General features: G+C 44.8%; 6 protein-coding genes across 8 annotated transcripts in view; 3 read left to right on the plus strand and 3 right to left on the minus strand.

Moving 5' to 3' along the window:
• The window catches only part of fbxo41.L (F-box protein 41 L homeolog), a 48061-nt gene extending 42726 nt beyond the window's left edge, over positions 1-5335 (plus strand). The window contains exon 13 of the mRNA XM_018227619.2: positions 1930-5335. Coding sequence (XP_018083108.1) covers positions 1930-1992 — 63 coding nt within the window. The 3' untranslated portion in view covers positions 1993-5335. The remainder of the gene's footprint in view (positions 1-1929) is intronic.
• Positions 5336-17161: 11826 nt separating this feature from the next.
• Positions 17162-31341, minus strand: cct7.L (chaperonin containing TCP1 subunit 7 L homeolog). 3 transcript variants are annotated; one of them, XM_018248538.2, is made up of 12 exons: positions 31185-31341; positions 26675-26828; positions 26156-26262; positions 25420-25545; positions 23917-23969; positions 23329-23503; positions 22953-23117; positions 20477-20665; positions 19477-19574; positions 18946-19078; positions 18554-18760; positions 17162-17820 (listed from the first exon to the last, which is right to left on the minus strand). In XM_018248538.2, exons 1-12 carry the CDS (start codon positions 31188-31190, stop codon positions 17602-17604), a joined length of 1632 nt encoding a protein of 543 aa, XP_018104027.1. In that variant the 5' UTR covers positions 31191-31341; the 3' UTR covers positions 17162-17601.
• A 543-nt stretch (positions 31342-31884) lies between these two features.
• pradc1.L (protease-associated domain containing 1 L homeolog) lies at positions 31885-37298 on the plus strand. The gene is made up of 5 exons (XM_018227600.2): positions 31885-32166; positions 33671-33771; positions 34551-34660; positions 35012-35179; positions 36299-37298. Exons 1-5 carry the CDS (start codon positions 32088-32090, stop codon positions 36417-36419), a joined length of 579 nt encoding a protein of 192 aa, XP_018083089.1. The 5' UTR covers positions 31885-32087; the 3' UTR covers positions 36420-37298.
• Positions 37299-37613: 315 nt separating this feature from the next.
• glod5.L (glyoxalase domain containing 5 L homeolog) lies at positions 37614-41081 on the minus strand. The gene is made up of 4 exons (XM_018227611.2): positions 40932-41081; positions 39701-39850; positions 39359-39514; positions 37614-38613 (listed from the first exon to the last, which is right to left on the minus strand). Exons 1-4 carry the CDS (start codon positions 40968-40970, stop codon positions 38476-38478), a joined length of 483 nt encoding a protein of 160 aa, XP_018083100.1. The 5' UTR covers positions 40971-41081; the 3' UTR covers positions 37614-38475.
• Positions 41082-46682: 5601 nt separating this feature from the next.
• smyd5.L (SMYD family member 5 L homeolog) lies at positions 46683-56408 on the minus strand. The gene is given in 13 exon segments (NM_001092166.1): positions 46683-47448; positions 48208-48278; positions 48519-48613; positions 49621-49677; positions 50393-50499; positions 50581-50651; positions 50827-50889; positions 51453-51557; positions 53175-53244; positions 53527-53648; positions 54651-54790; positions 55154-55262; positions 56292-56408. Coding segments are annotated over 13 exon segments (1263 nt in total). The 5' UTR covers positions 56385-56408; the 3' UTR covers positions 46683-47288.
• A 12611-nt stretch (positions 56409-69019) lies between these two features.
• The window catches only part of LOC108697494 (E3 ubiquitin/ISG15 ligase TRIM25), a 2360-nt gene continuing 517 nt past the window's right edge, over positions 69020-70862 (plus strand). Inside the window, exon 1 of the mRNA XM_018227587.2 lies at positions 69020-70862. This exon is cut by the window's right edge and continues 517 nt beyond it. Within this exon, the coding sequence (XP_018083076.1) occupies positions 69073-70862 (1790 nt within the window). The 5' untranslated portion in view covers positions 69020-69072.

The raw sequence follows: 70862 nt of genomic DNA on the forward strand, positions 1-70862 counted from the left end.
GAACCTTTATGAACGTTGACTAGGAGGGATAGTGGATTTTCTCTGCCATGGAAAGGAGATGAAACCAGAGACTACAGAGTCCCACCAGTGTTTCTTTTCAGCGGGTCAGAGATTAAGATGCAGATAGCAGAGATGTCTATCCTTTTTGGCAGTGCTCACATAAGTGCTGTGTACATTAGTCAGTCCCATTTTATACTGACAAACAAACTGGCTCAATATTTCCACAAAAACAGAACTTTGGGACACAGGAACATTGGGGTGTAACTGCTGCCACTATCAGACAAGAAACTAGCTTTCCTTAGTAGCGATAACCCCAAAGCAACTCAACTTACATCAGTTTAGCAGTCAAAAGGTACGCCACCGATTTAATATGACATCAACAAATGGCCATTCCCTCCTTAAAGGGCAACTAAAGTCTAAAATAGAATAATGTTAGAAATGCTGTATTATGTATACTAAATATAAACATGAACTTACTGCACCAGCAGCCTAATAAGACAAATGATTTATGCTTTCAAAGTTGGCACAGGGGGCTGTCATCTTGTAACTTTGTTAGACATTTCTGCAATATCAAGACTCGCACATGCTCAGTGTGGTCTGGGCTTCAGTTGGGAGGTTAAGCTTAGGGATCGTCATAAATTATCAAAACAGCACAAGTCAAATAATATCTGCCATAGAAGCCAATACAGCAAGACTGATTAATAATCATAATATAGAGAGTGCACTGCGTCTCTGGATACAAATCTCTACAGGGAATCCAACAATGCTGCTGGAGTTCTGGGAAGTAAGGTGGGGGGCAACCCCTGCCATTTGAAAGTATGATCGTTTACCTGCACAGCAGTTGGGGACCGTCTGACAATTCCTATCAACAGCAGTAAAAGAAGGGGGAATTGCACTGCATACAGTCAGGTTTATGATAAAAACTGTAGACATCTTTTAATTAAAGTATATTGGAGATAGATTTCTTTTTCATTAAAGAAAGTAAAAATGGAATTTTATATTTTTGCCTTTACATGCCCTTTAATTCAATGTTTTGGTATTAATGACAGCCCCATATACCTCCTCTTTATTACGTAGATTAAATACTGGAGGGTCTCCTATGTTTGAACCTGGACTGACGTGTTTCTGGAAGGGATTGTTGTGGGTTCTCCTTATGATTAACAAAACAAGTGAGACATGTGAATCAAAGAAGCAAACAACATTTCTAAAGCTGCCTGCAGCTTAGACAGCAAGTCACAACTTAGACCAGCGGTGGTGGTCAATCACTTGCTTTGGATGAAGCTATGGTCAGAGGACCATTCCTCTTAAAAGTACCTAACCTATCTCTTACCTTTAAGGACTTTTTGTCCCTGGAATACACAGAATTAATAGCCAGGCCACAATGGGTAAAAGTGTTTTTCTCCCATAGAGCTACTAACGGGGAGTCCATCTCATGAAGCACAACTTATTGATGCCAAACATTAAATTCCCTTAAGTGCGCCTTTTCAAGGTTGGTGAACATAGTTCCTGGCAGATAACCAATGTATTCTTCCGAGATGGTTATTCTTTAACACCAGGAAACCAATAATACTGTTATGGAAATTATCTACCCCTCCTAAGCAGAGGTTTTCCGGGAAATTATTAATTAATTTATGGTCATGATGTACCCTTAGATGTGTCTAAATGCTTAGCTAAGACTGAGAAGCCTCTTCTGACTTCTATTGCTTTCTCTCTAAACCTTCTCACTCTTGTTTAAGCAGTTTCAAAGTAGAACAAACTCATGTTGGAAAGACAAGTAGGATCATCTCTCTCTACATGGGCTTTAACAAAGGAACTTTAGAGGCAGCTGAAGATGAATGCTAGGGCTGATGCAACCATTTAACGATTCGGTTTTAGGGCGGGGGGGCAGTAGATCACAGCATGACTCACACATATATTTCTATATTTTAGGCTCTCAAGAAGAGACCTGGTTTCTCCAAGATTCTACACATTAAAGTAGAAGAAGGCTGCTAACCCTGTTTTCTACCAGACTGTATTCTTTTGTGATTCTGAGATCCTCTGAACTGCCCAGAGTTCCATTTTGCAGTCTCCACATGGGAAGTGCCATTAATAACCATTGCCAAATATACAGAAACAAACATATCTTCAACGCCTTCACTGTAAAGCTGTGCCGGGCCCAGAGGAGAATAAGGCTCTCACAGGCCTATCCTGCGACACTGGCTGGTAACACCAAACTTCAGGGTTCTTAATCTCCATTCTTTTTTTGGTCATGTATCATAGTAGAGAAGGAACAGTTTCAGTGTGCGGCTCCCTGGGGCCGGATGTAGCGTTACAAGCAAGTCCATAGTGCACTGCGAAGTATGTGTGGACCTTATTATTATTTGTGTTTCTGTCAAGTGAGATATACATATAAATCTGTATATTAATATATGAATATATCAATATTTTAACTATAAATATAAATATACTATTATTTAAAAAAAAAAGCTGTGGAACCAGCAAGTGTTCCAATTTAAATTATGTTCATAGTAATATAAACAGGAACTTACTTACTATAAGCATGAGGAGCAGAGTCATCTAATAATGGGACAGATACCTCCCAACTTCTTTATTCACTGTGTGAAACTCCACCATGTTGACCATAGAAGAACATTGTCTTCTGCAGGCAATAAAGTCAATCGACAATGAATGAACATCAACATTGCTCATTAAAGAGGTGGAAAATCGTAGCAAAGCCTCAGAAGAACGGAGGCAGTTGTTAGTGCAGAGCCATGATGTGTCCTACTAATGTCTGGACTTAAACTTAATAAGCCATTCTATAGGTTGTTTGGACAGTCGCCATACCTTTACCCGCACATGTATGGCTATAGACTGTTGCGGGGCTGCAGAGGTTAGTATTTTCATTCTGAATAGCACTTGGGTTTCATTTGTTTCTTAAACTTGTTGAAGGTTCATTTCACTGGAAAGATGTAAATGTACTTTCAAGAATCTCTATGGATAGAAGGATACGGGAGCAGACGAGGCAAGAAAGTCGTTATGTAAAAAAGCAATTTATGGTGAAAAGTAGAATAATGAACAAAGTTTTGCTAAGCAAGAATGGGAGCTGGTACCCAAGTCCAAAGCCATACCTTTGCATTCAGATAGGGATCAGACTAACTAGCTTACACTTCCCTGTAGATCCTGGCAGCAGGGCAGCTTCAAATCTTAAAGCACCCTCAAATACCTGGAGTACTAACAACTACCCTGCATGGATACCTCTGTGTATTCACTGTTAAGTATATAAGCCCTGTTTTATTTAAGATATGGATAATATTGTGTCTTTTAATGACCTTGTTACTCGTGAAAAGAGCATTTATAGATGAACCAATAACCCTCTAGCAATTAATCAGCATTCAGTATGTGTAGGTTGATAAAAACTCAACCCGACCCTAACTTGTAAAACCTTAACCCGATCCTAACCTGCAAAATCTCAATTTGTGCGCTACTTCTGTGAGCGCCTCTAGTTCCAAGAGAGGGAATCTTTGGGAGCAGTGGAGGAGTGTACTCCCCCAGTCTGACCCGCATCCAACCCTAACCCACAATGGTTGGCCAAATGTCAACCCAAACCTGCCCAACCGATGGTCAACCCATGGGTCACCACGGGTTTCGGGTCAACCTGCATATCTCTATCGCTCAGTGCATCCTGTCCAATGTCGACCACAAGCAGCCACATCCTGCAATCTGTACAATCTGTATCCAACTTGGCTTTACACACAAGGAGGGTCTGATTTGCCCATTTAGAAATGGCTACAGCTAGGTATAGCCTTGGTAACCCGTTCAGCCAATAACATCTGGTGTTGCTTGATGTCCAAGCAGATCTGCCAGAATATTATGAGGAGCCACAGAGAGAAACTGGGTTGCTTCCTTCCAAAATGACCAAACCACCCAACAACATAGGCCTGTATGTGTTATAGAGAGAGGTTTTAAGAGATCTGTATGAAGTAGCTGCACATTTCTAGCCTTGTTTGCGGTCTGTGAGTCAAAAGTGTGGTGGCCTAGTTTTAATTATCATGAAGAAAGGCGAAGTGAAGAAGGATCACTGCCTGATAGCAGTCTGCCTTAATATCACATCTGGGCCTTACTATTCCTTTATTGGCCTCTGCCAGAGCAACATGGATGCTATCGAAAATTCCTATTATTCATTATGTCCATTTAGGATTGTTTCCCTTTTCCAAACAGTGGTGATATTAAATAAGGACAGAAAAGGACATTTTTCCTAGGACCCCATCATCAAAAGAGCCTGGCTAGATACACTTACATACATCGAGTGTTTCTTGTGCTGCAGGCTTCTCATACCTTATTTTTGTGTTACACCAACAAGGCCTGGTCCCACTCTGGACCTGTTTCCAGGCGGTGTTTTTTGTGTGGCCATATGTGGATTTCTGTGCCTCCAGTATTAGTTCCTTAGTTTGGGGCAGACGGTGCCCGTGTGAAAGACGACCACCCAGTGAAACCCAAGGCCACCTCTGAGTTTAGGTCAGCAGCGCCCGCAACGTTCATGTTCGTCTTATTTAGTAGGGTCTTTATAGTTCTTTCCCCTCAGAAAAATCCTGTGCAGTAACCGTGTAAGTAAATTCTGGAGATCAATGTCAAAGTGAATTGTGACCCTCTCGTCCAGTTACTGAGCCTCTCCTCGGGCGCCATGTTAGCTCTCCCGCTTGCTGTAAGTCGCATGCCTGTCCATCAATCAGAATTTAGTGCAATCAATCCTATCTTGTGCCTTTTTGGCCAGAGTGCTTTATATGGCTTCTTTTATTGGGTTTTGTTACACGACTATTGACATATTCAGTCATTTCTGTAGAACTACCTGTGTAAGAAACGATTTGCGTGACTTGAGGCGGTTATTCACATTTACTAATGTGTTTATATGGTTAAAGGGATGATAATTATAGGCCTGGTTGGTTTCAGTAGTCACTGGCCAATGATGTTTAAATACAGACTGTTGCTGAATTTTGCACTTTGGCAGTTTGAATAGATTTTAGCTTTAGGTGCAAACCAGTCCCTTACTGTACTATAGATTTAGGCAATAGAAGCTAATGTGGTGGGAATATCCTTCAAGAGATATTCCTGGTCATGTACGAGGGACACAAGGGACATCCTATGTTATTACTGGCTCATTTATATGTTATTTATGTCCACGCCACTGAACAGAGCAGAAGTGATTTAGGAAGTCAGAACGCTATGCACTGCCATAGAGAGATGTAGGTTTAACTGACTTGGGTCTAGAAAATCGTAGCTCCCAAAATAAAGGAAGAAAAAGAAGAAAAGGCACAGGTTGCAGATTTATTAAGGGTCGAGTTATCTATCCCACGAAAAATCGAGTTTCCACGGTTATCTTTGAGCCAAATATCTATTTTTTGGGTTAAAAAAAAACTCAAATTTTTCAATATTTATTATACTTCGACCCTGTAAATTGCTCGAATCTGAAAATACACCATCTAAAACCTGTCATGATCATGTAGAAGTCAATGGCAGAGGTCCTTGGACCATTTGAACATGTTAATAGCCTTTATGGTGTTTGAGTTTTTTTTCAGAGGGTTTCGCTTGAAAACTCGATTAATTAGATCGATTACAATTTTTTTTTTTGCAGAAAAATTGCCATTTTGTGTTTTTCTTAAATTAGAAACCATTCCAGTTCATTTAAGGTCTAAAAAAGCTCACATAATAGTAATAATCCAAGAGTTTTTCTTGAAAATGTTTCACCACTCACCCGAGTGGCTTCTTCAGTTCAACATAACAGATAAGCCCTGTCCAATACAAGGGTGTTTTATCAATTATCTGCTATGTAACCTGTACCTTTTCTTTTTTCCCCAACAGCTTGAATGGCTGCGCCCATGGCTACTACTATACTACTATAGTAGCCTTTCTGAAGTAAACATGACAGTTTTACCAGCGCAGAGCAACAGTACATTATATTTTAATTACTTTGATACACATTTTCGGATTATGGTGTTACTGTTCCTTTAAAAACAGAGAGGTCAGAGTCGGCGGTACCATAAACTGAGGAATCAAAGTCAAAGGATTTATGTAGAGGCTCCACAGCGCTGCATTGTTAGTAACCCTCAAAAGATCGGATTCATCTGGTTGGTTATTTAAGGAGTGTGGCGCTGAGAATTATCTTTATTTTTATACAGCTTTATAGAAGTGTAGATGGGAAGTATAGAATTAAGTGGGAGAGAAAAAAAGTAAGGATGTCAAACTGTGGTGAAACCTTATCTGTCTCTCAGGCTGGGGTTTGTCGTCTAGATGGAGCCATGTTAATTGATACTTTCCCTTTAGCTTTGAACCTTCCCACTGCTAAGCGTTAGTTGGATCTGTGGTGTCTTCTTCTGCCTGAAAACAACCAAAATATTTCTGTTGAGCAGGTAGATAGGGAGGGTACTAAGGGTGTAGTTGTGCACCAGCTCCAGTGGGAAACACTGTGTAATGGGTGGTGTGTGTGAGCCAAATGCAGAACCAAATGCAGAACTTCTCCATCCCAATAGTTCAACAATTTCCTCCCCAACAGTGTGTGATGTTCACAAACCATTCCTTGAAAAATGTATGGAAAGTATCAACAAGGAGAAAGGGCTTGATCTGTAACGTTTAGTATAGATTTCCTGGGTGGAGAATAAACAAATCTGACCCATTTGCTCCACTAGAAACCTCTCCCTAAGCAGGTCAATTCGTTAAAGATCTTTGATTCTCTGCTTTTCCTGTGCCTGGGCTGTTCTCCTTCCCATGGGTTGTCAGGAGCCTCCCCCTGGGTGAGTCGGATCTTCCCCTAGTCCTCTCTCTTTTCACTGGTACGAGTCAGTGCTATTGGGAAGCCACTGGAGGATGTTCTGGCACATCTTTCTCTATTGCTTTGCCCATTGGGACCTCTTCTTCCATCAAAACCCTTTTATATAAAATTCCTTAAGAAACCGATGTGATAAAGTCCATCACTACAGTCAGGTTCAAACCCACCAACTCCTAGGGGCCAATTCACTAAGGGTCGAATATCGAGGGTTAATTAACCCTCGATATTCGACTAGGAATTAAAATCCTTTGACTTGGATATCGAAGTCGAAGGATTTAGCGCAGATAGTTCGATCGAACGATCGAAGGATATTCCTTTGATCGAACGATAAAATCCTTCGAATCGAACGATTTTAATCCAACGATCGAAGGAATATCCTTCAATCAAATAAAGTTAGCCAAGCCTATGGGGACCTTCCCCATAGGTTAACATTGACTTCAGTAGCTTTTAGATGGCGAACTAGGGGGTCGAAGTTTTTTTTAAAGAGACAGTACTTCGACTATCGAATGGTCGAATGATTTTTACTACGAATCCTTCGATTCTAAGTCGTAGGTCGAAGTAGCCCATTCGATGGTCGAAGTAGCCCAAAAAAAACTTCGAAATTCAAAGTTTTTTACCTTCGAATCCTTCATTCGAAGTAAGTGAATCGGCCCGCTAGTGTATCAAAGAAGGTTCTGTATTCTGGGTGTTTTTTTGGGGAACTTAGATTCACTTACCCAGGGTTCGGTTCCTAGCGGGGCTTTTGCAAATGTATCCATGTTTCATCTCAAGTTCATCTCTAACATTTTTAAAAATGACATGTCTTACATGTGGAGAAAAGGGCTTTGGGGAAAGAACTTCCATATATGGGAATCTTCTGATATTCACAACAGGACATTTATCTTCTACTCTCGGTTTCTCAAGATATCAGCATGGTCTTGGTTATAGATAGCACATAGAGTATCTCTTGCTAGTTTCCGTGGCTAGCAAATAAAGAAGTGACGAGCCCAGGGCAAGATCACGTTCCATTAGAAGGAAAAGCACAAATCGTATTCGCTCAGCGTGATGGTTGGCTCTGGGCGCCGTTGCTTCCCATGAGCATCGCTACTGTAAGGGCTGTCCAACTGCAGTAAATCTCCACGTCCCGTAGCAGCTTCTTTCTTTATAATAATGTGCATGAACCTTGGATGGCTGAACAATTGAAATAATAAAGCATGGAAGATATTGATAGTCATTTGGTTCCATTCCGGATACGACCAACGCTCAAAGCTATAAAGTTGTTGCAGTTCCCAGACAATCTTTGTGTAGATGTTCCACCAGTCATTAAATAGCTGCCATGTTTACCATTGGGTTTGGGAGGTCTATAAAAAAACTGAATTATTGTGCCATGAATGCGTTTAAAGGTTTCTTTTTAGAAAAAATGGTAAATGGCTTCTATGGCAATTAGGGATGCACCGAATTCAGGATTCGGCCAGGATTTGGATTCAGCCGAATCCTTGTGTGTGGCCCAAACCGAATCTGCATATGTAAATTAGGTGTGGGAAGGGAAATCATGTGGCTTTTCATCTCAAAACAAGGAAGTAAACCGTTCTTTTCCCACTTTTTTGCATATGCAAATTAGCATTCGGATTCTGTTCAGTATTCGCCCGAATCTTTCACAAAGGATCAACCTAATCCCAAATAGTGTTTTCGGTGCATCCCCAATGGCAATTTCAAGGATTGAGGGCAGTTGCAATCGGCGTCCCCCATTCATTTCAATGGTAGTTGCTGCTCAGAAGACGACGTGCCCAGTATCACCCCACTTGCACCCTGAAATTGTGTAGGTGCCACAGTTATTTATCTTCACTAAAGGTCATTTATGAACGCAGCGCAAGTACTGGTACTCCAAACTGGGTGCAATAAAGGGGCATATTTATGTGGTGTCCAAACTCTTGCACTTCCACATGGTTACCAATGTAGCCGTCCTGCTCCTCTGATGAATGCGGCACAACTGCAAGTATTGGTGCTAGGGAACCCTGCAGCAACTGCCACCCTGTACCCACAGTCGGTGGCTTCAATAGGCTTCAATAGGCACACCAGAATCCGGTGCAAATGCCATGTAGAATGTCAGCTCCAGAAGTGACCCAATCCAGTCTAAAAATGCTGGACCCAACTTGCACCAGTTCCTTCTGTTTTGATCTGCCGCAACTGTTGCAAATGCCACTTGGAACACAGTTGCCATTAAATTGCCGATTTGCATTCAAAATTGCGCTTGTGTTTATAATTTACCCCTATGGTGTTTTAAACAGGTTATCGGCTACTTGCAAGGTAAATTCAGGCAAATACAGTACCTCTTGGTGTTTGTATGGCAGCTCCCATCGATATGTATCACCCTATTTATATAAAATGTAATAAAGTTTCTGAAGCAACACACCTTTTTTCTTTGTTACCGGCCCTTAAAATGTACAGCTGTTGTCAGAATCAGACGAGCTTTTGTCTTTCGTAACTGGAAGCTGCCATTATCGATTTTTATTCGGACACTTTGGCGCCTGTTTATAAATGGAGAGAAAAAAAAAAGGAACGGCCGCTGTTTTTAAATTTTTCCGTATCAAACCATTTTTGGTAATTCCAGGGTATTTAGTAAGAAATTATTTTTTTTTTTTTTATATTTTTTATTTTCATGAGAAAAGAAGACAAAATATACATAGACATGGTGTCAAGACTGCGAATACTGGGGGTCAAGAAATTATTTTTTATTTGTTTTTGTTTTTAAATTTGACGGCATTTGTTCCTGTTCCTTCAGGTTTGGTGCCAACTAGAGGCCGGAGAATCCGTTTTTTTCTGTGAAAATTTCATATTCACCAAAATTATTAATATATACAGGTATGGGGCCGGTTATCTGGACTGCTCGGGACATGGGGTTTTCCCAGATAATGGATCTTTCTGTAATTTGGATCTTCACACCTTAAGTCTACTAGAAAATCATATAAACATGAAATAAACCCAATAGGCTGGTTTTGCTTCCAATAAGGATTAATTATATCTTAGTTGGGATCAAGTACAAGATACTGTTTTATTATAACACATTACAAGAAATCACTTGTTAAAATTTGGATTATTTGAATAAAACTGAGTCTATGGGAGACGACCTTTCTGTAATTCGGGGCTTTATCGATAACGGGTTTCCGGATAACAGTTCCCATACCTGTAGTATAAAAGCAATGGGATGTCTGTCTAATTTGAGGGTTTTGCTTTGGTATCTGTTTTCCAGAATGCCTGGTATCTGGGACTTATTTATTCATGCACCAAATTTCAGAATACGGAACAAAATATATAGAATTTTTGATTTTTAATTTGAGAAATTAAATCCAAATTCTGCATTTGGTACATCCCCAATGTGACGGCAAATAAAGCCATCAGAATGGAGTATTTGTTTATATCTGGATGGAGATACGGTTAATGCCATTGGTATCCCTAACCATTCCGCATATCGGGTCTCCACATAACAGATCCTGCAATTTCAGTTCCATTACTGACAGTTATGTCATTTCCTTGGATTTAAAATGAATGTTAATTATAATTGCCATATCAATGTCCGAATAAATGGCGTTCTGTTGTGCCGCTCTCTATATAGGGCCCCGTTTCATCACACGTATGGAATTTTATATTGGCTTAATTTAAAAAAAAAAAAATTTGAAATGAAAAATGTTTTTTTTTTCCCCTGGCAATCGTCAGAAATATGAAATGTGGTAAAATAAAAAATAAAGATGTTAATTTTTGGCCATTTAACTTTTTTCTTTGTTTTTTTATTGTATTGTTCAGATGCTCTTCATTGCTTAAAGGAGAAACAAACCCCTTATTAAAAACAAACCCTACCCCCCACACCACGTAGACCCCCCTCCCTCCAACCTAAGTGTTACCCCAGGCAAATGCTTTTACTTACCCCTTGGGGCAGATTCAGGGATCGGCGTTCATGGCAGCCATCTTTTGGGTCTTCGGTAATCTGAGACTGAGACCGGCGCATGCGCAGTTGGAGCAATTTCCTGGTTTGCGACGAAATGGACGGAAATTGCCGAAGCACCAGAAGACAAGACGACCCAGAAAACGGCGGCCATGAACTCCGATCCCTGAATCTGCCCTGAGGTGTAAGTAAACAGTTAAGGGCATTTACCCGGGGGAGGGGGGGCAACTAGGTTGGGGGTGAGGAGGAAGGGGGGTCTAAGTGGGGTAGGTTTTTTTTAATAAGGGGTTTGTTTCTCCTTTAAGCAAACTAAGCTCTAGGCAGCCAATGACAAGGTCTTCTGTTTTCTTCACTTGGAGGGATCCAGGATTTGGTGAGGCTGCAGAGATGTCCCTTTAACTGAGGTCCCATGGATTAACTGCAGCAGGAACATTCCATTCCTGAGGGACCCAGGTGACTTTGATCCTGAACCAAGGGGATCAGTCCCGGGTTACTCAAGCTTTGTGTGATACATGAACACTTTGGGTAAAAACAGGGTGATCCCCAAAACAGTCCTTTTTCTACCTTTACTCACTAGTGGTCCAACCAGCACTGACTGGAGTCCAACAGTAGGACCATCCCTCACGGCTTATTGTTGGGTTTATACCCAAGCGGCAAAACTGGACGAGAAGAAAAAAAACTCAGACATTTATGTTACTTGCCAAGAGAAAGTTTATAAAACCTCAGACAAGTGTTTAGGCACCAAAAATCCAACCTGTGCCATAGATACAGATGATGATGATGATGATGTAGTTTTATTATTGGGAGAACTGCTGAAACTTTGAAACTTTGCTAAATGACTCGGGATGAGGATAGTCCAAAGTAAGGCAAGTAAATTGTATATGAGGATCAAGAGGGGGTTGGGTCCTCCACTCATTCATAACATAAGAAAGTAATGTTACTGTAACATTTACTCTTGTAGTTCCACAGTTACTAACTCTCATAGTTCCTGGATATGCAAGAGGGTAAATGTTCATCCCTACAACCCAGCTCTAATTAGCCTTCACATTGAACTAGTGGCCCATCTCGTGCCGCCCGTTTGAGAAGCACTAGAACGTGTGATGTTCCATGGCCAGTGACACAAGCTATAGACTATAGAATCCAAGCTTTCCTATAGAATCACGACGCAGTCCCGACATGTTTTTTCATTGTCTCCATTCTGAAGCTTTGGATGTTCAGATACTTATGTTCAGTCTCGTGAAAGATCCAGAACAGGCTTTTAATAAATACACAATAATCAAACAGGGAATTGGAGAAACAACAGTCTTACTGTGGATATAATGTATTAATAAAAATGTTTTTTTTTTTTAGCAGAACTTAAAGTAGAACTAAAGCCTAACTAAAGAAATAGCTAGAAATGTTGTACATGATGTTTTGTGCTTCTGTACCAGCCCAAGGCAACCACAGCCCTTTAGCAGTAAAGATCTGTGTCTCCAAAGATGCCCCAGTAGCTCCCCATCTTCTTTTCTGCTGATTCACTGCACACATGGCCGCCATCAGGGGGGCACAGGGGGTACTACTGTACCGGGCCCGGACCTGAAGGGGGGGCCCGCAGAGGCGTCCACAGAAAATTTTTCAGGGGGGGAGAACAGACGCTGCGTGCGCTCTCCCTCTCCTAAGGAAGAAATACAGACTCGCTCTACTCACTGATTTAAGAGGCTGCAGACGTGACAGCTCCTTCCGTGCTGCAAATACTTGTTGAGTTGCAAACTCCCCCCTCGCTCGATCCTCCCTCCTTAGCCCTCAGCCCCTCCCTCCTCAGCTCAGCCCCTCCTTTCTTAGCCCTCCTCCGTGCTCAAGGCTGAAATGAAAACCCTAGCTCACAAGCTGAACACAGAACACGGAGGAGGACTAAGAAAGGAGGGGCTGAGCTGAGGAGGGAGGGGCTGAGGGCTAAGGAGGGAGGATCGAGCGAGGGGGGAGTTTGCAACTCAACAAGTATTTGCAGCACGGACGGAGCCATCACTGCAGCCTCTTAAATCAGTGAGTAGAGGCGAGTCTGCATTTCTTCCTTAAGAGAGAGAGTGCAGTAGCCGGAGCGTCTGTTCTCCCAATGTCCCAAAATGTGATCCCAGGGTCTCCCCCACTCATCCCTCCTCCTTCCTCTCTCTGCCTCACACACTCAAGGCACATCCAGGGGGGGAAAGTGCCCCGAACGTGCCCCCCCCGGGACTGCCATCCAAGGCCCCCCCGTCGGCCGTCCAGGCCCCCCCTCGCCTCCCTTCCTCCCCATCTCACCTATTGCAGTGCCCAGGGTTGGACTGCTGGGCCTGGGGCCCAACAGGACTGCCGTCCAGGGCCCCCTACACCCCCCCACCCCTCCTCACCTATTGCAGGGCGACCGGGCGCACAAACGCTGACATCGCTGCCCAGCACACCGCGCATCACTGTGCATGCGCGCCCGTTGCCGCACGTCAGGAAATGTTTATTTTCAAATTGGGATTGGGAGAAGGGGATCTGGCCCGATGGGGGCCCATGAGGGTTGGGGCCCACCAGGTTTTTTTCATGGTGTCCCGCCGGGCCAGTCTGACCCTGCCTATGTGTGGATGCCCATTGGAGCCAGCTGTGCTGCACTTTTTGAAATAGCAGGGCCCCCGTTGACCACGGTGAAGCCGCGCCACCTCTTCCATCTGAAAAGCCGAATAGCTGAAGTCCTGAAATCGGCGAAAAGACCCAAAGTCACGAAAGAAGGTGTAGTTGAAGTCCTGAAGCCACGAGTTCAATACTGAATACCAATTTTTTTTTTTTTTAAATCCCCTGCCCACCAATGTATTATTGTAATACTCTATAGGCCCCTGCCACCAATGTTTTTTTAAAAAATTTTCTCTGGGGCCCTAATTTGTTCTTAACTTGTAAGGAGGAGCCCTGGCGCCAATGTTTTTTTAAAAAATATTCTCTAGGGCACCAATTTTTTTTTTTACTTTTAAGGGGGCCCAATGTTTTTTTAAAAAAAAAACTTTTATGGGGGCCCTGGCGCCAATTTTTTTTTAACTTATAGAGGGGCCCTGGTCACCAATTTTTTATTTTAACTTGTAGAGGGGCCCTGACCACCAATTTTTTTTTAAAAAAACTTTTTTGGGGGCCCTGGTGCCACAGTTTTTTTAATTTATAAAAAGGGGCCCTGACCATCAATAGCTTTTTATAACTTGATTAAGGTAAATTAGAGAAAAAGTAGGTTGCACCATCCATTGATAGAGATGTGATACAAAATGGTGGTGTGCAAGGTCATTAGTAATTGCACAGAAAAGAGAGAAAGTATGACCCATATTGTTGCACCTTCCCACACTTATTAATTGAGTTCCCAAAGCAAAAAAAGTAAAACGTAACTTTTATTGATCGCAACCTAAATTTAATATGAGACAAAATGAGTATAAAGTATATGTTAAAACCAAGGTTAGGTAAGGAAGCTGAAATAGACTCAAGGTCAACAGCTAGTAAACGGTGCTTGAAAGTTGGAATAATGATGTGGGTTTTTTAATCACAGTGGTGGCAATTAGCCCACATCTATCCCAACAGTAATGGAGTGCTGTGACCCACAATGTATATATGAAACGGGTGGGAAATAGGGTCAGCTTGATACAGTATATTGTGGCAAGTATGGTTGTGAGAGGTTCTAAGTCCCGTACCACAAACCTTATTTTAACAGTGTATCATCGATTGGATACAATTACAGCCGAGTGTAGTAAGCATTAGTATAAGTGAGAAATAGATATATTGGAACAGAGGGATTTGTCGTACTCCGACTCCAACACCTTCCTTAAAGGGCATGTAAAGTCTAAAATAGAATAAGGCTAGAAATGTTGTATTTTGTATACTAAATATAAACATGAACTTACAGCACCACAAGCCTAATTAAACAAATAATTTATGCTTTCAAAGTTGGCTACAGGGGGTCACCATCTTGTAACTTTGTTACACATCTTTGCAAGACTAAGACTGTGCACATGCTCAGTGTGGTCTGGGCTGCTTAGGGATCATCATAAACAAAGCTGCTTGAGTTCTGCATGGCTGGGAAGTAAGGCGGGGGCTCCCCCTGCTGTTCATAAGTATGATTGTTTCCCTGCTCAGCAGTTAGGGACCATCTGACAATTCCTATCAACAGCAGTAAATGAAGGGAGAATTTCACTGCATACAGTCAGGTTTCTTGTAAAAACGGTACATATTTTTTAATTCAAGTATATTGGAGATAGGTTTCTTTTTCATTAAAGAAAGTAAAAACAGGATTTTATTTTTTTGCCTTTACATGCCCTTTAAGAGCTAATGCGATACTAAGCAGGAGGCTAACAGACCTACCAAATTGTATGGTCTGCTCGCTTGTTCCTAACTTGGAAGACTAACTGAGCATAAGAGCTCGGCAGGCAGATCGGCCGGTATTAAATCAGTTGCCTGCTTTACTCCGTTCTGTATAACAGTCAGCGTCTGCGAGGGAGGAGCAGACCCCCTTATTGAAATGGCTGCCGGCTTACTCCCGCACCACCCTTCCTTCGCTATTGACTTATAACTTGTGTGTGGGGGGGGTTTACCTTTTTTAGTGCTGATGTCTGGGTGGTGAAGTGGGCGGGATCTGGGGTGGGCGGGGTCCAGGGGGCCCCGAAAATGTTGTTGTACGGGGCCCCGTGATTTCTAATGGCGGCCCTGAATGCACATGCTCTGTGCTGCTGTCACTTACTGAGCTTAGGGAGCCACTCACAATATACAGTACACATAGAATAGAAATGTCACAATATAAGGCTGATTAGTAATTAATACACATAATTACTACATGGCAGCACAGAAACCAGTGCAATTAGCATCAGAATTTAATAATCAGCAAACCTGTAGCATCAGCTTATATTACAGCCAGGGAAGCTCATTTTCTGCTGGATAATTAGTGACGAGCCCTAAGCTTAGCTTCTCAACAGCCAATCAGAGCCCACTGAGCATGTGAGTGTCACAGACACTTTCCAAGATGGTGACCCCCTGTGACAAGTTTGAAGTCCTGGATCATTGCTGCTATTGACAAGCTCAAACTTTAGCCTCGTGCAATAAGTTCACTATATGAATTATGACATTTTTAGCCACATTTATGTTTAGGATTTAGTTCTCCTTTAAGGTCATCCAGCAAGATATGATTGTTACTAGGGATCCTCATCTAACAGGGTAACATTTGCACCAAGTTACAATGACACAACATGTAACCCCTCAGTTAGAGGCGAAATAGCAAAATAGAATGATATACAGGTATAGGATCCCTTATCCGGAAACCCGATATCCAGAAAGCTCCGAATTACGGAATGGCTGTCTCCCATAGACTCCATTTTATTCAAATAATCTAAATTTTTAAAACGGATTTCCTTTTTCTGTGTAATAATAAAACAGTCGCTTGTACTTGATCCCAACTAAGATATAATTAATCCTTATTGGAAGCAAAACCAGCCTATTGGGTTTATTTAATGTTTATATGATTTTCTAGTAGACTTAAGGTATGAAGACCCAAATTACGGAAAGATCAGTTAGCCGGAAAACCCCAGGTCCACAGCATTCTGGATAACAGGTCCCATACCTGTATTTACTCGAGGACAGTAATGGACTTCACCTTGCGGGATTATCATCGGACATAAAATGGAAACAGACCTTAGCGTTAACTGATAAGTCATAATTCATAGCGAGCATAAAAAATATTAATAATAGTGAATAAAGTTCCCCTCTTGTAAAATATAAGGATATTAGAAGTTACCGAGGAGTTTTATGACCATATAAAAACACGAGGTCGAAGGCCGAGTGTTTTTATACAGGTCATGGAACTCCGAGGTAACTTCTAATATCCTCATATTTTACAACTGGGGGTACTTTATTTATTATAATACACAAATTTCAGTGAGTCATGTGACATAAATGACATCAGAACTCACCGTTTATAAGGATATAATTTACAAGATTTCATGGCTTTTGTGTATTATATGTCTAATAAACGACAGTCTCTCTGGTTACAGCTCTATTAGCCAATCATGGGGAATGAAGAGAAGATGTGGAATAAAGGAGATCGTGTTGCTCTCAGGTCTGTGTTTCTCCCGCCAGCAACTGATTGGATTTAGATTTAGGATAAAAGAGAATTTAGATTTTTACTTGAGGACTATTTGTAATGAAGGCCAATGGAGAGTCTATGTAAACGTGTAGAGTGTTGAGTGTCTCTCTGTGAGACAAGGAGAGAACTTGGTGACTGAGAGTTCAGTGTGAGAGTAGAATACTCAGCCATATTTATCATAGAGTGTTCACTTGAGATCAGTCAGGTCTCCCCACAAGGGACCAATCACATCCAAGGACAGTGTCGGCCAATGGAAACCTAATGATCCTATTGAAACTCGACTGACCTGAATCCAACCTCAGATGTAGGAATTTGCAGAAAGAAAGACCAAACGTGGATCTTTAATTGAAGGAAGAGCGTTTATTAGCTTTGTAGCGTTTGCTGAATGGAAATAAATACAGTAACAGAACAGGTAAGTGGATTGAGGGCAGTACAGAGCAGTGAGGAACCACAGGCAACTACCTCAAGCATCTCCTCCTCCTCCTCATCATCATCATGTTCTACGCTTGACTTCAATCCTTCCTACACTGCTGTAACAAGGACACATACAACTAATGGAACAACCGTCGTCACTCCATATGAAGTAAGTGGCCCCTGTATAAAGCAGCACAAATAAATGGCCGCCACTCACTTGCATCAGCTGCCATGTTTGTGTTCCTTCTGCAGCAGGTCGTTAACTACAAGGAGCCAAGAGCAGTTCATCAGTGTCTGTACTTAATGAAACTGGGACGTTCACCATTTTCCATGGTTTCAACCCAGCAGTGCCGTGACCTAGAGATTTCAGTGGTGATGTGGTCTCCCACGGCCACGCCCAGCCGGAGCTCCATCTGCTGAGGATCGTGGGTTCTTGATGGTCTCGTCCACAGACAAGATGAGGCAGGCGGCTTCAGAAGCAGCGGTCAGTGCATTGATTTTCACTATGGCCGGCTCCCAAACACACGCCTCAAAGTTATCAGCTATGTCTTCATTGTTTATATCCACTCCAAACCACATTCCTCCCTGAAAATATCCCCAGTGTTAACCAGCAAAACACAACATAATATAGTTATACAGCTCAGGGACCTCTATTATAAGGGATAATGTACCCCCTACTGTAAATGATAAGGATATTAGAAGTCACTGAGGGGTTGTTCTGTTACCATATAAAGGCACAAGGCTGCAGGCTGAGTTATACAGGGAACTCTGAGTATCACTCATGTATTATAAGGGATAATGTACCCCCTACTGTAAATGATAAGGATATTAGAAGTCACTGAGGGGTTGTTCTGTGACCATATAAAGGCACAAGGCTGCAGGCTGAGTTATACAGGGAACTCTGAGTATCACTAATGTATTATAAGGGATAATGTACCCCCTACTGTAAATTATAAGGATATTAGAAGTCACTGAGGGGTTGTTCTGTGACCATATAAAGGGACAAGGCTGCAGGCTGAGTTATACAGGGAACTCTGAGTATCACTCATGTATTATAAGGGATAATGTACCCCCTACTGTAAATGATAAGGATATTAGAAGTCACTGAGGGGTTGTTCTGTGACCATATAAAGACACAAGGCTGCAGGCTGAGTTATACAGGGAACTGAGTATCACTCATGTATTATAAGGGTCAGTTCCATTATAAAATGTAGGTTTAAGGAGAGGAGATGCAATTAGTAAAATGTATAAGGCCAAGGAAATACTTATTAATATAGATATTTATGAGACTATTTCTCCCGCAGTCTCTCAGACTTACCTGGGCATGCTTTGCTCTCAGCTTGTTAAGGATGTTGGTGGCATCAAAGCCGGCATTGTCACAGAGCTGGCGGGGGATTATTTCTAGAGCTTTGGCATAGGAGCCAATCAGAAGCTGCTGTTTGCCAGGAATAGTCCGGGAGTAATCCCGCAGGTACTTGGAAAGCTCCATTTCAATGGCTCCTCCTCCAGCTACAACAGAGTCATTCTGCAAAGCAATAAGTGTGTGTGTTACGTGGAGGAACTAGAGCACGTGAAAATAAAAAAAAACTTGATATTTTGTTATTGCACATGCAGAGGCATTTCTAAATTAAAACATTTATGTAATGTACAAGGTCTAGTAACCCATAGCAACCAAATGCAGCCTTGTGATTCCTAGGAGACGAGTCGTACCTTGATAGCTCTCCGTACAATCATAATGGCATCATGCAGAGATCTTTCTGTCTCCTCCAAGAACTGCTCAGCTCCACCGCGCAGAATGATGGTGCAAGTCTTGGCCTTTGGGCAGCCAGTGAAGAAGTTGTATCTGTAATGAGCAATGCAGCCATTTGTATTGTTCTGTACAAGCCGGGGACACTGCACATGAACTCTTTTAAAGATCTCCGTGTGCAAGGGGTGTAATGCACCAAGTCTTACTTAAATGCTGCTCGTGGGTCACAGTGAAACAGGCTGGAAGATGAAGATTATTTGCATGGACACGGGCATTATATAATAAATAAAGTGCCCCCTATTGTAAAATATAAGGTTATTATAAGTTACAGGTCATGACTTCTAATATCCTCATATTTTCCAACAAGGTGGACTTTATTTATTGTAATATACAAGTTTCAGTGAGTCATGTGACCAAAATGACATCACTACTCGCCGTTTATAAGGATATGATTTACAGGATATTCATGGCTTGTGTGTATTATAAAGCCTCACCTCTCCCCTCCAACCTGAGCCTCTTCAAACAAAGCGCAATGACCCAGCACATCATCCGTCAGGGCATTGACGCTGGTCTGTATGGAACCTCCACACGCCTGAAATGACAACAGTCACATGACTTCTCTAATCACACACACCTTGCAATGGAACAACAACTAGGCACATGATATATTATCTAGCTTAACCTTGTGTACCATCTCCAACACTAATAAATGTGGATTTTTGTAACAAATCTGTACTACAAAGAGACATTTGTATACTTACACAAACTTCTTTTTTTGGTCTTCTTCAGAATCGGAGCAGAGTTTCGGCGCATGCACAACTGGAGAAGTTTTCTGTTCCCAAATGACTGCGCATGCTCCGAAAGACAAAAAAATTTCCGGAAATTTTCGGGACGTTTGGTGCATGCACAAGTCATTCGTAACCGGAAATTTACTCCAACTGCGCATGCGTCGAAACTCCAATCAGATTCCGTAGAAGACCAAAAAAAGAAGATGGTTGCGGTGAACTGCGGGGGACAGAGCTGCACAGAGGGGTAAGTGAAAAATTAGGGGCATTTGCCTGGGGGGGGGCAGTTAGGCTGTGGGGGAGGTTGGTCTACGCAGGATGGGGGGGTAGGGTTTGTCTAGTACAGGTTTGTTTCTCCTTTAAAGTCAACCACGCTCATGCTGTGAAATGCTGACAAATTTCCTCTTCTCCGATTGGCTGATTAAGTCAGCCATTTGCAAAGCACTCTACTACGAAGGAATGTCTGGGTGGTATTAAGAAGGAAATTGATTAAAAAATGTTAAAAAAGGGAAACCTTTGTTAAAGGAATAATAAAACGTTTATTAAAGGATGTAATTAATTAAAACAGTGGCATTTGCAAAGATCCGCAGCTCCCTAGTATTATAGTTATACTGCTGTCGCTGGGTCAACCAAGCATAGCAACAGAATAAAAGCTGTAATAGGAACAGCAGATGAGACGACATGATCTTCATGCAGGTGCTACTCTTACCATCATGGTTCTCTTGAGATCCTCCTCTGGGACTCGCCCTGCACAGAACAAGTCTCTGTCAGCAAAATACTGGGTGGCGACGTCCCCGATGGGCAACTTGGAGAGGACCACTTTGGCTCCGGACTTGTAAATCTTATCCAGTTTATCATAGAGAATATTCCACTCTGCATCTACGATCGCCTGGTAATCCTGCAAGGGACACACACACACACGTGTTAATCTGGGAACACAACACTAAATGGCACAAAATGAATTTAAAGACACACAAGGCCTCTAGTTACTGGTGGTTCTGTCGTTGCAGAAAAACAAAGGTTCAAAAATCCATAAAAACGACACATGTAATATCTCTGCGTGTATTGCCGATCATACGATTTTCAGAGGGAGACTGTTACTGGCTTTGGTCAGACATAACTGTCGTACGATTGCCGTCAGGGGCAGAACATCGGCTGATCTGTTCTTTTACTACCGTATATACTCGAGTATAAGCCGAGTTTTTCAGCATCCAAAATGTGCTGAAAAAGTCTACCTCGGCTTATACTCGAGTCAGTGGGCAGTAGCTGAGATTGCAGTCACTTTTAATCATTCCTATACCAACAGTTCGCTTGGGGAGAGACTGCAATATCCCACAATGCCCTCTGTTGGTCATATGAATAACAGTGCGCCCTCTGTTGGTTATATGAAAGAATAACAGTGACTGCAATATCACACAGCGCCCTCTGTTGGTTATATGAAGGATTAACAGTGATGGCAATATCAAACAGCAGCCTCTGCACATGGTAGTGGGACAGTGGGACAATACACACAGTAATCCGTTTGGCAATTCTCTGTCACCATCAACTTTGCAAAGAAGTCTGGTTGATCGCTGGGGGGGTCGCTTTGGTGGAATGTGCGCTGCTGGGAGACAGGGCTGTAGTTGTGTCTAGGCTTATACTCGAGTCAATAAGTTTTCCCAGTTTTCGTAGGTAAAATTAGGTACCTCTGCTTATACTCGAGTATATATGGTACTTCTGAATGGTAAGACTTTGATCTTTATGATTAGTGGCAGGTCGGGAGATGGGAAAGTCCGATCATACATTGATTCGTACGATCAGATCTTTGCGTCTGTGGCCAGTTTAACAACCATTCAGGCTCTGTCTTCTTTTACTAATCAGAGACAATGGGGGGAATTCACAAAAGTGAATTTCACACCTCTTATAGGTGCCCCATTGGGGAATTATTATCATATTAATAGGGATCAGGGCACAAGGTTGTGTCTAACCCTATAGGTGTAAAAGCCTCATTAACAAAACAAGTAAAACACTGATTAAACAAAAAAAGTGTATTTTATACAATTTTATTTGTAAAAAGTTTTCAACTCACGCTTGTATTATTTTAATAGTTTTATCTTAATGAATGAGGCAATATTGGCAATTTGAATGAATATATTATCTAAAGGAAAAGTAAAAACCTCCCAGCCAATTATTTTAGTTTTAGCAGCAATTAGACACTTGACCTAAGACAATAAAACATATTTCTGATACAAATCCCAATATCTTGTTACAGAAGTGGAATTACACAAACATGTAGGCAGATTTAGAAAGCCTGAAAAAAAGGTTAAATAAACCCCCTCCCCAAAAAAATCCAATTTGATGTCTGACAGGTGTAGTAAAGGCTGAAGACAAATTCAGAAAAAATGTTGTGCAAAAGACAGAATCTAAAAAACTGTCTGTTTAAAAGACAAATTCGCAAGTGGAGATAAAGGTTTGTGAATTCGGTGGCAAATCTGACACTGTGAATTCGGTGGCAAATCTGACACTTATCTCCACTTTTATTTTGTCTCAATATGAGCACTTTTGTGAATTCCCCCCAATATGTAGTGGGAGCATATGGAGAAGATGGGACAGAACCCCTAATAGGTGGGAACAGAAAGCCTGCAAACCCTTTTGGAATAATTATGTTGGAAGATGTAGGGCTATAAGGGGAAGGCTCTGAGCCGGAGCCACTGCCCCTAAAAAAGGAAGAGTGGATGGAGATGAAGCTATATTTTTAACTTTTCTACCAATAAATTTATTCTTTAACTGAATATCTCTGGTCTTGTGGATCAGTTCGAGTGCCGGTCAGCCCTGCTTCCTTATCTTCTCCTATAAAAGGAATTCTTGGACATTTAGTCTCTATTGTGCCTGCATCCTCCGAACCAAGGAAATTAATGTATGTCCATAAATCAGTATAAAATCCCATCTCCAAATGAAGCACCACCCTACCCGTCACCTTTAAATCTGTCAGGAGCAGCAGCACAGAGTCAGTGCCAGGGACAGATGTACTACACATAAGACATGCCTGACCCCATTCCCAATATACTCCAGACTATACAGTAGGAGGGCAAGAACTAAGTTTTTTTTTATCAGTTTTCCCACTAACGACACTGTCTCGAGAACAAGGAAATGTCACGGTAGGAGAAACGGCCACAACAGACGGTTCCTGAGCAAAAGTTTATTACCTCTACGTTGTTGACCCGGACCTCAGCATTGTCCTTCTCTGCCTTTAATTCCAGCTCAACATTCAGAAGAGCAATCTTTGGGGATTGGTATTTCTTGGGCTGCATTTCAAAGCCTGCATAAGAGAAGGTTTTTTTGAAGGCGACTCCAGCCACCAGGTGAGAATCCTGAAGGGAGAAAAGAAAGGCATGAAGACAGATAGGGAACAACATGCCCCTCCTAAATACATTTTGGGAAAAGGATATGGCTGACCGTTGCTCTGTACATTTGCCACTTGGGAGATTCTCCCAGAAACTATAACCCACTACCCTCAATGTACTCACCTCAAACCAAACATCTACATTCCAAGGCACATGAAATTGCACTTGTATCACTCACCTCCAAGGCACCACCACCCTGGACCTTCTTGATGCCGATCATTTTCAGCTGCAGCAGATCATCCAATAAGGAGACGGCATCCACTACCATTTTAGCAAAGAAATCTTTCTGCATGGCGATGAGCTTGGAGCTCAGGGCAGTGGCTGCACATTTCTCCAGCAGGCTGCGCTGTTCTCTATGTAAGGAAAATATGGCAGTCAAACTGACAGCAATAGTAAACTTATCCATAGAACATTTATCTCTAGAACAGTGATGGTTCAATTACATTTTCAGCAGAATAAACAAATATTCCAAAACACACGTTTTATGACTGAACGCCCTGGAAATCCAAAGTCCAGGTCCACTTGGGGCAAAACATGGAGCAATTTGCATCTGCCCTATAGAGAATCCAATCCAGAATAGAGCAGATTCCTGATAAGGGACTGCACATCAGCACAAGCTCTGATTCTCTGTACTTTCTCATCCTGGGCTGCTCTCTTTCCCATGGCCAGACAAGACCCCTCCCTGGGTAAGTGAATCCAACCTCCCCATGGGCCGATTCTCTGCACTGTAATCTTATCAATATTCCATAGGTAAATATAAACTTACTCTTTATCTTCTTTCTTCACAGTCACTGCAATGTCCTTTATCTTACTGACAGCCTGCAGGCAAGAGAGACCACCATTAGTTTTTACAAGCCGTGACATCATATCGTTTAAAGGCAAAGGGAGCAAATATTATAAATAGCAGGGCCAACAAGGGGAACTTTTTGCTTTGGCTGTTGTTAGATTTAGGCTACTGCCACGGGGCAGTTTCTTGGAGACACTTGAAACCGCCAATCAACACAAGATAGGACTTCAAATGAGGCCCAAAGACATGATAAAATCACTAATATTCCCATAACCTTCAACTACAAATACCACCTCCTGCTTAATGGTAAGTGCCATTGGTTCTAAGGGGTCAGCGTGTGCCAATGCTGCCTGATAGGTTTGGTTGGACAGTCACAACAGGAACGTGTGGAGCAACGGCTCCTCCTAACTTCACTCTTATTTCACCCAGTATATGTAGTTTGGTGCACAACGATAGACGGTGCAGCAACCTCCAAGTAGCCAAGAGAAAGAAATTCACCAGCACAAAAGACTTCTGTTTGCAGAGCAAGCCCTTGCCGTGTAATAATACGGAAGTGCAACGTTTTCAGGGCCACGCCCATCAAACATGTTGAGAACCGCGGTGTAGAAAGTATTTAAAGGGATTCTGTCATGATTTTTAGGATGTAGTTTTTATTTCTAAATTACACTGTTTACGCTGCAAATAATTCACTCTACAATATAAATTTTCATTCCTGAACCAGCAAGTGTATTTAGTTGTAATATTGGTGTGTAGGTGCATCTCATTTTGCCTGGTCATGTGATTTCAGAAAGAGCCAGCACTTTATGATGGAACTGCTTTCTGGCAGGTTGCTGTTTCTCCTACTCAATATCACTCCAACTTTCAATACAGCAGCAAAGAGCGACTGAAGTTTATCAGAGCACAAGTCACATGACTGGGGCAGCTGGCAAACTGACAATATATCTAGCCCCCATTTTTGCTCTTTTGAGAAATGGATTTCAGTGCAGTTCACTGCTGGAGCAGCACTATTAACGGATAAGCATAATTGATGCAGAAATGTAACCTAACCCCTACCCTCCAAAAAATAAGGCTGTGAAAGTCCTAACAAAAGTCCAATGAAAAAGTTAAATGAAAAAAAAAAAAAAAAAAAAAGTGTGAAAAAAGTCCCATGGAGAAAAGTCCAATATAGCAAAGTTAATGTTACCAATGTCCAAGTGTTAAACATAATCACAATAAAGTCCGTGGAAGGTTAATATAATGTTGGGTAAAGTTACAATGTATTAAAAGAAGTTGCTAACCCTGGGGTATGGGGACACACACACACACACACACACACGACCGTCTTGTGTACCGGTGAATTTCTCTCTTTTGGTTGGACAGTCAGACATTTGCCAGTAAAACAATGGAGGTTGCCCAGAAGAAGTGTGTGTGTACGTGTGTGTGAGTGTGGTACTGAGGGAAGCCCTGGAGTAGGAGACACTACTAGAGAAATATGATACTCACAAGCTGTGTGGCGGAGCGATAAGCCCGGATGATAACCTGAGGGTGAAGTCCTTCCTCCACATACGGCTTCAACTGTTTCATAAACTCCGCTGCCAGCAGGGTAACAGAGGTGGTGCCGTCTCCCACCTGAAACAATACTCACAGTTACCTACAGGCTGTTCATCTTACAATCACCAGTCACAATTAAAGGAGAAGGAAAGCTACCAAAGTATTTTATTAGGAATTGATTAGCCACAATAGTACAAGCTATAACACTATTTATTCTGTAGAAAGCTTTACCATACCTGAGTAAACAGCTCTAGAAGCTCTCTGTTTGTTTAGGATAGCAGCTGCCATATCAGCTTGTTGTGACATCACTTCCTGCCCAAGTCTCTCCCTGCTCACTCATACCTCTGGGCTCAGATTACAGCAGGGAGGGGATGGAGGAGCAAACTGAGCATGCTCAAGCCCCAGCCCTGGAGGTTTAAGCTGAAAACAGGAAGTCTGATACAGAAGCCCAGAGGACAGAGAACTCGGAGCAGCATTACTTTGAGGGTTTACTGGTGCATTTCTATAGACCTTTCCGATAAAGCTTACTTAATTTTAGCATTTCCTTCTCCTTTAAACATCAACAAAGAGCAGCTGTAAACAGGAATCCATCGCTCGCCCAGCCTGACCCTTTGCTGCATTGGCCCATTTGCTTCATTATTCTCCAGTTGTGACCCTGAATCACAAGGAGGAGGCCGGAGCAACTCACCTCTGCATCCTGAGACTTGGCAATGTCCACTAGAGTTTTGGCTGCAGGATGAACCACATCGAGGAGCTTCAGGATTGTGGCGCCATCGTTTGAAATTGTGGCTTTGCCTAAAGGAAATTATAAAGAAAATGACTATTATACAGCGTGAATAACTCCCGGCACCCCCAGACAGATAGATACTTGTTAGACCAATCGGTTATCAGTCAACTGAAGTGATCCAAGTTCTGTGACAAAGAGGAGGGTCAGGCTTTTGATGCAGGTAATTTCTATGGCCAGTAGAGGGAGCTTGTCCGAAGCTTTTAACTGCACCCAAAATAAAGTGGTCACAGTTGTGTGGATGCGGCTGCTTTGATTGTATTTAGTAGCCAGTCAGTATTTCATGTGCAGTAATGTCCCAGGGATTTGCACACTGGCAGCACCCATGTATGGCACCTAATTAACGGGGCAGAGATGTGGCTGGTGCAGACACAAACACTGCTACTAAAACTCCCCCACCAGTGTCTCTGATACGTGACTCACCTCTATCATCAACAATGAGTTTGTCCATCCCGCGGGGCCCCAGGGTGGTGCGCACGGCCTCTGCAATCACCTGACAGGCATTGATGTTACTCACAAGCTGGGGGACCCCCTGAGAAGTGTCTGTGCCTTCCTTCAGCAGAATAACAGGTGTGGGCTGCAAGAGAGAGAACATCAAGAGTGTAAGTCCCACTCCTGAGAACCCACTCAATGACAGGTGTGTGGACTCACTAAACAGAGCCATAACAAGCCCAAATGACTAGTGGGCAGTGCCAGAGCTGGGTGGCACCAGTACCCTTCCCTAACTGGATCTCATTATAAACCACCCCATTATAAACCACCCCATTATAAACCATCCCATGGAGGATACCCCAATAGTCTTCATGGTTCTTTGGGACAGGGATTCCTCATCAGTGCAGAGAAACATTCATGACCAACCGCAACTTGTCTGATAAATGTGCTTTTCCCATCACAGCAGAAATCAATGTTAAAAAGGGGTTGTTTACGTTCCAAACACTTTTTTTCAGTTCAGTTGTTTTCAGATTGTTCACCAGAAATAATGACATTTTTCAATTACTTTCCATTTTCTATAGTTTTTCCGAAATTTAAGTTTAAAGTTTAATGTTCGTTTCTCTGGTGTTTCAGTCTGGCAGCTCAGTGATCCAGGAGCATCTGAACAGTTACCAGTTGCTACCGTTCCGTTGCTACAGTTCCGTTGCTACAGTTCCGTTGCTACAGTTCCGTTGCTACAGTTCCGTTGCTACAGTTCACAGCAGTATCTGTGTCAGAATATTAGTAACTATTGTATCAAATCAAACAGCTGCCTTTAATGAAACTCAGGGATTCTGCTCAGCAGGGACAAACACATGGATCAACAAAATGTATCAATTTAAAAACAGTTAAAGGAGACATTTAGTGTAGTATTAGTGCTTTATACTCATTTAAATAAAGAAAAATTGTGCTTAAAGTTGTTTCAGGCTGATTTATTGAATATTTCTGCAAAACCCCCTAATAATCCCTCCCTCCTCTTCCACTTCCTGCTCCCTGAATTCCCAGGATGTGCACTCAGCTCACTGCACTGTAGGACAGGAACCAATCAGCAGCTAGCAGGACCTGATAGGGAACTGAAGCCTGTCTGTGCTTGTGTGACTGCAGGGCTGTGATTGGCTGTCCCTCTCCTATTGTGCTTCTGGCAAACACAGACAGGGAGCAGAGAACATCTATAGGGAGCTCCAATAAAGGGGCTATTTTTAAAGATAATTTTTAGCACCATCTAAATGCAACACTTTATATTAGGGTTTTTTCATTTATCCTATATATCTACTTTAAAGAGTCGGCGACCTCCCCTCCAAGATCAGCTTTAGAAGGTGAAAAATGACACTTCACACTTCAATATTTGAAAAACGGTCACAAATAGAAAATAGAAAGAGATTGGAAAAAGTCTATTTCTGCTGCTCTATCTGAAACCAACTGAAATGAAAAAGTGTTTGAAGGTGACCATCCCCTTTGAATGGCTGATTTTCAATTGGTCTCCGTTTTCGGAATCAGCCGAATCGATCTGGCAGGCTGAACCGATTTAGAATCCTATTTTGCATATGCAAATTAGAGGCGGGAGGGAAGTTGTGTGACTTTTAATCACAAAACAAAGTAAAAAATGTTTCCCCTTCTCACCTCTAATTTGCATATGCAAATTAGGATTCAGTTAGGTATTCGGCCAAATCTTTCAATAAGGATTTAGGGGTTCGGCCGAAACCAAAATAGTGGATTCCGTGCATCCCTAATAGTTACTGCTACTTTTTATTACTCATCTTTCTATTCAGGTCTCTCTTATTCATATTCCAGTCTCTTATTCAAATCAGTGCTGGTTGTTAGGGGAATTTGGACCCTAGCAACCAGATTGCAGAAATTGCAAACTGGGGATATGCTGAATAAAGAGCTAAATAACTCAAAACAAACATATAATAAAAAATCAAAACCAATTGCAAATTGTCTCAGAATATCACTCTCTACATTATACTAACAGTTAATTTAAAGGTGAACAACCACTAAGGATGGTTCCCATTCCGAAATCAGAAGAACAGACTGAGGTACCAGGCCGATGCCACCCAGCGCTAGTGAAGCACCCAGGGTCTGACAAACTATACAGGTGATTGGCAGCAGCAGTACAAGGTCTGACACATAGACACTGGCACTGCCCAGCACATGACAATGTACAGAAGACTGGCACTGACTATACCCACAGTATGACAGACAATGAGGAGACTGGCACTGACTATACCCACAGTATGACAGACAATGAGGAGACTGGCACTGACTATACCCACAGTATGACAGACAATGAGGAGACTGGCACTGACTATACCCACAGTATGACAGACAATGAGGAGACTGGCACTTACTATACCCACAGTATGACAGACAATGAGGAGACTGGCACTGACTATACCCACAGTGTGACAGACAATGAGGAGACTGGGGCACTGACTATACCCACAGTATGACAGACAATGAGGAGACTGGCACTGACTATACCCACAGTATGACAGACAATGAGGAGACTGGCACCGACTATACCCACAGTATGACAGACAATGAGGAGACTGGCACTGACTATACCCACAGTGTGACAGACAATGAGGAGACTGGCACTGACTATACCCACAGTGTGACAGACAATGAGGAGACTGGCACTGACTATACCCACAGTGTGACAGACAATGAGGAGACTGGCACTGACTATACCCACAGTATGACAGACAATGAGGAGACTGGGGCACTGACTATACCCACAGTATGACAGACAATGAGGAGACTGGCACTGACTATACCCACAGTATGACAGACAATGAGGAGACTGGCACTGACTATACCCACAGTATGACAGACAATGAGGAGACTGGCACTGACTATACCCACAGTATGACAGACAATGAGGAGACTGGCACTGACTATACCCACAGTATGACAGACAATGAGGAGACTGGCACTGACTATACCCACAGTATGACAGACAATGAGGAGACTGGCACTGACTATACCCACAGTATGACAGACAATGAGGAGACTGGCACTGACTATACCCACAGTATGACAGACAATGAGGAGACTGGCACTGACTATACCCACAGTATGACAGACAATGAGGAGACTGGGGCACTGACTATACCCACAGTATGACAGACAATGAGGAGACTGGCACTGACTATACCCACAGTATGACAGACAATGAGGAGACTGGCACTGACTATACCCACAGTATGACAGACAATGAGGAGACTGGCACTGACTATACCCACAGTATGACAGACAATGAGGAGACTGGCACTGACTATACCCACAGTATGACAGACAATGAGGAGACTGGGGCACTGACTATACCCACAGTATGACAGACAATGAGGAGACTGGCACTGACTATACCCACAGTATGACAGACAATGAGGAGACTGGCACTGACTATACCCACAGTATGACAGACAATGAGGAGACTGGGGCACTGACTATACCCACAGTATGACAGACAATGAGGAGACTGGGCACTGACTATACCCACAGTATGACAGACAATGAGGAGACTGGCACTGACTATACCCACAGTATGACAGACAATGAGGAGACTGGCACTGACTATACCCACAGTATGACAGACAATGAGGAGACTGGCACTGCACTGACTATACCCACAGTATGACAGACAATGAGGAGACTGGCACTGACTATACCCACAGTATGACAGACAATGAGGAGACTGGCACTGACTATACCCACAGTATGACAGACAATGAGGAGACTGGCACTGACTATACCCACAGTATGACAGACAATGAGGAGACTGGCACTGACTATACCCACAGTATGACAGACAATGAGGAGACTGGCACTGACTATACCCACAGTATGACAGACAATGAGGAGACTGGGGCACTGACTATACCCACAGTATGACAGACAATGAGGAGACTGGCACTGACTATACCCACAGTATGACAGACAATGAGGAGACTGGGGCACTGACTATACCCACAGTATGACAGACAATGAGGAGACTGGCACTGACTATACCCACAGTATGACAGACAATGAGGAGACTGGCACTGACTATACCCACAGTATGACAGACAATGAGGAGACTGGCACTGACTATACCCACAGTATGACAGACAATGAGGAGACTGGGGCACTGACTATACCCACAGTATGACAGACAATGAGGAGACTGGCACTGACTATACCCACAGTATGACAGACAATGAGGAGACTGGGGCACTGACTATACCCACAGTATGACAGACAAGGAGACTGGGGCCCAGCAGGGTGTGACAGACCAGAGAGATAACGGAGAGGCGTGGCTAGTCAGGCCGAGACTCAGTTCAGGCGCTGCGGGTTTGTGTGGCCCCGGATCCCCGACAAGTGACCGCTGTGGAGACGCAGATTTCCTCGGAGAGGCACCGGCCACAGAGTGCGAGACAAGGCCGGGCGGATGGCGGAGGATGGAAGCGGATTGTGCACTCACCATCATCTTGCTGAGCGGCGCCGGATACGAATTCAGAGAAATCTGGTGCTGCTGTTCCCACAATGCACCGGGAAGACTTTGCGGAAGTTTCGGCAGACAACTATCAACGGTCAAGGGGCGTGTCTACAAGCTGTCGCCTTGACAACGCACCTCGCCCAGCTCAGTCAACCATTTTGGCGGTTGGATTATACCCAACTCACCTGAAGTAATATTATTAGTGTTGTGGCTTTATAGTGGGTGCATCCTCAGGAAATGCCTGCCCTACAGGTGGAACATAAATTTTTTGCTGAGTCCGTCATGTTTGTACACCCAAGCGAATATTCCGCTTCACCGCCGCCATATTGGTACACCCAATCCCTTTCGTACAAAAGCCTCTGTCATTGGTCGCACTATGTACTACTATGTGTGTGGGATAGAACTAACAGCAGCTATCATAAATCTGATAGATTATACGATCTCTCTGCATTATCCTGTACTGTGGGCGATATAGCCTGAGGTTCCATGTCACTGGCGCTGGGAGAACACATTCCCTTTAGGACAAAAAAGAAATAGTTGAATCTGTGCAGTTGGTCAGTTTTAAAGTCTTTTATCACGTGCTTGAACATTTTTTGCATGTGGCAAATGCAAATGGACTGTGACCACCCCCCTGGGCTTTATCCAGTGGAACTTCCCCTCCTTTCAGAGGATGTGTGAGGGTTATACCATTCGTTGCTATGGAGGGAATCAATGGGCCTGCCTATCTTTCCAGCTTGGTGGCTAAAGACTGCACGCACACTTGGTGCTGGGATTCCTGTCTATTAGGCGGAATTTGGTAATTGGTGCGCAATGGGACGCGGAGCCAATGAGAGCCGTTGATGTGTACCAATAGGACGAGAGCGTGGGCGGGGCGCTGCATTGGCAGACATGCAAGGTGGTGTGTTCCGGAGCTGCCAGCTGTTCCTTATACTGGTGCTGCTGTTGTGCCCGTCCCGGCCAGTCTGGGGTAAGTGTAACGGCATTCCCCTCACTCACTGCTCACTAGTTACTAGTTGTGCCCATACACAGCTACTAGTGATATTCATGTGTCTGTATGAGATGTGATACAGGCTTCTCTCTCTTACTCTCTCTGCTGATGTACTACATCTCCCATGATCCTCTGTGCAGCAGTGCATGTGATACAGGCTTCACTCTCTTACTCTCTGGCTGCTGCTGATGTACTACATCTCCCATGATTCTCTGTGCAGCAGTGCATGTGATACAGGCTTCACTCTCTTACTCTCTGGCTGCTGCTGAACTACATCTCCCATGATCCTCTGTGCAGCAGTGCATGTGATACAGGCTTCACTCTCTTACTCTCTGGCTGCTGCTGTACTACATCTCCCATGATCCTCTGTGTAGCAGTGCATGTGATACAGGCTTCTCTCTCTTACTCTCTCTGCTGATGTACTACATCTCCCATGATCCTCTGTGCAGCAGTGCATGTGTTACAGGCTTCTCTCTCTTACTCTCTGGCTGCTGCTGAACTACATCTTCCATGATCCTCTGTGCAGCAGTGCATGTGATACAGGCTTCACTCTCTTACTCTCTGGCTGCTGCTGGACTACATCTCCCATGATTCTCTGTGCAGCAGTGTATGTGATACATGCTTCTCTCTCTTACTCTCTGGCTGCTGATGTACTACATCTCCCATGATCCTCTGTGCAGCAGTGCATGTGATACAGGCTTCACTCTCTTACTCTCTCTCTGCTGCTGAACTACATCTCCGCTGCTGGACTACATCTCCCATGATCCTCTGTGCAGCAGTGTATGTGATACAGGCTTCTCTCTCTTACTCTCTGGCTGCTGATGTACTACATCTCCCATGATCCTCTGTGCAGCAGTAACTGTAGGACTGAAGGATCCCCCATTGTCTGAGTGTTGCTTTTATACTATAAGTAATATTGTAGCACAGACCTTCCCCATAGGGACACACTGCAACCTGTGCTGAGCCTCCTACACAATTACTGGTCCCTGCAGGGGCCACATTCTGCACTGGAACTTTGCCAGTTACCCACCCACACTTTGTGTTATTGTGTCTGACAGAGTCTGTCCCAGGACAAACAACACAAGGAGCCCAATCTTAGGGCTATTAGAAGTCATTCACTTGTTCCTTAGGGGCCACTAAGGGTGAGCATTTGGCTAGCTAAACTAAACCAATACATATTCACTTTAGAAGGACCTAAAAGATATTCTCCCTCCCGGCTGCTAAGCCCTATAAGGTGCCAGCCCTCCCTGTGTTCTGTTGCCCAGACAGTGGCACTGCCCCCTGTTCATGTAGTAGCCATTGTAACCAGCAGGTCTGGACTGAGAATTAAAATAGGCCCTGGCATTTCAGGTACCCAGAGGCCCAATCAGCCACTAAATACAGACTGTCTATGGCACCTTATAGCAGCCCCTCTATCATTTGCCAGAACCCACAGATTGCCAGTCCGGGCCTGTAACCAGTCATTACTGTGTGTGTTGTGCAGGTCTCCAGTACAAACAATATTTGCATTTCCAAGTGCTGAGCCCTGGGGACATCCAGTACATCTTCACAACCACCCCAGCCAAGGATTTCGGGGGTATCTTCGTAAGTATATATTTTAAGTATATATTTATCTTATGTTTCACGTTATTGTATTCGTAGATTGGATGCTGTCCTGATATTCATCATCATCATCATCATCATCATTTACTTATATAGCGCTGTCAAGATACGCAGTGCTTTACTGCAGTTATAGCAAACAGGGAATAAATGGTGGATAACAAACAAGGATTACAGAGTACAATAGGGTTAGAAGGACCTAGAGATAAGAGTTTACAAACTAAAAGGTTAGGGTACAATATTGCAATTTGCAATATTCATTTCTTGTCTATTGCAAAATTAAATCAAATGTTTAAACACATATTTATCCTTCCCTGTATCACTCCGTGACAACGACAGAATCATTTGGACAAAGGGTAAGGGCTCTTACTCACTGGCGTTTTGACCTGCGCTCCCCTGCGTTCCGTTTTTTGACGTTCAGCCGCAGGGGAGTGCAGGAATAGACGCAAGTCATTATTTCAAATGGGGCTGTACTCACTCAGGCGCGTGTAGGCGCCGAACGCAGGAAAAATGCAGCATGTTGCGTCTGAACCTGCGTTCGGCGCCTACACGCGCCTGAGTGAGTACAGCCCCATTTCAAATAATGACTTGCGTCTATTCCTGCGCTCCCCTGCGGCTGAACGCCAAAAAACGGAGCGCAGGTTAAAACGCCAGTGAGTAAGAGCCCTTATACTTGCAGAAAATGAATCTTATTCAAGCTCAGCTGCTCTGAATGTAAATCAATCCTGACATGTTACAGCTGTGTGTGTGTTTCCTTTATACAGAACCAGAGATATGACCAGATCCACTTGGTTCCTGCTGACCCACTCGAGGCCTGCGGAGAGCTGAATAATGGGGCTTTCATCCAGGGGGAGATCGCACTGGTGGAGAGAGGGTGAGGCGTATTGGGATCTGTTAGGAATTGATAGGATCTGCTGTGGTGCTTATGCACTCATTTATTGATGGATATTAAGGCTGATATTAGCTGATCACTGGGAAATTACAGGGGTAATTCTGTGTCTGACCGTGGGAAGGAGAGCAGCCCAGTTTGAAGTACACAGAATCCATGCTCTGTACCAGGATAAGTACTGGGGAGAAATTAAATAATAAAAAATCCATGTGGATAAATGTGCTGTGTGCAACACATGTCTTTGTACATTCCAGTAACACATGGATATTTATATATTTTACATTTGAGGATGACTTTGCTCTCAGGGGATATATAACATTCTTTGTTACCCAACAGGGGCTGCTCCTTCTTGTCCAAGACGCGGGTGATTCAGGAGCACGGGGGCCTGGCTGTGATTATTGCAGACAATGCTGCGGACAATGACAGCCGTTATGTAGATATGATCAACGACAACAGCGGCAGAACAGCGGATATCCCAGCACTCTTCCTGCTCGGCAGAGACGGGTGGGTACATACGGGGTCCTTTATGGGTGCTATGATATCCAAGATTAATACAGGCATCCAGAAATGTAAACATATCACATAGCATTATCACATAGCAATATCACATAGCAATATCACATAGCAATATCACATAGCAATATCACTTAGCAATATCACAAGGGTGGTGAGGGGCAGGATGATAATGACAGCACCAGGTCTGGACTGAGAATTAAAATAGGCCCTGGCATTTCCGGAACACAGATGCCCAATCAGCCCACACAGAGGCCCAAACAGTCCCCACCAGCCCACTAAATACTGACTTTCTATGGGACCTTATAGCAGCCCCTCTGGTAATTGCCAGAACCCACAGATTGCCAGTCCGGGCCTGGACAGCACTGCAGGCTGCTTTGCCCGGTGACTCTAATGCTGGCAATGGCATGTGTAGGAGATAGCGAAATAAATTCTGGCCTGAGTTAAACCACCCCTAACATTAGCAAAGTCCCAGCAGTGGCTCTTGTTCTTACACTCCGCAAGCCACCCCTATGCTGCACCTACTCCACTGTCTATAAACCTGGAACTCAATGAACCAGGCAGGTGTCCCTTGTATGGACCAGGCTTAAAGGAACAGTTCAGTGTAAAAATAAAAACTGGGTAAATAGACAGGTTGTGCAAAATAAAAAAATGTATCTAATATAGTTAGTAAGCCAAAAATGTAATGTATAAAGGCTGGAGTGACTGGATGTGTAACATAATAGCCAGAACACTACTTCCTGCTTTTCAGCTCTCTAACTCTGAGTTAGTCAGTGACTATAAGGGGGCCTACATGGGACATAAATGTTCAGTGAGTTTGTAATTGATCCTCAGCATTCAGCTCAGATTCAAAAGCAACAGTTATTTCCCATGTGGCTCCCCTCAAGTTACTGATTGGTTACCTGAAAAGCAGGAAGTATTGTTCTGTTATATTACATTTTTGCCTAACTAACTATATTAGATACATTTTTTTGAGCATTCTATCTACTATCTAGTTTTTATTTTTATACTGAACAATTCATTTAAGGTGGCAGGTGCTACACTGGGGTCACAGAAAAGGGTTTTCTCTTTTTATTTATTAGAACTTCTCCTCCTTTCTCTTTTGTGCAGGTACATGATCCAGCGTTCCCTGGAGCAGCACGGACTTCCCTGGGCCATCATCTCCATCCCAGTGAACATCAGCAGCATTCCAACTTTTGAGCTCAAACAGCCGCCTTGGACCTACTGGTAGTGTCTCCCCCAGCAGCAGGATCACAGCCATATTACTGTGAGTGCAGCAGGAGAGGTGTAGAGCCAGTAGCACTGAGCAGCAGGATGATTTCTCCTTGTATTTCTGCAGCCCTTGCTTAGTCTTCCTCAGAAAATGCACATTATATCCAGTGTAGGGTCCATGTGACCGTGTGTGTTAAAGTCTGGGGCTAGCGGCATTGGAGTCTCTCACACTAACCAGATTTTACAATTACTCAGGGGTAACCATCCTTTAGTACTCAAGCTGTCTTGGAACTGAAACCTCCAGAAGTCCCTGACAGCTGAAGAACCGAAGTAGCTGATTGGAGCATTAATACAGGCTTGTGAATCCCTAGTCTAATGATACTCACCAGGTCACCCCTTTAACCAGGGCAAATCTCAATTAAATAGATCTCTGTAGCACTTGTGTTTTATAAATAACCCAAGGGAGAGGGTTAATATGGCCTTTTTAGCCAAAACCTATTTAAATATATTTTTCCTGTTTCCTGTCTGAACCCAGACTTATAAACATTCCACCTTTCTGGGCACAAAGCACAAGTTTCTCTTGGATCCTGAGGGGAAAAAGTTCTGCTCAACTCTGAAGTTGTGCTTAAGGCGGGGATGTGGTCTCTTCTAAAATGAAATGAATATGGTTTGTGACGGGGGGTCGCAGGGAGAAGCTTTTTTAAATTAACCCATTGGCTGCCAGAATTACAAATGTGAGCACTAAGTATAATACATTTTACCAGAGGCGACATATTCCCTGTAAGGAAAGGCTTTCGCAGGGTGGGGTTGTATTTTTTTTTGAATGTGTCGCTTGTCTAAAAGTTTGTTATACTTGGAAAGTCTGGATTTCTATTGAAATAAAACACTGTGCCTCCCATGTTGGTTATTTCATGTTGATTATTTCATGTGCAGCATATCCCCCGGTCTCTTGTTACCTGTTAAGCAGCAGCTGTATATGTAATGTATTACGCCCATATAGTGTCAGCCACTGCTTGAAATGCGTGTGGGTTTATACCCCGAAACTGCCAGAGAAATGTATTGGGTCCTGGAATTCTTGTTCTGAGAAATGCTGACCTGCAGGACTGGTAAAATCTCATCCCCTCGCTGGAACAAGATCCTTTCCTACCCGGTGTGCCAGCCTCCAGTAGTCTGATCTGCCTGTGCACAGTCACAAAGAGACTTCAGAAACAAATTGCAAAATACTAATTTATTGCAAAGTTGGAAACAGGCACAAATATTTGCATTTCATGTGTTCCGTGGCAGGAATAAGTGTGCACAGCTCTACTACACCCTGGAACACGATACTAAAGGGGAAAGTCTCCCATAACGTCAGTATAATGTAAATCCAGGTTTGCAGTTGGTCATCATTTATTTTTGGTGATTTTTACATTATTTGCATTTTTGTACTGACTTTATCCAAGGTACAAAATGCCAACGATCGGTGACTCGCAGCAATAACAAATCTTTATATTGTATGAATGACACTCAGCAGTCTGGTATAACCCAAAGCACTGGTTTATTGCCTCCAAAGCCTGAGATCTAAAGTGTTACATAAGCATGAATGTGTGTGAGCATTCTAATTGCAAAATGAAGACCAACTGCAAAATTCTTAAGAATATTTTGCTTTAAAATATATTGTGAAGGTGAAAAATTGTAAGGTGAACTTCCCCTTTATGGATTGTTCAGTTTAGAGGCCGGAATAGCCAATGAGCATCTGCATAACATTTATTATTAGCACCATTGCTCCACTGTACCCCAAACCCCTTTTGTGCATCGTTGTTCTCTCCAAGCCCTAAGAATAAGAAGCAAGGACCTTAAGCCTAGCCCTGTAATAGTGTATTGGCCAAGCTCCCATAAAGCTGTAACTCATAAGAACCAATCAGCAGTTAATTTGACTGGTTGCTATGGGTTGGTGAACCAAGCAACTGTGAATAGTGTCGGTCTATACAGAATATTGAATGATAGATCTAATGACTTTGCCGTGAGTTCTTATTTAACCATTACAGTTCAGGGAAGCCATTGTGGCTGTCTCAGGGCCGGCCCCATAGGAATGATCAGTTCTTCTTATCATTCGACTCATAGTTTGACACCTCTATCAGATTGTGGTCAGGGTCCCGCAAATAAACCGATGTGATCTCTCCAACAGCACCTGTCCGGCTCACCGGCCCCTCTTCTATAGGCACCCCGCACACCTGGAACATGAAATACATTTTATTACTTTGCTCTGTGCAACAAGAAGCCGGGACCTTCCTTTCCTAGACAAAGAGACCCTCCTAATGGCTAATTCTTCTTCTTCCTTGGCCCTACACAGCGTGTTTTTAATGGTTTATACCCGGAGAAGACTGTTAAGAGGGTTGCACCCGGAGGAGGCTGTTAGAGGGTTGCACCCGGAGGAGGCTGTTAGAGGGTTGCACCCGGAGGAGGCTGTTAGAGGGTTGCACCCGGAGGAGGCTGTTAGAGGGTTGCACCCGGAGGAGGCTGTTAGAGGGTTGCACCCGGAGGAGGCTGTGAGGCTGTTAGAGGGTTGCACCCGGAGGAGGCTGTTAGAGGGTTGCACCCGGAGGAGGCTGTTAGAGGGTTGCACCCGGAGGAGGCTGTTAGAGGGTTGCACCCGGAGGAGGCTGTTAGAGGGTTGCACCCGGAGGAGGCTGTTAAGAGGGTTGCACCCGGAGGAGGCTGTTAAGAGGGTTGCACCCGGAGGAGGCTGTTAAGAGGGTTGCACCCGGAGGAGGCTGTTAAGAGGGTTGCACCCGGAGGAGGCTGTTAAGAGGGTTGCACCCGGAGGAGACTGTTAGAGGGTTGCACCCGGAGGAGACTGTTAGAGGGTTGCACCCGGAGGAGACTGTTAGAGGGTTGCACCCGGAGGAGACTGCTAGAGAGTGATAGTTAGGGAAGTATTCACATTAGTATTGATGATTAGTAGAAGTAAGGCGTTACCTTTAGGTGTTGCACCACAGTGGTGAGTGGAGTCTCAGTGATCAGACACAGGTCAGCAGATCCCGGGGTGGGGAGAGAGGCTTTCGGTTCAAACTCTTTCCCAGTCTCATGCAGATTAATCTTTTGTATTCCAAAGCTCAGAGCCTTCCTGCCTCCCTGAAATCATACAATGTATTCCATTATTATATGCCCAGCCTGTGTCACTGTATCTGTTTGACTATTCCCATTAACCCCCCCAAAATAAACGAGTCTCAGACAGCTTGTATAGCGCCTCCACTTGGCTATAAGTACAACTGCACATCTCACTTGTCATACTGGGAATTGGGCTAATGGGAGGGGTACCTTGAAGGTTGTGGCTTCCATGCCCAGCACCTTAGTGTAGAACTTGATGGTTTTGTCCAAGTTACGCACGGTCAGTACCAGGTGGTCCAGCCGTTGGATGCGGAAGGGGGGCCGGGAGTCGGAAAGACAGCGAATCAGGTGTGAGGGGACCTGTAGTATAAAGGAAACATCAATGTGCAATAAATCTCCTATGTATAGTAACATGAATAGATGGTTGGGGGTTGAGTTTTACCAATATAAGCATTTTTCCAACCAGTTCAAATATAATTATCTAATATAATTACTATTATAGTTCATATATTTATTCCCAGAGCAGCTTGTTGTAGATCAGGTTTGTCCAGCAGGGGGCCCTCCAGATATCATCAGTCACAGAAGCCTGGAGTGCAGGTGCAAATGGGATCAGTATTTATAAGATTTATTAGAGTGTGTGCGAGTGTGAGTGGACACTCAGTACCTGGGCTGTGTGTGTATCATCATTATTTATTTATATAGCGCCTACAAGATACGCAGTGCTTTACCTTAGTTATAACAATCAGGGAATACATGTTGGATAACAAACAAGGGTTACAGATACAATAGGATTAGAGGGCCCTACAAATTAGAGTTTACAAACTAAAGGTTAGGATACAATTGAAGAAAAACTGGCACTCAGAGCTCAATGCATGCGGGCAAAGCCCTGTGTGTTTATTACAATGTAACATTTCGGGGGCGGGCCCCTTCGTCTGACGAAGGGGCCCGCCCCCGAAACGTTACATTGTAATAAACACGCAGGGCTTTGCCCGCATGCATTGAGCTCTGAGTGCCAGTTTTTCTTCTATTATGCTGACTACAATTGGGGTTACCGATCCCTTCTGACTGTGCACCGGGCCAACTTATGCTGGAGAGGCCAGGGTGTGCTGGTGGGTTCTGGAAATAGGATACAATTGAGACATTAGGATTTTAGAAACTATATTGTGATTTTTGATACAGCAATGATTGATTAATTAAGGTACATTGAATAAGATATATATATATATATGTGAGTGGATACTCAGTACCTGGGCTGTGTATATATATATATATGTGAGTGGACACTCAGTACCTGGGCTGTATATATATATGTGAGTGGACACTCAGTACCTGGGCTGTGTATATATATATATATGTGAGTGGACACTCAGTACCTGGGCTGTACATATATATGTGAGAGGATACTCAGTACAATATATATATGTGAGTGGACACTCAGTACCTGGGCACGGCGGGAGAGCAGGCGGCAGAGAGGTAACATATCTGCAGTGGGAGCTGCTGGTTCTGGACTGAATGAGACACAAAGGTGATTTCCTTGCTGCACTTCCTGATGGGAAGGGGGCGGTGCTTCAGGGAGGGTGGAGCTTTGGCAACTTTTAGTAACTACTTGTTAACTCCTTCAGTGCCTCACACGGATAGTGTGTCTGTCCCAGGTACAAGCCAAGGCTCCCAGATCCTGTAATGAATGAAGGGGACATGTAACACACACCGGCTGCTGTACTGACTGTACTCACTCCACTCTGCACTCACTCCACTCTGCACTCACTCCACTCTGACTGTACTCACTCCACTCTGCACTCACTCCACTCTGACTGTACTCACTCCACTCTGACTGCACTCACTCCACTCGGCACTCTGACTGTACTCACTCCACTCTGACTGCACTCACTCACTGAAAGGGAAAAGCAATCAGAGCAGCCCCTGCCAGTAATATATCTGATTTGAGTGCAGGTTAATGTTAGACTAGTAGAGCACTGGGTACACTGTTTCCGGCTCTTATTCCCACCTCATTTACCAGCACAGGCGCTACATGTAGCAACCAATCAGCAAAGCAGCTTTAAATAATGAGAACACAGTTCTGATTGGTTGTTATGGGTAACTGCTTTGGTGACTTTTGATATCCATTGTGGTATCACTCCTGTATCACTAGAGCAACCCCTGTACATTGTGCTTGTCCAGAACAGAACTGGAAAACAATAACAGGCCTGGGAACAAAATTTGTGTCTCTAAATCAGATTAAATGAAATCTTGCACCTGGCTGTTACGGTTTTAGTTATAGTGATCTGGTTCCTTTGCCTGTTACTAGTACAGTGCTGTGTATTCCCTCACTCTTTGTTTCTCCAGTACAGCACTGTGTGTCGTTACCTGTTATTAATAATAATAATACCAGCATTCATGGGGCCCCCACTGATTAGCCTCTGTCACCTGGCCCCAGCTGGTGGATCCTGCCAATAAGTAGAATGGGCTCCCAATAAAAAATTAAATTTCCCTATGTATAAATTAGGGATGCACCAAATCCACTATTTTGGATTCGGCCGAACCCCCGAATCCTTTGCGAAAGATTCGGCCGAATACCGAACCGAAACCTAATATGCATATGCGAATTTGGGCTGGGAAGGGGGAAACATTTTTTACTTCCTTGTTTTCTGACAAAAAGTCACGCGATTTCCCTCCCCACCCCAAATTTGCATATGCAGATTCGGTTTGGCTAGGCAGAAGGATTCGGCAGAATCCTGCTGAAAAAGGCTGAATCCTGGATTCGGTGCATCCCTAGTATAAATAGGCATGTGCCATTGTGCCAAACGCTCCCACAATCCATTCAAACCCCATCCTTATATACCCTCCAAACACTGTTGCACCTCGTAGTACCCCCTTTTCCATGGGGCCTCTGACTTTATAGTGTGAGAGCAAGGGGGGCACTTCTGAGACCATTGAATTGCCACCTGGCCAGTATTTTCCCGGCCTCTTAAAAATGATGCTTGGTGCAAATATTTATTATTGTTATTATTGTTATTATTATTATAATTATTATTATTATTAATAGTGAAAAATTAAAAAAAAAAAAAAAATAGGAAGGCTGGTATTATTTTCAAGACAAGATTGAGACTCTAATAGGACAGTGATTATAGAGAGCACAAAAGCTATTTATTATAAAGGATACTGGCCAGGAACTGTATCACTAGTTATTCGACAATAGCCGTGAGCAGCAGATACAGGGTTAAGAAACTCGTACAAGAGCAGGGCGTCAAGGTTCTCTGACACAACAGAACCACTGGCCATTGTCAGCAGCAGCAGTGATAGGATGCCGTGTAAAATACTGCAACTTAATCCAAAGACATCATCCAGTGACATCATAGCACCTCACGTGTAATCACTTCGCTTCTTTTATAGAACTCACACAATTCCTTCATTGGGCCTGGGACAGGAAAGTTCTACAGATTTTACAGTGGAAAATCGCAACATTTGTTTTATTTGTGCAAATAAATTGACTTACAGCATATAGTAATTGTCACGGTTGGCACCCTAAATTCAGAACCAATGCTAAGCACCCTGTTCTCGGCTCTTGCTTCTGCCTTTAACAGCCGCCTTTCACCTCAGGAGCAGCCCTCGGCTAATCGGATTAAGAGAGGTGCAAATCGAAGGGTTCTGAACGAGCAGAGGGGCACAACGGTAAAGCAGAAGTTTTTCGGGCAGAAGGTCGCAGTACAAGGCGTAGACAGAAAGCGAAGTCAGAACAGGCGGGGTCAGGGCAGGCAGAGTGCAAGCGGAGTGAAACAGGCAAGGGTCAATCAGACGGGATACGGAATAGAGGAGTCGGTTATAGGCAGGGTCAGGATTTCAGAAGCAGGCAGGGGTCACAACAGGTAGTCAAATCACAGAAAATCAGAAGCTTTAATAGCACAGAAGCACCAGGAACTCACTGGGCGATAACCTATAAAGGCCAATGATAAAATATTTTTACGCCTTTAAATACTTTTAAACTTCGCGCCACTGTCAGGCCCGGATTTGTGGGAAGGCCATCTAGGCCCGGGCCTAGGGTGGCAGGATTTTAGGGGGGCGGCATGCTGTCCAACCACACCCACATTGGTTCAAAAACACTGGGGATGCACTGGAGATACATTCAATTTTTTAAATTTCGCTTGTGTCAATCCCTATTGTTCCTGTCCTCCTGGAGGGGACAGGGGCGACGAACGGTAGTGGGCCTAGGGGCGCCCATTATGTAAATCCGGCCCTGGCCACTGTGCGCTGAGGTCATCACGCCAGCATACATGCGCCAATAAACAAGGAAGTAGCGCGCCACACGCGCCTTAACAAACAATACTTTGCGACCCAGAGAGCGTCCTTGCAGACACTGCATCATGTGACAGTTTGAATTGTGTGGGGAGGAGCCCAATTGTGTGGGGAGGAGCCCACCCCTTAGTGACGTAGTTGAAGCAGCCCAGCTTGTGGAAGTATTAGCACAAGTCGGTGAGAATGTAAGACAGCTGGCATACAATGGCAATTATAAGAGACTGAAAATATTTTCAGGTGTGGAACCCACTCCCCCAGGTGAAGAGACCTTTGAGGTCTGGAGAGATTCTGCTTTGGCCACAGTTGCTGATTGGTCTGGGTCTGGACCTGCTTTGTGTCACAAGACCCAAGAGAGTTTGCGAGGGCCTGTACTGGACCTCATTAAGCTACACATAGAGGTGTGCCTGCAAGGCGGATTTTAATCCATCGATCAAACGATTTTCCTTCAATCAAAAATTGCTTAGAAAGCTTATAGGGGACCTTCCCCATAGGCTAACATTGGTGCTCGGTAGGTTTTAGGTGGCGAAGTAGGTGGTCGAAGTTTTTTTTAAAGAGACAGTACTTCGACTAGCAAATGTTCGAATAGTCGAACGATTTTTTTGTTCGAACCACTCGTTTCGAAGTCGAAGTAGCCAAAAAAAAAAACCACTTCGAAATTCAACATTTTTTTCCTTCTAATCCTTCACTCGAGCTAAATAAATGTGCCCCTAGGAGAATGATGTAATTTGCCATTTCTAATTCATTGAGTGTTTTATGTATATTAAAGGGGCATATTTATCAAGGGTCGAAGTTCGAAGTTAAAAAAAACTTCGAACCTCGAATTCAAAAAGACCAACCAAATAGAGGTCAAAGGTTTTTGGGGGTCGAAGTGGTCCGTATTCAGCCTACTTCGAATCGTACGATCAAAGGAATAACGCCTTCGATCTACTTCAAGTTCAAAGTTTTTCCACCAAAAAACTTCGATCTCTCAAACTCAACCAATTGCCTCCATATAGGTTCTAGGAGGCGCCCCTAGGCTAAAACAGCACTTCGGCAGCTTTTAGGTGGCGAATGGTCGAAGGCGAAGTTTTAAAGAGACAATACATGATAAATTTCGATATTCGAATTTCGAAGTTTTTTTCAACTTCAAATCGAAGTTGGACTATTCCCTAGTGGAAGTACACAAAAAACAGCTTGAAATTCTGTTTTTAACTTCAAAAATTTACCTCGGCCTTTGATAAATCTGCCCCATAGTGTTCTATGTCTATAACATATATAGGTGTTAGACTTTTTGATCACTATTTGGGTGTATAAATATGGCACCTTTGAGAGAGATTTAGGTGTACCAATATGGTACCTGTGACCTTATGGATGAGGTCTCTGTTTGCACAATATATACTTTCAATTTTGATTGTTTTTTTTATCTAGCAATTTGATTAGTTAATTGGATAATTGAAGATGTTCTTTGATTGGTGCACATATGTTTAAGTATTGTGTATAGATAGTCTTTGTAACAAGAAACGCGTAAGGCTGCATATGAGGACATCAAACTTTTTCTACTCTATTTTATTCGCTTGGTGGAATTTATGCCTTTATTTTGAGTGCCTACTACACATGTTTTTCGGTTGATCCACTCCCTTTGCCGAGGGCTCAGAGCGGTGATCCATTTATCCCTTTTTTATTGCCTCTGTCCCTGGGAAACAAAGTATAGCCGCTGATATTAACGGCCCAGTCATGTGACTCATTCAGCCATGTTTCGGCCACAGCAATCACATCATATTTTCCCTCCAGCACCAGCACCTCCCTATCCTTAACAGTAACCCCCAACCAAATCTCCTCCCGATTTTCCCTTCCTTTGCCCAATATCTCATCTAAGCTGTTTTCCACTGAATCTTTTACTGAACCCTTCTCCCCACGCCTAGTTTAAAATCTCCTCCAACCCTCTAGCCATCTTCTCCCCCAAAACAGCTGCACCATCATCATTGAGGTGCAGCCCATCCCTAGCAAAGAGCCTGTAGCCGACTGAGAAATCAGCCCAGTTCTCCAAAAACCCAAAGGCCTCCTCCCTACACCAATCTCTCAGCCTCGCATTAATCTCCCTACGCTCCCGCTGTCTTCTAAAGGAGGCCATAGACATAACAATTACTATCTTTCTTGCAAAAGATGTCTCCAGGAAAGATCATTTATTTCAATACACACGTATAGAGCTGAATCATCAGATATACAGAGAGAAACAATAGAATTCTACCTGTATCTGACGATTCAGCACCAACAATGGCCAATGTTTGGGTCCCTTCAAAATCCTGCCTTTCCTTCCTTGCACTCCCCCCAATACCCGTATTAGAGACACTGCCCCCAGGTGCTCTGAGAGTCAGTCTGCTCCATACATTCCAGGTCAGAGTTTTCCTCCCCAGTATCTTCAGCCATAATGGCAAATCTGTTGTTTTGGACAATCTATCGTCCAGCCCCCCTATCCTCTCCCCTACTTCCCCTCGTAACTATCACAAACCTTCCTCCCTCATTAGCTTTCACTGCCCCTTCTCCTCCCCCCACTACAGTGGCCCCTGCCAGTGGTTGCTCTGTGACTCTCCTTTCCTCCCCCACGTTTGCCTCTGCAAGTTCCCCCCTTAGAGTCTGCAGTTCAGATTCCAAGATGAAAACCCATCTCTCACATGTAAATACTGCTCCAACACCACATACATGTGCCACACACTGAGTGATACCAGCAAACCCACTTGCACTCATATTTACACTGGTACTTATAGTCTCCCAAATGCAATTCCTCACAAACGCCTTTTTAGTTTTAAATGCCTTAACGCTGCGTAACACTTAATTCACGTGCAACACTAGATCACATGCAACTGTCACTTTGCAGCTCCCACACTCGCTGTGCAGACAGAAACTTTTTCTCCAAAACCAAAACTGTTTCTCCAAAATGTTGTTTAATTTCCATTTTTTGTTTTACGGGGTGTTGGTGTTTGGCCTGACATGGGCTAATTATTGTTCCTGAGAGGAGCAGGCAGTGCAGAGATGAAAGTGCCTGTGTGGTACTGAGCTTGGCCGTATTGGGCTGGAGGGAGGAGGGCATGACATAAATAAGGAATCTAGTTGCACAACAGCTGGTGGGATCTACAAATCAAGCAAAATCATTCTGGACAAACAGAAATCCTAAGAGCGGTCTATTGCTGCACCCCCCCCCAGGCTGCAGACAAGGGTTACGGTTGGGCAGTGACATGCAGACCAGCATAGAGGGGTCACTTGGCATACAGTATAGGGCTGGAGTCGTAGAGAAGTAGATGAGGTCCCCCCACAAGCTGGGGCAAATGGAACATTCCAAGTGCAACACAACAAATGACAGATAATGAGTGTTTTCCGCCGGCACCTGGCTCTGACCAATCAGAATACTCGGACTGGGAACGGCTCAAGTGACAAGAAATGGCAGTTGCAGAGGGTGGAACAGTTTGGTTTGGTCTATTGTATGTAGATGTGAATGGACGCGGCGGAAAGGGACGGAGACAAAGTTCTCATTTCACACGTCCGTCATCTCATCCTCCAGCTCTGCATCCTCTGGTTCCCCTTCCAGCTCAGCGTCATCCTCCTCCTCCTCTTCTTCTTCCTCGGATGTGATGTCGGGCTCATCAGCTTGTGCTAGGCACTTGGGGCAGGAACACATGAATAGGTAGTTCTCCCTGGGCAGAGACACAACAGGACACGGTTACTGGGCAGAGAGACAGCAGGACAGGGTCATTGGGCAGAGAGACAGCAGGACAGGGTCATTGGGCAGAGAGACAGCAGGACATGGGTTACTGAGCAGAGAGACAGCAGGACAGGGTCATTGGGCAGAGAGACAGCAGGACAGGGTTACTGAGCAGAGAGACAGCAGGACACGGTTACTGAGCAGAGAGACAGCAGGACACGGTTACTGAGCAGAGAGACAACAGGACAGGGTCATTGGGCAGAGAGACAGCAGGACAGGGTCATTGGGCAGAGAGACAGCAGGACAGGGTCATTGGGCAGAGAGACAGCAGGACAGGGTTACTGAGCAGAGAGACAGCAGGACATGGGTTACTGAGCAGAGAGACAGCAGGACATGGGTTACTGAACAGAGAGACAACAGGACAGGGTTACTGAGCAGAGTGACAGCAGGACAGTTTTACTGAGCAGAGAGACAGCAAGACAGGGTTACTGGGCAGAGAGACAGCAGGACAGGGTTACTGAGCAGAGAGACAGCAGGACAGGGTCATTGGGCAGAGTGACAGCAGGACAGTTTTACTGAGCAGAGAGACAGCAGGACAGGGTCATTGGGCAGAGTGACAGCAGGACAGTTTTACTGAGCAGAGAGACAGCAGGACAGGGTTACTGGGCAGAGAGACAGCAGGACAGGGTCATTGGGCAGAGAGACAGCAGGGTCTATAGACTGTATATCTCTAATGATGAGACTGTGGTACCTGAGAATCTTTTGGCGGCTGTGTCGGCTGCGGTCCCTCTGGCAACAGTCTAAATAACTAATGCAGATTTCCTAGAGAGAAGCAACAGCCATATAATGGTATTGTACTGGCACAATAGAATATGAAATATACATTATAAATAAATAAAGCCCAGTGAGGGGCTCCTGCATGTGCAGCAGTCTTGTGTTAGGTCACATGGACACTGCAGTATAAATATTCCCTCTACTTTATACACATGGGGTAGAGCTGCCATATTGTTTCTGCTAGAGAATAAAGTTGGGGTGAGTCATTCATGAAATGCAAAACGTTACCTCTCCAGGCTGGATGTCTTCCAAGGCAGTGAGATGGAGGATAAAGTTGTTGTCTGGAAAAGATGCCTCTGCGTTTGGCACACAGCTATGGTTACCTGCATGAGAGTATGAAACTTCTTCACTGAGATCCACCTTCCTTGGCTGCTTCATAGTATACCCGAATACTTCCCTGCTGAATTGTGCTTAGTACAGGGAATACCTATGCTGCCATAGTTTTATGGGATCTCTCTGTACAGACTATGAGCAAACTTAGGGGCTGTTCCTGCTGAATTGTGCTTAGTACAGGGGAATACCTATGCTGTCATAGTTTTATGGGATCTCTCTGTACAGACTATGAGCAAACTTAGGGGACTGTTCCTGCTGAATTGTGCTTAGTACAGAGGAATACCTATGCTGCCATAGTTTTATGGGATCTCTCTGTACAGACTATGAGCAAACTTAGGGACTGTTCCTGCTGAATTGTGCTTAGTACAGGGAATACCTATGCTGCCATAGTTTTATGGGATCTCTCTGTACAGACTATGAGCAAACTTAGGGGCTGTTCCTGCTGAATTGTGCTTAGTACAGGGAATACCTATGCTGCCATAGTTTTATGGGATCTCTCTGTACAGACTATGAGCAAACTTAGGGACTGTTCCTGCTGAATTGTGCTTAGTACAGGGAATACCTATGCTGCCATAGTTTTATGGGATCTCTCTGTACAGACTATGAGCAAACTTAGGGGCTGTTCCTGCTGAATTGTGCTTAGTACAGGGAATACCTATGCTGCCATAGTTTTATGGGATCTCTCTGTACAGACTATGAGCTAATGGTGTTTACCTGCACTAATTATTCTATTTTCACCTTTCTGTAGCTGTATAAGAGGTAATAAAGAAGGTTGTGGGCCGGCAGCCAGAGAACAATGGCATCCAATGTAAACAGGTTTAGTCAGTAGAACATAATTATTTACCTGTGAATATTCCCATTGGCCTATAACAAAATGAAGGGCCCCTCCATTGATATTAACATAGAGGGAGGTTGTATCTACACAAACGGAGTAATACATTCCATAGATATGAATGAGTCCCATATGTACTGCACTACAGACACTGTTAGCACTCACAGCAGCTCTGCAGCAGGTACAGCCCAGATCCCTCGCAGTTTAGAAACTCCCCCGTCACTGGAATGAAGAACAGAAGAGCGATTTAGAGGAAATCACTAGCTAATGTCATTCTGAGCAACTTTCCAATACACATTTGTACCCTCAAAGCACTGCGTAACTTGTCGGCGCTATATAAATAAATGATGATGATTCTTTCTGTGTCTGCATGAGTTTCCTCCCACACTCCCCAAAAACATACAGGCAGGTTAAGGTTCTACGGTATTATAGAATGGATGATTCAATTGGCCTTTTTTTTATAGTTTCTGAATTATTTGCCTTCTTCTTCTGACGCTTTCCAGCTTTAAATGGGGGTCACTGACCCCATCTAAAAAATAAATGCTCTGTAAGGCTACACATTTGTTAATTTTTATTACACATATTTCTATTCGGGCCTCTCCTATTCATATTCCAGTCTCTTATTCAAATCAATGCATGGTTGCTAGGGTAGTTTTGTTCCTAGCAACCAGATAGCTGAAATTGCAAACTGCTAAATAACTCAAAAACCACAAATAATAAAAATTGAAAACCAATTACAACTTGTCTCAGAATATCACTCTATGTCATACTAAGGGTTAATTTAAAGGTGAACAACCCCTTTAATGGGCTGATAGGTTTTTAGGAGGAAGTTTTTTCTCTCTCTCTCTCTTGTCTCTTTGCTATGGGCTGTGTGTCATGTCAAACCAAACTGTATTACCTTCAAATAGGGAATAGACTGTTCCCCCTGTATAGTTACCTTTCTCTATGTCCTTGTACAGTTGGTCTATGAGAGCGTCCAGCTTTTCCCTGTCCCGAGGTGGGAGCTCTAGAGCGTCACAGGCATGAACCCATTGGCTCAGAGAGCTGTAAGGAGACAAATGTCAGCTAGGGGGCGCTACAACTCACACACTGCTCTTTTGGGGTTCACTGGTCTGAGTGTCTCACCTTGTGCCAATCCCCTGCCCATTAGTTCCAACCAGCGCAAAGAGAGAGCGGAAACCTTCTGGAGTGAACCACTGTTGGGGGGTAGAAGGAAAATGTCAGCCAATGAAATAATAGGAATTGGCCCCACTAGGGTAGGTCCAACCCACGATTGTAATTCATGATATACAAATATGAAGCAGCAACCAACCAGCAGCCACATATATAAGAGGTGGAGCCTGAGCTGCTGTCCATCTGTCATGCACTTACCCGACTCATACGCTCCTCATACAGGGCGTCCACGAAAAGTCGCCGCAGCTGATCAAGTTGCCCCTGAGTATAACAAAGTATTTATACACAGGTAATGTAATATATAATGTACAATAACCTGCAGCATATGTACAACACTAAGTGCCAGCAGTACTGAAAGGGTTAACCCCGTATAAGGAAACACAGACAGAAGCAGGGAAGGGCCAGGGAGGGTTAAGTTTCATATATAAAGGTTCTGTTACAGCACAAGGCTCCCACTTAAAACACCCATTTAATTAGCAGTTTAATGGCACTTTTTTTTCTCTCTAAAAGCAAAACTTTTTTTTATTTTTTATTGCTAAGCCTTGACTTGTCGCTGACAATAACGTAAAATGCAAAATAATGTAGCTCTGGAAAAGTAAGGTTTGCTTTGCATCAGTGTAGTTAAGTCTCTGCTTCCTGTCTGACACCAATTCAGCAGCACTGTGTTGCTTTACGGCAGAGATTGCAGCAGCGCATGAGGCTCACAACACACATAGAAGGATGAATGAACCAATCAGCTGTGAGTGGGAGAGATAAAGCTTAGCGGGGCCCGGGGGAGCAAGACAGGGGTCAATTTAACCGTCAGGGATTTGCGTTGCTCTCACCTTAAACTTCTCTCCCAGCAGCTTATGGACAATCTCCTCCTCCTCATTGGCCGTCTTGTTACAGAACTGGGAGAAAAGGTGCAGCCACCAGTCCTTATCCTGGGCCTGTACAGGGGGCAATGAGATAAACCATCAGAGATCCCTGATAAACAGACCCCTCCCTGCTAAGAGGGGTAATTGCAAGAAGCTTCAGAAAACATATTTCTGACACTTGGAACAATACACCAGTGTATCCAAACATTTTTCGCTTTGCACCATGGGCAATCTAGATTTCTACAAGGAATAGAGAGAGTTATAGTTCCTTATAGAGGTGGTGACCTAACGCAAAAATACTTAAACGTGAGGTTTTGGGATTTTCACTCTTGATACCAGGTTACCGAAAGGTACGAATTGACTTGAGACTTGAGACAGCTTTTGTATATTATGGGATCATGTGATACCCGAGCCATATGTCTGACATTACTGACATTCCTTTACGTATAGGCCAATATGGATGTCATTTATACACATTTATATGTATATTTCTACCTACCTTTCTGCACTTTACTATATACTATTTATATACATATCAATCATGTTCTTGTTTCCTTTTTCAACAATCTCTCAATATTCTAATGTTTTTAGAAGAAATAAGTTTTATCTTTTTGAACTTACGTCATTTTATTTGCTTTGTGTAGCCATCCATTTTGGATATGTGATCTTTAAAGGGATACACATCAGTTAATGCTGCTCCAGCAGAATTCTGCACTGAAATTCATTTTTCAAAAGAGCAAACAGATTTTTTTTTATATTCAATTTTGAAATCTGACATGGGGCCAGACATATTGTCAGTTTCCCAGCTGCCCCGAGTCACGTGACTTATGCTCTGATCTGTTTGATCTTTTGAGAATTAGATTTCATTGCAGAATTCTGCTGGAGCAGCACTATTAACTGATGTGTTTTGAAAAAAAAAACAAAAAAACATGTTTTCCCATGACAGTATCCCTTTAAAGGGGTGGTTCACCTTTAAATTAACTGTTAGTATGATGTAGAGAGGGATATTCTGAGACAATTTGCAATTGGTTTTCATTTTTTATTATTTGGGGTTTTTGAGTTATTTATATTTTTATTCAGCAGCTCCCCAGTTTGCAATGTCAGCAAACTGGTTGCTAAGGTCCAAATTACCTTAGCAACCATGCATTGATTTAAAAGAGTATATGAAATATTAATAAGGAAGGGTCTGCATAGAAAGGCAATAACAATAAATTTGTAGTCTTACAGAGCATTTGTTTGTAGATGGGGTCAGTGACCCCCATTTGCAGGCTGTGAAGAGTCAGAAGAAGGCAAATAATTAAAAAACTATACAAAATAAATAATGAAGGCCAATTGAAAATTTGCTTAGAATTGGCCATCCTGTAACATACTGAAAGGTAACTTAAAAGTGAACCACCCCTTTAAATCTGTAATTGGATTGGTCAGTTCCCCCTCTTCTTCTCTTCTCTCCCATTAGTGTTTGGGTCTTTAAATAGTGATGTTGTAACTGTCCAAGTGTCTTAGGGAGACGAAACGCGTAAGGCTCAAGGTGATTGTTTAAATAAATATTTAATTATTTTTTTTTGACTTACTAGAGTGCCCTAAGCCTTTCTCACATTGTAACTGCAAGCAGGACTTTTAACATGACTCACGGGTGAAGAAGAAGAAAAGGGTCACGTGTTTAATGACGGTATCCCGGAAGGAACATACCTGTTTAATAGTGCCCACCATCCGTGCCATGAGCATGATACTGGCAGTCTCAGGAGGGTAATGCATATTTCTGAATGAGTAAAAAGAGCAATTATTTCTGTGTCTGTAGTATCACTGTCATTTTAATCAAAACCAATGTTCAAGTGATAAACTTGTGCTCCTTCAAGTCCAGTTTCTCTTCGGTGCAACCGATTGGCTCATGCTAGGAGACGGGGGATTCACAACATGAGTCAGGCGGTTGCGCCTTAGACAAAAACCCTCAAAGAACAACTTTAGAAATCTTGAAATATCTTGAAAACAATAACAAAAATAAAATATAATGACTGATCTGGACAGGGTGACGGGCACTTACCTCCAGGCCTCCTCCAGTTTATTGAGGGGATGTGCCGGGTTATCCCTGGAGGTCCCAAGGCAGAGGATTTGGTGGTACTGCTCCGCAGCGGCTTTGAGACACTCGGCACTGCAGTACGTCACCTACATGAGACGAGTAATAGGCACAAACATTACTGGCATCACCCAAATCTGTTGCAATATATTGTATGGTTGGCACCACAAGGACCTTTAAGGGATACTGTCATAGAATTTTTAAAACGCATCAGTTAATAGTGCTGCAATCTGACATGGGGCTAGACATATTGTCAGTTTCCCAGCTGCCCCCCAGTCATGTGACTTGTGCTCTGATAAACTTCAGTCACTCTTTACTGCTGCACTGCAAGTTCGAGTGATATTAACCCCCACCCCCCAGCAGCAGAACAATGGGAAGGTAACCAGATAGCAGCTCTCTAAGACAAAATACAGCTGCCTGGTAGATCTAAGAACAACACTCAATAGTAAAATCCAGGTCCCACTGAGACACATTCAGTTACATTGAGTAGGAGATACAACACTTGATAAAGGGCTTGTCCCGAAACATGTTGTACACTCCCCAATAAACGGATTTTTTGCAGTTTGACTGCCGCTTTGGATCTGTTCCACATCCATACTACAGTTCTACATACAACAGCCTGCCAGAAAGCAGTTCCATCCTAAAGTGCTGGCTCTTTCTGAAATCACATGACCAGGCAAAATGACCTGAGATGCACCTACACACCAATATTACAACTAAATACACTTGCTGGTTCAGGAATGACATTTTATATTGTACAGTGAATTATTTGCAGTTTAATTCAGAAATAAAAACTACACCATAAAAATCACGGCAGAATCCATTTAAATGGGCATATATATATATATATATATATATATATATATATATATATATATATATATATATATTTCAGCCCCTGTATTTGCAGACAAGTGAATGTGAATGTAGAAACATGGGGAGGCTGGGAGAGGATTATACCACTATAACAGGGGGCACAGCAGAAATTCATTGACTGGGTCTCTCCATACTTTCTGCACGTTCCCCCCAGACTGAAGGTGGCACAGCCAATAGGAAAGAGCCATCAGGCAACACATGGAGGGAACACTGACCTGGCATCGCGGGCATTGCTGGTGCAGTCCATTTCGGACCGTGCAGAGCTCTGGGTATGGGAGGAGCACGTGGGCATTTCCAGACAGTCTCTGGGCATTCTCCTCGGCGGTCTCGAGGGAGCGCAGGCAGTGATCACAAGCTGTGGAATGACAGGCCAGAGTTCAGGACTTGCAGGGAGATTCCAGGAATTGCACATATGAAATAGGTGCAGCTCTGACAGCCAGGCCCAGCCACTCGCTAAATGACTGCACCTCCCTACATGGCCGCTGCTTCCCTAGCCCTGGCATTAGCCAACTCATCAGCCTTTATAGCCGATGGATCTCTCTACGTCAGACAATGTATCGGCAAGAGAGGTTCTTACAAACCCAATATATCATGACCCTTCTCCCCTCTTGTACAATCACAGCACCAACACAACCCTGATGGGAACTCACTGCCCACAAGAGACAGACCCTCACTCATCATTTCCCGAAAACCCACAGCAGCCGGGGGCTAAACTCACCCCGATACCGGTACAGCGCATTCCACTGGAACTGGGACGATACCAGCGGCTTTTCCTGGAATATCGTCTCCCCTTTCCGTATGGTCCGAATAGCGAACAGACCTTTCCCCTAAAGGGAGACACAAGGGCAGGTAATTAGCAGCAATACCTCCCCCCTCCTCTAGGTGTCGCTGCACATACTCTGTATTGTCACTGATTGTATAGGATATATTGGACTGGTCTGCTCCTAATACATTCACTGGCCAAGAACAAGTACAACTGGAATAAATTATACACACATTACTGATTCCCACACACAGATCTGATTGTACAGAGAGGAGTCACACCCAGATCTGATTGTACAGAGAGGAGTCACACCCAGATCTGATTGTACAGAGAGGAGTCACACCCAGATCTGATTGTACAGAGATGAGTCACACCCAGATCAGATTGTACAGAGATGAGTCACACCCAGATCAGATTGTACAGAGATGAGTCACACCCAGATCAGATTGTACAGAGTGGAGTCACCCCCAGATCTGATTGTACAGAGAGGAGTCACACCCAGATCTGATTGTACAGACAGAGGAGTCACCCCAAGATCTGATTGTACAGACAGAGGAGTCACCCCCAGATCTGATTGTACAGAGGAGTCACCCCCAGATCTGATTGTACAGAGGAGTCACCCCCAGATCTGATTGTACAGAGGAGTCACCCCCAGATCTGATTGTACAGAGGAGTCACCCCCAGATCTGATTGTACAGAGGAGTCACCCCCAGATCTGATTGTACAGAGAGGAGTCACACCCAGATCTGATTGTACAGAGAGGAGTCACACCCAGATCTGATTGTACAGACAGAGGAGTCACACACAAATCAGTGGATCACACAGGGAGCTGCAGGAGAATGGGAGTCACGTGGGTGAAGGAGACACATTGGGCCCGGGCCACTCACTGTCCATTTGTTACTCACACGTGACACTAATAGTCTCCAAGGTTAACCCGTGTCTCTCATATCCCTCCTCTCAGACACACGGGCCCCGGCTCATAAGCCGCTTTCTCTCCCTTCACTCCCGGCCTCTCACAGACCTCGTCCCCCACTCTCTCCCGACCCCGCTGACTCCCAGCCCGACGCTCCCGCTCTCTCCCGTTCCCTGGTACCTTCCCGCTGCTGACAAAGCGAATCTCCACTGTCCGACGCGCCGGCTCCTGTTCAGCACAAAAGGCGAACACGTCGCACATGGAGGCGGCCATGATGGGAGGGACCGTGACCCCGCCCCCGGCTCAGCTGATCTGCCGTGACTCCGCCCACCGGCTCAGTTGAGACGGACCGTGACCCCGCCCCCGGCTCAGCAGATCTGCCACTGCCTCTTCCTTCCCACTGAGCCCTCCTGTACGGAACGCGTTTTAGGACATCGTGCGCCTAATTACCTTTGCTGCATGCGTTGTCTATAGCGCATCGTTTGCCTTTGTAGTCACAGCCTCCCCCTCAGACGTCACTCATCATAGCTCCGCCCTCAGCCTTCCTCCTTCAGCTGTCAGTTATAGGGTATCAGGCATCAGCCGTCTGGCTTGTTTCTAAAGTGGTGGGCGACCGTATTCTGTCCTGGGCTGCTGTATTCACTCTTTTTTTTTTTTTTTTTTAAATTTCTAGTTTTCTATTTGGCGCATTTTTTCCCCAGCCAATAGGAGTCTCAGGTTTTGACCAATTAAGTTAAAGCTGCCACTTGTAGGCGTTGCCATTTCTTCCCACAGACATTGTTTGGCGAGGCACGCCGGCGGCTTCATTTATTTACCCCATTTGTGCTGCTAATTAGATCATTAACTGAAATGTGGCATATACTTTAATTATTTCATGTTTATTTTGGTTTTTATTTTTTTTTAAATAATTTAGCTTGCTGCTTGCAAATAATTGACACTGCACAAGAGAGAGCAGGTTTCTCTGTACTTTACCTCCCATGGCTTTGTGTTTTACTTTAATATTTTATAATATATAATATTTTTCTAGTTTTATTGCCTTAATTTTATTTATTTTATACGGTTTTAATTTTTTTATTTTATATTTGATTTATTTTATTGCCATTATTGTCATTACAGGTATTTACCATAGCTTTGCAGCTTGCTCGTTTGTTTTATAAACCAGTTTTTACCCATGTTTGATTTACTTGTCCTTTAGCTTCTATTTTTTTGCTCTATTCTAACTTTATACTGACCACCTCTAAAAAAAACCCTGCTCTGTAAGGCTACAAATGCAAAGACTGCGTTTCGATTACTCCTTTTCCTATTCAGGCATCTCCTATTGATTTCCCACCTTTTACAATGCATGGTTGCTATGGGTATTTGTACCCTAGAAACCAGATGGTTGCAACAGCAAACGAGAGAGCTACAGATTTAAAAGCTAAATAACCAAAAAAAAAAAACAAGATTAAAAAATGTAAACAAATTGCAAATTGTCCCAGAACATAACACCCTACATTATACAGGTATAGGATCCCTTATCCGGAAACCCGAAAGCAACGAATTATGGAATGTCTCCCATAGACTCCATTTTATCCAAATAATCTAAATTTTTAAAAATGATTTCCTTTTTCTGTGTAATAATAAAACAGTCGCTTGTACTTGATCCCAACTAAGATATAATAAATCCTTATTGGAAGCAAAACCAGCCTATTGGGTTTATTTAATGTTTAAATTAATTTCTAGTAGACGTAAGGCACGAAGACCCAAATTACAGAAAGATCCATTATCCGGAAAACCCCAGGTCCCGAGCATTCTGGATAACAGATCCCATACTTGTACTAAAATTTAAATCAAAGGTGAACAATCTATTTAAGATATTGTAGTGTCCAGGCCCGGACTGGCAATTTGTGAGTTCTTGCAAATGCCAGAGGGGCGGCTATAAGGTGCCATAGAAAGTCACTATTTGGTGGCCTGGTGGGGCTCTTTGTGCTTCTGTGTGGGCTGAGTTTTTAGCCATGTTCGATTTACTTGTCCTTTTATCTTTTATTTTTTATAGTTTCTGCACTATTCTAACTTTATCATTCAAATACTGACCCCGTCTAAAAAAAAAAATAACATGCTCTGTAAGGCTACAAATGCATTGCTAAGGCTGCGTTTCGTTTACTCCCTTTCCTATTCAGGCATCTCCTATTGATTTTCCACCTTTTTCAAATCCAATGCATGGTTGCTAGGGGGTATTTGTACCCTAGCAACCAGATGGTTGCAATAGCAAACTAGAGAACTACAGAATTAAAAACTACATAACAAAAAAAAACACGATTAAAAAAAAATGTGAACAAATTGCAAATTGTCCCAGAACATAACACCCTACATTATACTAAAATTTAAATCAAAGGTGAACAATCCATTTAAGATATTGTAGTGTCCAGGCCCGGACTGGCAATCTGTGGGTTCTTGCAAATGCCAGAGGGGCGGCTATAAGGTGCCATAGAAAGTCACTATTTGGTGGCCTGGTGGGGCTCTTTGTGCTCCTGTGTGGGCTGAATTGGTCTCTGCATACCGGAAATGCCAGGGCCTATTTTAACCCTTCAACTGCCAAGTACGTACAGCGAACGTGCTGGCGGTTCAGGGCTCAGGCTGCCAAGAACGTACGTTCTCCTGCAGCTGAGCCCTTCTTTCTGCATCCGCGGCTTTTGCCGCTTCTGCAGAGAGTCTGGAGGGTTGACAGCCCCCTGGGCAACCAGGCTGGGGGGCTATCAAGTCGGATCTACGTCGCGATTGTTGCAGATCCAACTTCAAAGTAGCAGATGCGCCATGTATGGAGCTGCTGCTACTTTCTTACTTCCTCCACGACGCACATCCGCCCCCACTCACTTCCTGCGGCGCAATATCTCCATCGATTCCAGCGAGTCTCCTGCTACAAAAACGGTAAGTGCTCGTTTTTTTACACACTTACCTGCACTTACACACACAGTACATTTATGCACTTACACACACTTACAGTACATTTATGCACTTACACACACAATTTTAGCAAAGATTGGTATTTTATTGATTTAAGCACACTTGGTCCCTTTTGTACTCGTATTTGCACACTTGGACAACTTTTAACACACACAAACATGTACACAAAACACTCACAAACAGGTGTGGTTTTTTTTTTACTTACTCATTGTACTCTTATCTTTTGTTTGTTTTGCCTAAAAATGTATTTTGACAGCGTGACGAATGGATAATCGATATTGGCCACTAATTACGCTGTCGTATTAATTATTTAATTTTATTGATTTATGCTATTTTTGTGCTTTTATTGCAATTTTATTCCTAATCTTTCAGCAGGTTATTGAATGGCCGATTCTAAGCAACTTTTCAATTGGTCTTCATTATTTAGTTTTTGGGTTATTTGCCTTCTTCTTCTGACTCTTTCCATCTTTCATATGGGGGTTCACTGACCCCATCTAAAAAACAAATGTTCTGTAAGGCTACAAATGTATTGTTATTGCTACTGTTTATTACTCATCTTTCTATTCAGGCCTCTCCTATTCATATTCCAGTCTCTTATTTAAATCAATGCATGGTTGCTAGGGGAATTCGGACCCTAGCAAACTGGAGAGCTGCTGAATAAAAAGCTAAATAACTCAAAACCCACAAATAATAAAACATTAAAACCAATTGCAAATTGTCTCAGAATATCACTCTTTACATCATACTAAAAGTTAACACAAAGGGGAACAACCCCTTTACCAAAAATATATGGTTTTCGGGGGGTCTTTTTACAGTTTGGGGGTCTTAACACACAGTTGGGGATCTATACAAGTTAGAAATCTACATAAAACTATATACATTTGGTATCGCCGCGTTCAGGAGACATAGACCTTTCCAAATCGGCTTGTACATAAAATAAATGATGTTGCTGACATATGCGATTGTCCTTTGTAAACATGTTTTATATTTTTTTTCTTCATTTTATTAGACACTTAGAAGCCTATTTATTTATTTATTTACAGAAGTAGAATAACACCAAAATTCTTACATATTTTCAAAGCTCAGGTTGTCCTGAAAAAAAAAAACTACATTATTTTCCTGGGTAAACTTTTCCTGTCACTCTGTCCCTCTCTCTTCCCCTCTCTCTGTCACTCTGTCCCTCTCTCTGTCACTCTGTCCCTCTCTCTGACACTCTGTCCCTCTCTCTTCCCATCTCTCTGTCACTCTGTCCCTCTCTCTGTCACTCTGTCGCTCTCTCTGTCGCTCTCTCTCTCTGTCACTCTCTCTTCCCCTCTCTGTCACTCTGTCCCTCACTCTGTCACTCTGTCCCTCTCTCTGTCACTCTGTCCCTCTCTCGGTCACTCTGTCCCTCTCTCTGTCACTCTCTGTCTCTTCCCTCTCTCTGTCACTCTCTCTTCCCCTCTCTCTGTCACTCTGTCTCTCTCTCTTGTCACTCTGTCCCTCTCTCTGTCACTCTGTCCCTCTCTTTTCCCCTCTCTCTGTCACTCTGTCTCTCTCTGTCACTCTGTCCCTCTCTCTTGTCACTCTGTCACTCTCTCTTCCCCTTTCTCTGTCACTCTCTCTCTCTCTCAGTCCCTCTCTCTTCCCCTCTCTCTGTCACTCTGTCCCTCTCTCTGTCACACTGTCCCTCTCTCTGTCACTCTGTCTGTCACTCTGTCACTCTGTCCCTCTCTCTGTCACTCTCTCTGTCACTCTGTCTCTCTCGGTCACTCTGTCCCTCTCTCTGTCACTCTGTCCCTCTCTCGGTCACTCTGTCCCTCTCTCTGTCACTCTCTCTCTGTCACTCTCTCTGTCCCTCTCTCTGTCACTCTGTCCCTCTCTCTGTCACTCTGTCTCTCTCTGTCACTCTCTGTCTCTCTCTGTCACTCTCTGTCCCTCTCTCTTCCCCTCTCTCTGTCACTCTCAGTCCCTCTCTCTTCCCCCCCTTTCTCTGTCACTCTGTCCCTCACTCTGTCTCTCTCTGTCACTCTGTCTCTCTCTCTGTCACTCTGTCCCTCTCTATCACTCTCTCTTCCCCTCTCTCTGTCCCTCCCTCTGTCACTCTGTCCCTCTCTCTGTCACTCTGTCCCTCTCTCTGTCACTCTCTCTTCCCCTCTCTCTGTCACTCTGTCTCTCTCTTCCCTCTCTCTGTCACTCTGTCCCTCTCTCTTCCCCTCTCTCTGTCACTCTCAGTCCCTCTCTCTTCCCCCCCTCTCTCTGTCACTCTCAGTCCCTCTCTCTGTCACTCTGTCTCTCTCTTCCCCTCTCTCTGTCACTCTGTCCCTCTCTCTGTCACTCTCAGTCCCTCTCTCTTCCCCTCTCTCTGTCTCTCTCTCTGTCACTCTATCACTTTCTGTCCCTCTCTCTTCCCCTCTTTCTGTCACTCTGTCTCTCTCGGTCACTCTATCCCTCTCTCTTCCCTCACTCTGTCTCTCTCTTCCCTCTCTGTCACTCTCTGTCCCTCTGTCTCTCTCGGTCCCTCTGTCACTCTCGGTCCCTCTGTCACTCTCTGTCCCTCTCTCTGTCCCTCTCTCTTCCCATCTCTCTGTCACTCTGTCCCTCTCTCTGTCACTCTGTCGCTCTCTCTGTCGCTCTCTCTCTCTGTCACTCTCTCTTCCCCTCTCTGTCACTCTGTCCCTCACTCTGTCACTCTGTCCCTCTCTCGGTCACTCTGTCCCTCTCTCTGTCACTCTCTGTCTCTTCCCTCTCTCTGTCACTCTCTCTGTCCCTCTCTCTTCCCCTCTCTCTGTCACTCTGTCTCTCTCTCTTGTCACTCTGTCCCTCTCTCTGTCACTCTGTCCCTCTCTTTTCCCCTCTCTCTGTCACTCTGTCTCTCTCTGTCACTCTGTCCCTCTCTCTTGTCACTCTGTCACTCTCTCTTCCCCTTTCTCTGTCACTCTCTCTCTCTCTCAGTCCCTCTCTCTTCCCCTCTCTCTGTCACTCTGTCCCTCTCTCTGTCACTCTCTCTGTCACTCTGTCTCTCTCGGTCACTCTGTCCCTCTCTCTGTCACTCTGTCCCTCTCTCGGTCACTCTGTCCCTCTCTCTGTCACTCTCTCTGTCCCTCTCTCTGTCACTCTGTCCCTCTCTCTGTCACTCTGTCTCTCTCTGTCTCTCTCTGTCACTCTCTGTCCCTCTCTCTTCCCCTCTCTCTGTCACTCTCAGTCCCTCTCTCTTCCCCCCCTTTCTCTGTCACTCTGTCCCTCACTCTGTCTCTCTCTGTCACTCTGTCTCTCTCTCTGTCACTCTGTCCCTCTCTATCACTCTCTCTTCCCCTCTCTCTGTCACTCTGTCCCTCCCTCTGTCACTCTGTCCCTCTCTCTGTCACTCTGTCCCTCTCTCTGTCACTCTCTCTTCCCCTCTCTCTGTCACTCTGTCTCTCTCTTCCCTCTCTCTGTCACTCTGTCCCTCTCTCTTCCCCTCTCTCTGTCACTCTCAGTCCCTCTCTCTTCCCCCCCTCTCTCTGTCACTCTCAGTCCCTCTCTCTGTCACTCTGTCTCTCTCTTCCCCTCTCTCTGTCACTCTGTCCCTCTCTCTGTCACTCTCAGTCCCTCTCTCTTCCCCTCTCTCTGTCTCTCTCTCTGTCACTCTATCACTTTCTGTCCCTCTCTCTTCCCCTCTTTCTGTCACTCTGTCTCTCTCGGTCACTCTATCCCTCTCTCTTCCCTCACTCTGTCTCTCTCTTCCCTCTCTGTCACTCTCTGTCCCTCTGTCTCTCTCGGTCCCTCTGTCACTCTCGGTCCCTCTGTCACTCTCTGTCCCTCTCTCTGTCCCTCTCTCTTCCCCTCTCTCTGTCATTCTCAGTCCCTCTCTCTGTCACTCTGTCCCTCTCTGTCACTCTGTCACTCTCAGTCCCTCTCTCTTCCCCTCTCTCTGTCGCTCTGTCTCTCTCTCTGTCACTCTGTCCCTCTCTCTTCCCCTCTCTCTGTCACTCTCAGTCCCTGTCTCTTCCCCTCTCTCTGTCACTCTGTCCCTCACTCTGTCTCTCTCTGTCACTCTGTCTCTCTCTCTGTCACTCTGTCCCTCTCTATCACTCTCTCTTCCCCTCTCTCTGTCACTCTGTCCCTCCCTCTGTCTCTCTGTCCCTCTCTCTGTCACTCTGTCCCTCTCTCTGTCACTCTCTCTTCCCCTCTCTCTGTCACTCTGTCTCTCTCTTCCCTCTCTCTGTCACTCTGTCCCTCTCTCTTCCCCTCTCTCTGTCACTCTCAGTCCCTCTCTCTTCCCCCCTCTCTCTGTCACTCTGTCCCTCTCTCTGTCACTCTGTCTCTCTCTTCCCCTCTCTCTGTAACTCTGTCCCTCTCTCTGTCACTCTCAGTCCCTCTCTCTTCCCCTCTCTCTGTCTCTCTCTCTGTCACTCTATCACTCTCTGTCCCTCTCTCTTCCCCTCTTTCTGTCACTCTGTCTCTCTCGGTCACTCTATCCCTCTCTCTTCCCTCACTCTGTCTCTCTCTTCCCTCTCTGTCACTCTCTGTCCCTTTCTCTGTCACTCTGTCTCTCTCGGTCCCTCTGTCACTCTCGGTCCCTCTGTCACTCTCTGTCCCTCTCTCTTCCCCTCTCTCTTTCCCTCTCTCTGTCATTCTCAGTCCCTCTCTCTGTCACTCTGTCCCTCTCTGTCACTCTGTCCCTCTCTGTCACTCTCAGTCCCTCTCTCTTCCCCTCTCTCTGTCACTCTGTCTCTCTCTCTGTCACTCTGTCCCTCTCTCTTCCCCTCTCTCTGTCACTCTCAGTCCCTGTCTCTTCCCCTCTCTCTGTCACTCTGTCCCTCACTCTGTCTCTCTCTCTGTCACTCTGTCCCTCTCTATCACTCTCTCTTCCCCTCTCTCTGTCACTCTGTCCCTCCCTCTGTCACTCTGTCCCTCTCTCTGTCACTCTGTCCCTCTCTCTGTCACTCTGTCCCTCTCTCTGTCACTCTCTCTCTCTCTTCCCTCTCTCTGTCACTCTGTCCCTCTCTCTTCCCCTCTCTCTGTCACTCTCAGTCCCTCTCTCTTCCCCCCCTCTCTCTGTCACTCTGTCCCTCTCTCTGTCACTCTGTCTCTCTCTTCCCCTCTCTCTGTCACTCTGTCCCTCTCTCTGTCACTCTCAGTCCCTCTCTCTTCCCCTCTCTCTGTCTCTCTCTCTGTCACTCTATCACTCTCTGTCCCTCTCTCTTCCCCTCTTTCTGTCACTCTGTCTCTCTCGGTCACTCTATCCCTCTCTCTTCCCTCACTCTGTCTCTCTCTTCCCTCTCTGTCACTCTCTGTCCCTCTCTCTGTCACTCTGTCTCTCTCGGTCCCTCTGTCACTCTCGGTCCCTCTGTCACTCTCTGTCCCTCTCTCTGTCATTCTCAGTCCCTCTCTCTGTCACTCTCAGTCCCTCTCTCTTCCCCTCTCTCTGTCACTCTGTCTCTCTCTCTGTCACTCTGTCCCTCTCTCTTCCCCTCTCTCTGTCACTCTGTCACTCTCAGTCCCTGTCTCTTCCCCTCTCTCTGTCACTCTATCCCTCTCTCTTCCCTCACTCTGTCACTCTGTCTCTCTCTTCCCTTTCTCTGTCCCTCTCGGTCACTCTGTCCCTCTCTGTCACTCTGTCTCTCTCGGTCACTCTGTCCCACTCTCTGTCACTCTCTCTGTCCCTCTCTCTTCCCCTCTCTCTGTCATTCTCAGTCCCTCTCTCTGTCACTCTGTCCCTCTCTGTCACTCTGTCCCTCTCTGTCACTCTCAGTCCCTCTCTCTTCCCCTCTCTCTGTCACTCTGTCTCTCTCTCTGTCACTCTGTCCCTCTCTCTTCCCCTCTCTCTGTCACTCTCAGTCCCTGTCTCTTCCCCTCTCTCTGTCACTCTGTCCCTCACTCTGTCTCTCTCTGTCACTCTGTCTCTCTCTCTGTCACTCTGTCCCTCTCTATCACTCTCTCTTCCCCTCTCTCTGTCACTCTGTCCCTCCCTCTGTCACTCTGTCCCTCTCTCTGTCACTCTGTCCCTCTCTCTGTCACTCTGTCCCTCTCTCTGTCCCTCTCTCTTCCCCTCTCTCTGTCACTCTCTCTCTCTCTTCCCTCTCTCTGTCACTCTGTCCCTCTCTCTTCCCCTCTCTCTGTCACTCTCAGTCCCTGTCTCTTCCCCCCCTCTCTCTGTCACTCTGTCCCTCTCTCTGTCACTCTGTCTCTCTCTTCCCCTCTCTCTGTCACTCTGTCCCTCTCTCTGTCACTCTCAGTCCCTCTCTTTTCCCCTCTCTCTGTCTCTCTCTCTGTCACTCTATCACTCTCTGTCCCTCTCTCTTCCCCTCTTTCTGTCACTCTGTCTCTCTCGGTCACTCTATCCCTCTCTCTTCCCTCACTCTGTCTCTCTCTTCCCTCTCTGTCACTCTCTGTCCCTCTCTCTGTCACTCTGTCTCTCTCGGTCCCTCTGTCACTCTCGGTCCCTCTGTCACTCTCTGTCCCTCTCTCTGTCATTCTCAGTCCCTCTCTCTGTCACTCTGTCCCTCTCTGTCACTCTGTCCCTCTCTGTCACTCTCAGTCCCTCTCTCTTCCCCTCTCTCTGTCACTCTGTCTCTCTCTCTGTCACTCTGTCCCTCTCTCTTCCCCTCTCTCTGTCACTCTGTCACTCTCAGTCCCTGTCTCTTCCCCTCTCTCTGTCACTCTGTCTCTCTGTCACTCTATCCCTCTCTCTTCCCTCACTCTGTCACTCTGTCTCTCTCTTCCCTTTCTCTGTCCCTCTCGGTCACTCTGTCCCTCTCTGTCACTCTGTCTCTCTCGGTCACTCTGTCCCACTCTCTGTCACTCTCTGTCCCTCTCTCTGTCACTCTGTCTCTCTCTCTTCCCCTCTCTCGGTCACTCTGTCTCTCGGTCACTCTGTCACTCTCTGTCCCTCTCTCTGTCATTCTGTCTCTCTCGGTCACTCTGTCACTCGGTCACTCTCTCTGTCACTCTCTGTCCCTCTCTCTTCCCCTCGCTCTGTCACTCTGTCCCTCTCTCTGTCACTCTCAGTCCCTCTCTCTTCCCCTCTCTCTGTCACTCTGTCTCTCTCTCTGTCACTCTGTCCCTCTCTCTTCCCCTCTCTCTGTCACTCTGTCTCTCTCTCTGTCACTCTGTCCCTCTCTCTTCCCTTCTTTCTGTCACTCTGTCTCTTTCGGTCACTCTATCCCTCTCTCTTCCCTCACTGTCACTCTGTCTCTCTCTTCCCTCTCTCTGTCACTCTCTGTCCCTCTCTCTGTCACTCTGTCTCTCTCGGTCTCTCTGTCCCTCTCTCTTCCCCTCTCTCTGTCATTCTCAGTCCCTCTCTCTGTCACTCTGTCACTCTCAGTCCGTCACTCTGTCTCTCTCTCTCTGTCACTCTGTCCCTCTCTCTTCCCCTCTCTCTGTCACTCTGTCACTCTGTCTCTCTCTCTGTCACTCTATCCCTCTCTCTTCCCTCACTCTGTCTCTCTCTTCCCTCTCTCTGTCTCTCTCGGTCACTCTGTCCCTCTCTCTGTCACTCTGTCTCTCTCTCTTCCCCTCTGTCTCTCGGTCACTCTGTCCCTCTCTCTGTCACTCTGTCCCTCTCTGTCCCTCTCTCTTCCCCTCTCTCTGTCATTCTCAGTCCCTCTCTCTGTCACTCTCAGTCCGTCACTCTGTCTCTCTCTCTGTCACTCTGTCCCTCTCTCTTCCCCTCTCTCTGTCACTCTGTCCCTCTCTGTTACTCTGTCTCTCTCTCTGTCACTCTATCCCTCTCTCTTCCCTCACTCTGTCTCTCTCGGTCACTCTGTCCCTCTCTGTCTCTCTCGGTCACTCTGTCCCTCTCTCTTCCCTCTCTCTGTCACTCTGTCTCTCTCTCTTCCCCTCTGTCTCTCGGTCACTCTGTCACTCTCTCTGTCACTCTGTCCCTCTCTCTTCCCCTCTTTCTGTCACTCTGTCTCTTTCGGTCACTCTATCCCTCTCTCTTCCCTCACTCTGTCACTCTGTCTCTCTCTTCCCTCTCTCTGTCACTCTCTGTCCCTCTCTCTGTCACTCTGTCTCTCTCGGTCACTCTGTCCCTCTCTCTTCCCCTCTCTCTGTCACTCTGTCCCTCTCTGTCACTCTCAGTCCGTCACTCTGTCTCTCTCTCTGTCACTCTGTCCCTCTCTCTGTCACTCTGTCCCTCTCTGTCACTCTGTCTCTCTCTCTGTCACTCTATCCCTCTCTCTTCCCTCACTCTGTCTCTCTCTTCCCTCTCTCTGTCTCTCTCGGTCACTCTGTCTCTCTCGGTCACTCTGTCCCTCTCTGTCTCTCTCGGTCACTCTGTCCCTCTCACTTCCCTCTCTCTGTCACTCTGTCTCTCTCTCTTCCCCTCTGTCTCTCGGTCACTCTGTCCCTCTCTCTGTCACTCGGTCACTCTCTCTGTCACTCTCTGTCCCTCTCTCTTCCCCTCTCTCTGTCACTCTGTCTCTCTCTCTTCCCCTCTGTCTCTCGGTCACTCTGTCCCTCTCTCTGTCACTCTGTCCCTCTCTCTTCCCTCTCTCTGTCCCTCTCTCTTCCCCTCTCTCTGTCACTCTGTCCCTCTCTGTCCCTCTCTCTGTCCCTCTCTCTTCCCTATCTCTTCCCTCTCACAGGCACAAACTGTCACCTCCAGGAACACAGGGAACTTACTCACAGGCACAAACTGTCACCTCCAGGAACACAGGGAACTTACTCACAGGTGCAAACTGTCACCTACAGGAACACAGGGAATTACTCACAGGCACAAACTGTCACTGCCAGGAACACAGGGAACTTACTCACAGGCACAAACTGTCACCTCCAGGAACACAGGGAACTTACTCACAGGCACAAACTGTCACCTCCAGGAACACAGGGAACTTACTCACAGGTGCAAACTGTCACCTACAGGAACACAGGGAATTACTCACAGGCACAAACTGTCACCTACAGGAACACAGGGAACTTACTCACAGGCGCAAACTGTCACCTACAGGAACACAGGGAACTTACTCACAGGCGCAAACTGTCACCTTCAGGAACACAGGGAACTTACTCACAGGCGCAAACTGTCATGAGTACCTACTTATTATTACAATAGGAGCCCACTCGTGACTGTAGGTTTTCACAGAATTCTCCTGCTAATACTGGAGTCTACATACTGATTGAAAGAACTATTACATGTCAAGACATTTCCTCTCCACTCACCGCAAGACCAGAATCTGACAATGACCCAGTACTCACAGTATTCTATTTAACATTATTGTTTGTACCACATCCTAGTCATATTCCTGGGAAATACAGGACAGACTGTGTGTGAGCAAACTTAGGGGACTGTTCCTGCTGAATTGTGCTTAGTACAGAGGAATACCTATGCTGCCATAGTTTTATGGGATCTCTCTGTACAGACTATGCGCAAACTTAGGGACTGTTCCTGCTGAATTGTGCTTAGTACAGGGAATACCTATGCTGCCATAGTTTTATGGGATCTCTCTGTACAGACTATGCGCAAACTTAGGGGCTGTTCCTGCTGAATTGTGCTTAGTACAGGGGAATACCTATGCTGCCATAGTTTTATGGGATCTCTCTGTACAGACTATGAGCAAACTTAGGGGACTGTTCCTGCTGAATTGTGCTTAGTACAGGGAATACCTATGCTGCCATAGTTTTATGGGATCTCTCTTTACAGACTATAAATAATATTTATGGATTTCCCTATTAGTTGCTCCCTCTGTGAAGCAGTGTCAAGAATGTCAGCTCTTCTGCCATGAACTAATCCACTCGTAAACTCTCCCACTGTGACTGCCGGTGTAACACCCTCCATGAATTAGTTTTAGTTCTTCCATTGTCAGTTCTCATGAATTGGAGGGAAGTTTGTTGGTGTTGCAAAATGTCATTAGGGAATACTTACTTTCTGTTAGATGGAGGAGCCTACCCAGTAGTTGTAATGATTCTCCTCATATTGTCTTGTTATTTGTACAGACACATTCTGTGGCTTCTGAATTGGGAGTTATTTGGTTAACAAGTTGCCGTTTCCTCCCTTTGCCCAACCCCTTTGTATGTTCCGTGTGAGTTTCTCTTTCTGTTCCGACTCCCAGCGATGGCGGCTGATCTGAGAGACGAGCTGAACTGCTCCATCTGCCTGAATATCTATACAGACCCTGTGATACTGCCGTGCGGCCATAACTACTGCCGGGGCTGCATTGGGAGTTTGCTGGACACCCAGGAGAGATCTGGGGCTTATTCCTGCCCTGAATGCAGAGCTGACTTCCAAGAACGTCCTGCCCTGCAGAGCAACAGAACTCTGGGGAACATAGCGGAGCGATTCCTTCCTGATCAGCTGGAACAGCAGGGGGCGACAGAGATCTTGTGCAATTACTGCATCCACTCCCCTGTACCTGCTGCTAAATCCTGTCTGCACTGCGAGGCCTCCCTGTGTGATAACCACGTGCGGGTGCACAGCAAGTCAGCGGAGCACATCTTGTGCCAACCTTCCAGCTCTTTGGCCAACAGAAAATGCTCTGCACACAAGAGGCTGCTGGAGTATTACTGTATGGAGGATAATGCCTGTGTCTCTTGTCTCATGGTGGGACACCACATCGGCCACAAGGTGGCGCAGCTCAGCGAGGCTTCAGAGAAGAAGAAAGGGAAACTGAGGAATAATCTGGAGAAACTGATCCTAAAGAGAGACGGAGATGATAGAGATGTGCAGAGGTTGCAGGAGCGCAGGAGGGAAATGGAAGGGAAAGCAGCCAATGAGACAGAGAGGGTCACTGCCCAGTTTATGGGCATCAGGGAACAGTTGGAAGCCCTGGAGAAGAGAGTCCTGAGTGACATCTCCAGGCAAAGAGAGCGTGTCTCACTCTGTTTCTCTGATCTGATCCAACAGCTGGAAATGGAAAAGGAAGAGCTGTCCAGGCAGATCCATGACATTGAGGAGCTGTGCAACATGGCAGATCCACTCACTGTCCTACAGGCCCCGGAAGCCAATGGAGACACCTTCTGTGATGCTGAGGAGGCAGATACTGAGGGAAGGGGGAGTGGGGGTAACAAGGACCCTTCACTATGGGATGAGGATCTGATCTCTGAGACGTTACTCACAGGCTTAGCTGGGATTGTGAGCAGCATGAAGGCAGCCATTAGCAGCCACAAGGATATAGATATAAACACTGAGACAGAAGATTCAGAGCTGAGAGCCCCAGGGATAGGTCCCTTGTCTCCTGCAGAGAGTGAAGACACCAAATGTCTCAGTGACACCCCCGGGAGCTTGACCCTACAGGCTGTAAGTGACCCGGTGTATGGGCTGAAGGCCTCCGACATGGAAATAGATATAAACACAACTAATAATCTTTTGCAACTATCAAGTGACATGACATGTTTAACATGGAGTGAAATATCCCAGAATTACTTCCACACATCTGAAAGGTTCCAGGATTCCCCCCAGGCTTTCAGTATCCAAAGCTTCTCCTCAGGGCGGCACTACTGGGATGTGGAGTGCATGAGAGGTGACACTTTTATAGTAGGGGTCGCATATCCAAGTATAAAAAGGAAAGGGAATCAGTCCCATATTGGGTATAACAAGAATTCTGTGGGTTTGTTCAGATGGGGCAATAGATACTCAGTGATACACGATGGAAAGAGGAAGAACTTACCTTACAGACCCACCTGCGATAAAATCAGAGTCTCACTGGATTATGAGGGTGGCCAATTATGCTTTTATGAGCTGAGTGAGCCAATCAGGCACTTGCATTCTGTAACTGCCACCTTCACTGAGCCCCTGCATGCTGCATTCTGGGTATGGAAATCTAACCTGGCTATTCGGATTGGATATAAAAAAGCACCCCGAGTCCGCATGTCAAAGCGCCAGATGCGCCCTGGCTCTAGAGCCGG

Source organism: Xenopus laevis, chromosome 1L (genome assembly GCF_017654675.1).
Source record: "Xenopus laevis strain J_2021 chromosome 1L, Xenopus_laevis_v10.1, whole genome shotgun sequence".
NCBI lineage: Eukaryota > Metazoa > Chordata > Amphibia > Anura > Pipidae > Xenopus > Xenopus laevis.

Coding starts and splice junctions, on each gene's coding strand:
- cct7.L (XM_018248538.2), bottom strand. Junction 23,970..25,419: donor ATCGCTCCGCCACACAGCTT/GTGAGTATCATA, acceptor TCTTGCCTGCAG/GCTGTCAGTAAGATAAAGGA. Junction 17,821..18,553: donor TGAGAGCAAAGCATGCCCAG/GTAAGTCTGAGA, acceptor GGATATTTTCAG/GGAGGAATGTGGTTTGGAGT.
- pradc1.L (XM_018227600.2), top strand. CDS start 32,088: ATGCAAGGTGGTGTGTTCCGGAGCTGCCAGCTGTTCCTTATACTGGTG. Junction 32,167..33,670: donor CCCGTCCCGGCCAGTCTGGG/GTAAGTGTAACG, acceptor TGTGTTGTGCAG/GTCTCCAGTACAAACAATAT. Junction 35,180..36,298: donor TTCCTGCTCGGCAGAGACGG/GTGGGTACATAC, acceptor TCTTTTGTGCAG/GTACATGATCCAGCGTTCCC.
- glod5.L (XM_018227611.2), bottom strand. CDS start 40,970: ATGTTACCTCTCTGCCGCCTGCTCTCCCGCCGTGCCCAG. Junction 39,515..39,700: donor TGGAAGCCACAACCTTCAAG/GTACCCCTCCCA, acceptor GTATGATTTCAG/GGAGGCAGGAAGGCTCTGAG. Junction 38,614..39,358: donor CTGTGGTGCAACACCTAAAG/GTAACGCCTTAC, acceptor TTCATGTTCCAG/GTGTGCGGGGTGCCTATAGA.